The following is a 72,089-nucleotide window of genomic DNA, read 5'->3' as shown; positions in this document are numbered from 1 at the left end:
AAAGAACCTCACTGCCTCTAGCATTTCCGCACCTACGGTCTCTTGACCACTTCTGCGGTCTCGCTGGTGCAAACCAAACGCTGCTTCTGCGGTCCAAGGCTCCCAGCCCATTCTGCTCCTGTGTCCTCTCTTCCGCAGATGCAGTCCCGTATCTGCGACAAAATGACCGCATCTGCGGTCCCAGCCTAGCCATCCTTTTCTGTTTCTGTGGCATGAAGGCCGCTTCTGCAGCTCCACACCTGCGGCCCTAGTCTCGCAGGTGTAGTTACACCAGCAACCAGCAACTTCAGTCTTTTCCAAAATATCATTTTCGATCCATTAACCACCCGGAATCTACCCGAGGCCCCCGGGACCCCAACCAATCATACCAACCAGTCCCAAAACATATTACAGACTTGCTCGAGGCCTCAAATCATGTCCAACAGCACTAAAATCATGAATCGATCTCCAATCTAAGATTAATGAACTTTAGAATTTCAAACTTCTTCATTCGATGCCAAAACATATCAAATCACATCTGATTGACCTTAATTTTTGCACACAAGTCATAATCAACATTATAGACCTACTCCAACTTTCGGAATCAGATTCCGACCCCGATATCAAAAAGTCCACTTCCGGTCAAACTTATCAAAAATCTTCAAATTTTTATCTTTAGTCATATGACTCCAAAATGACCCAGAGACCTCCGCATTCACTTCCGATCGTGCTCCCAACACCAGAATCACCATACGAAGCTACTCCCAGACTCAGAATCCTAAACGAACGTTGATAACACTAAAATGCATTTCAACCCAAACTTATGAAATTCTCCCAAAATGTTAACTTCCACAATAGGCACCAAAACATTCTCGGGTCTTCCAAAACCTGATCCAGACATATGCCCAAGTCCAGAATCATCATACGAACCTGTTGGAACCTTCGAATCCCGATTCTGGGGTTGTTTACTCAAAAATCCAATCTTAGTCCATTCTTTCACCTTAAAGCTTCCGAATTGAGAATTTTCTTTCCAAATCAACTCCGAACTTCTCGAAATTTAATTTCGACCATGCGTACAAGTCATAATGCCTGAAGTGAAGCTGCTCATGGCCTCAAACTGCCAAAGAATGTGCTAAAGCTCAAAATGAGCGGTCAGATCGTTACAGACATTGAGGAGATTTGATGTTGTATGGGTCATTATGGATAGATTGACCATGTCTGCATATTCCATTCCAATAATAACTTCCCACACTTTGGAGCAATTGTCTATGATCTACATCTGGGAGATTGTTCACTTGTATAGTATGCCAATTTCTATCTTCTCGGATCATGACACTTAGTTTAATTCATATTTCTGGAGAGTGTTTCAACGTGGGTTGGGAATGCAAGTTGAGTTGAGCACCACATTTTACCCTTAGATAGATAGGTAGTTCGAACAGACCATTCATATATTGGAGGATTTATTAAGGTCATATGTCATAGATTCTGGAGGCTAGTGGGATAAATTTCTTCGATTAGCAGATTTTGCATACAACAATAGGTACCAATATAGTATTCAAATGGCTTCGTATGAGGACTTATATGGGAGGCGATATCGCTCTCCGGTTGGTTGATTTGAGCTGGATGAGGATAGGCTATTGGGCACAGATTTGGTTCATGATACTTTGGAAAAGGTAAAATTTATTCAGGAGTGGTTTCGTATAGTGTAATCTAGAAAAAAGTGTTATGCTGATGGGAAGGCTCGTGATGTGGCTTCATGGTATATGAGAAGGTTACTCTCAAAGTTTTTCCTATGAAGTATGTGATGATTTGGGGAGAATGGCAAGTTGAGCCCTCGTATATTGGCCCTTTTAAGGTTTTGGAGAGGGTTGGTGAGGTGGCTTATAGACTTGATTGCCACCCAACTTATTAGGAGTTCAACCAATGTTTCATATTTCCATGCTCCGAAAGTACTATGAGGATCTATCACATGTGTTGGATTTCAACTTGGTGCAGTTCGACAAGATTTAACTCATGATGAGGAGCCGGTGACAATTTTGGATAGGCGGGTTTGGAAGCTACGGTCGAAGAATATTGCATCGGTGAAGGTTCAGTAAAGGGTTTAATCGGTCGAGAAGGCAACTTGGGAGGCCGAGCATGATATGCGAAGCACATATCCTCAAATTTTTGTCATGCCAGGTATGATTCTAATCTCGTTCGAGGATGAACGTTTGTTTAAAAGGGGGAGAATATTATGACCCGGTCGGTCGTGTTGTGTATTTGAGCCTCGTTCCCCTATTTGATGCTTCCCATTTATGCATTTTTGTTATAGGACTTGTGGGGATGGTTGGTTTAGTTTCGGGAAGGTTTTGGAGTACATTGGAGAACTTAATTCCAAGGTTGGAAGCTTAAGATAAGAATTAACCGAGATTTAACTTTTGTCTAAACGGCCTCAGAATGGTATTTTGATGGTTTCAATAGGTTTGTATGGTGATTTGGGACTTAGTCATATGTCTGGATTTGGAATTGGAGGTTCCTAAGTTGTATTGGCTCTAATTGGCGTACGTTGGAAATTTTAAGGTTTGGTAGTTCAAACGTTTGACTGGGAGTTGACTTTGAGGCTATCGGGGTCTGATTGTTGTTGTAGAAGTTGAATAGGTTCTATATATCATTTGTAACTTATGAGAAAAATTTGGAGTCATTCCGAGTTGGTTAGACATGGTTCAACATGAGTTTTGTAAGTTTGAAGTTGATTAGTTCACTAAGCTTGAATTGTGGTGCGATTCATAGTTTTGATGGTACTTTGTGTGATTTAAGACTTAGAGCAGTTCGTATTATATTTTCGGACTGGTTTATGTGATTGAATGGGTTCCTGGGGGTCTCGAGTGTATTTCGAATCGTTTGAGCTTGGTTGGATAGCTGAAGTCTGCTGGTGTATGTTGTTCTTCATGATCGTCTAGTAGGTTTTATCGAACGCTTAATTTAGGTAGAGGTATTTTTTTCTTCGCGTTCGCAATGGGGAGTCGTGTTCGCGATGCTTTGGTGACCAGTGGCCATCGCATTCGCGACCTGGGCCTCGCGTTCGCGCTGAGGAAGGCAGGTTGGGGGTTGGCCGGGCATTTGGCCTTCACATTTGCATGTAGGAGATCGCATTCGCATAGGCCAGTAAGTATTGGTGCTTCACATTCGTGGGAGGGGACCGCGTTCGTGAAGGGTTATTTGAGTGCTAGAGCTGGTTGTGCTTCGCGAAGGGTATCATTGGGCAGATTTTTAAAAAGTTATATCTCAAGACTTAGACCCATTATTTCATATTTTGAGCCCAAGACTTGGAGAGGGGCGATTTATGAAGGGGATTGTCACACAAAGCAAGAGGGTAATTAATTTCTACTTAATTTTAACATTATATCTTGTTTACCCATGGATTATTACATATAGATTATGGGATGTGAAGGTGAAATATGGGGATTTTGACTATGCTTTTGGAGAGTGAAAATGGAGATTTGAATGCCGATACAAAGTCGGATTTGGATGAAACTTGTATATTTGGACTCGTATTCGAATGGGTAATCGGGATTTGTGAGTTTTGTCGAATTTTGGGAGGGGGCCCCAGGTTGACTTTTTGTTTCACGTTTTTAATAAAGATTGGAGCTTTATTACTTGGACTGGATTTCTTTTGTCGTGTTTGATGTTATTGAATTTTTTTACTATATTTGAGTTGTTAGGAGGTTGATTCATGTAGGAAGGTCTTTTTGAGTATTGACTCATGTGCTTTGAGGTAAGCAACATGTCTAAACTTGGTTTGAGGGTAATTTCCATGTTGGCTATGATATTTGAGATGTGTTAGGGGTGATGCACGTGCTAGGTGACGGGCATATGAGCGTACACCATAGTTATGCATGATCGGAGTACATTTTAGGCTATTATATGCCTTGTTTTGCTTTTATGCCACGTTATTTCCGTGTTTTCTCAACTTGTATGGCTACTTTAGCTATTATTCATGCTAGAAATTATGTCTATGGTATGTGCTTATCTGTTTGAGACATGATAGGGCTATTCCTGCTATCTTGAGTTGTTTCTTGTTTTATAGTCATACTCTCAGTCGTGATGCTATATTCGCGTATGATATCACTGTCTCTGTGCATTCTTTATATGTTATCTTACATGTTGTTGATGCCCTTATATGTGTGACATGGTTTAAGCTGAGTATTGTGAGATTGGATATTTGAGACTTCAGTTGTTAATGATTGAGCTTGGGCCATAGAGCCGATTTAGTATTGATTACGAGGTGATGCATACATCAGGCCCTATATTGTGCTAAGTGGTATTTATTCTGAGGTGATGCGTACAATAGGCCCTATGTTGGTCTATGTGATATTAATCATCGACTTAGATCTGATTAGTGATTGGGCAAGGACCCGCCCCTCCAGATTCAGGTATAATCCGTGAGTGCAAGAAGAGGGTCGTATATATGCTTTAGTGAGGGACTTGTGTCAGGCACCCGTACGATGCTGAGTGTTATCGTGTTTGATTATTGAAGGACAATGTTTCCAGGCACTATGCATGTGTTGAGATTTGATATACTTGATGATTTAATTGCAATATTGTTGATTCTGGCATGTTTACTTGTCATGTAGGTACCAAGTTGTGATTCTTCCATCATGTTTAATTGTACTAGATGCCCTTCTTAAATGTGTGGAATTGGATCACTGTTTAATTGATGAAACCATGTCTAGATGATTTTTGTGAAATAATTTATGCCTTAATAGCTATTCTTGAAAAGCATGCCTATTTTTCTACTAATTATGAAAAGGTTGAATTTAATATTACTTGAGCTACTTTTCTTTACCATTATTATTCTATCATTGTTGTTATTGATATTATGTATTGGACCTTGCCAAGCTCATCATTGCTTTCCACCCGAGGCTAGGCTTGTTACTTATTGAGTAAATAAGGTCGGTTGTACTCATCTATGTTTTGCACTTCATATGTAGATCCAAGTTATGCCGAGAGAGGAAATTGTTAGCTGGAGGCACCAGTATCAATTCTTTGATATTCGAGGTAGCTATTGATTCCATTCGCATGCCTTGAAGTCCCCTTCTGCTTTGTTTATTTTTTTTTTTCTGTTTTGTTTATGTTATCACTATTCTATCTTTCAAACAATTCTATACTTTGGATTAGACTCCGTATTTAAATGCTATAGTTCAAATGCGCTCATTGACACTAGATCATGGGATTGTTTTAGTTGTATTATGATTATTTGGATCCGGTTATTTATGATTATATCGTTTTTGAGACTATTTAACTCTGTTATTTGAGTTTATAACTTTCATTTAATTGTTGGCTTATCTAGCAAGCAATGTTAGGCCTCGTCATGGCTCCGGTGGAAGTTTGGGTCATGACATATTTGGATAATTGACTTAGACTAGTTGGGAGCCTCGAATCCTTTGGTTGAAGCATGCCATCTTTAAATCCATACTCGGGGAGCGTTATGATTGTCTCTTGAATTGGAAATGCATTCTTTATATTTTTCAACTATTTTATATCTTTGATACCTGTAGTTCATGAGGATATTTACTGTTTTGGTTTTAGCTATTTTTTTATAACGGTGTTGTAAGTATCATGATACTTATAGCCTCGCTATTACTTCTTAAAGGTTAGACTCGATACTTACTGGTTACCAATTGTGGTGTACTCATACTATACATCTGCATATTATTTTGTGCAGATCCTCAAGTAGGTACTAGTGGATCCTCTTGTTGAGCCTAGGCATCTGCTGAAAGACTTAGGGTGAGCTGCATCTCAGGGATTCATTTTGCAGTACACGAGTCCCTGTAATTTTTTTCATTTACAATGTACTTTGTATTCAAATAGGTTTGATCATGTATTCATACTTGTACTTATTAAGTAGTTGCTCATGTACTGTGCAACCTAGTCCTTAGGGGTTGTACTATTTTGGTCGTGTTTAGACTATGTTATGATTCTATCAGATATTATTGTTTGAGATTATTCATGTCTTTAATTATGATATGACTCTATCAATTAAAGAAATTAGGACTATATTTAATTATTTGTGAGTTGACTTGCTTAGCAAGTATGTTTAGGTACCATCACGGCCTAAGGTAGGATTTTGGATTGTGACAAGTTAGTATCAGAGCTCTAGGCTCTAAAGGTCTCACGAGTCACGTGCAGGTCTATTAGAGTCTTATGGATCAGTGCGGAGATGTCTATACTTATCTCCGAGAGGCTACATGATTTTAGAAAACTTTCCCTTTGTTGTTTCTTTATCGTGCGACTTTATTTCAGCTTGAAGCCTATATTTTCTAATCCTTTCTATACAATTGTATGCAACGTTAAGTACTTGTTATCAATTGAGCACCGACAATTTGTGGTGATGTTGCACCTGTGGTGTGGGATGCTTTTCCCCTTTGTTGAGGGTCGACTACTATCGTTGCTTTATGGAGCGGTTTCCATCCATAGCCGCACTAGTGGCGGTGTTTCCCACGGGTTTAGGGTCTTACACAGCGCATTGTGATGCTTCACATGTTAGTTTTGGTGCGGTGTTAGTGCAGAGCGGTAGGCTGATTTCTTACATGCCGCGACAGTTGAAGCCCCACGAGGAGAACTATCTGGTCCATGATTTGTGGTTTAGGCATTTTCTCCAGCGGAGTAGAGGCATTTGGGCTATAGATGTTCAGGATTTGGTCGATAGATTCGCGAGATTGGATATTTCTGAGCACAGTGGAGTTTTGCTTGTGTAGTTGCATAGTTGTCCTTGTTTAAGCTTATTAAGATCTCCAGTATAATGGTCTCTATTTGCTTGTCCTTAGGGACACGATGTTGCAGAGTGGTGCTAAGGAGGTGGTCCTTCGTGTATTGGTGTGTTGCGACTTCAGGGTCAAATTTGTGTTCCTGGTATTGATGGTTTGAGGGAGTTGATACTTGAGGAGGATCATAGACAGTTGTGTTTTATTCATCTGGATGATCCAGAGACGTATCGTGATTCGAGGCAGTATTATAAGGTAGAGGATGAAGAAGGACATTAACGGGCATTTCTCGTTATGCTTGATTGTCAGCAGGTCGAGAATGAGCATTAGAGACTGAGTGTCTTACTTCGGAAGGTGGCTATACCTGCATGGAAGTGGGAGCATGTCATTTTGGAATTTGGTGGTAGGATTTCCACGGACCTTGAAAATGTTTGACGCCATTTGGGACGTATCATAACTAATCTCGGTGAGGTAAAAGAAGCAAAAATTATAAATGATACTTGCCAATTACCTGTACAGTACATAAATTCCAACAAGTATAGGACTGAAATATGATCAAACCATAAAATCACAGATAAAACCACCTTGATGCTCACATATTTTTCTTACAGTATTCTGCTCAGTCAACAATCCAGCATATAAAGAAGATATGTAAATAATTCGGGTAAAATCCAAGGAAAATTGCAAGTAAAGATGAAATGCAACACCCAAATATCAGTCTGTTGTGGCGTGCAACCTGATCATATAGAAATCACATCATGGCTCTCAGGCCCACATCAGAATCTCAGTAACCGAACCAAACCAATAACCATCTCTCCTAGAGCTCACATCAACCGGAAACCCGTCGATTTCTTACAATCCGCGTGTACACCATCAAGAGAGAAATATGAAAGGGTGACCCTAGGGGGATAGATCCATATCCACATGCTGCACGGTCAACTCACACACTGTACGGACAAAACATGTTCTAAAAATATCAACTGCATGGACGACTTACATGCTGCAAAGACAACTCATGTGCCAATAATATCAATATTTGGATCTGCACGAACAACTCACATGCTGCACGAACAACTTACGTGCTAATGATATAACAACCTCACGAACAACTTACTTGCTGCATGGACAACTCACGTGCTAATAATCAAAATCTGTCTGGCGTGATCACAGGTACAATATCACAATCCACCTGGCATGGTCACAAGCAAAAATATTACAATCTGCCCGGCATGGTCGCAGGCTACCAGTCCAAACCATATCACGCATAAAGCAGATATGCAAGAATACATGTACATGATCAAAGAACATCAAACTTCATAATCCCGGACTAGTGTAAGTAACATGCTAAGGCGTATGCATGTGCAAGTGTGATATCAATCAGGTGAATGCATCACAAAATAGCAGCTATCAAGCTTAAGTAGGAGATTAACCTCTTTGCAACCTCATACATGGTACAAATAAGGGAAACATCACATCATGAAGCTTAGCATATAATTTAACGCATATCATAGCCTAAGAACTAGCCCAAGCATGGTATTTACCCTGATGCATGCACATGGGCTTAGCCCCACACATGTACACCATTCATATCACGTAGCTATCACAAATAACTCCAGCAACTAGTGCCTCAACCAAGTTTACATAAGATACTTACCTCAAGCAAGCTAAGCCAATACTCTAGAAATGCTACCCTGCGGGATTCCACCTCCGAACGGCTCGAAACTAGCCAAAAGCAACTCAAAAATGTAAAATTTGCCAAAGGTAACAAACCTAAACGATAAAGGCCGAATCATTAATCAAATACTCAAAGTAAACTAAAAAGTAAACTCGAGCATACACATTGGAATCCGACAAAACTCACAAATTCTAACAGCCCATTCGGGTACGAGTCCAACCATACTAATTTCACTCAAATCCGACTCAGAATTGATGTTCATAATGCAATTATTCACTTTAGGAAAGTTTAGACAAAAAACTCCAAATTCTCTTTTAAATTCACAAATCAATTGCCAAAAAATGAAGATGGAATTACATAATATAATCAATCTGAGTCAAAAATGTTTATCCCAATCCAAATCATGAAAATCGCCTCTAAAATCGCCCAAATCCGAGCTATATAACTCAAAATGTGATAAAACAACCAAAACATTCAACATAGAGTACTTTATAACATTGCTTCAAGGATACCCATCGTGATTGCCGAAATTTCATGATCGCGAAGAACAAAACCTCACTGCCCACAGAATACACTACACATTCGCGGCACACACCACACGAAAGCGATACACAATGATGCCAGACTATCGTGAATGCAGAATTCAACTCGCGATCGTTGAGACAACTCCACCAGCTCCCAGCCACTCCTACACGGATGCGACAAGCCTATGAAAACACGATGCACAAACCCCCACAACCTACATGAATGCGACCCTCCAGTCACGAACGCGAAGAAGAGAATCCCCTAGCTCTAGTATTAACCTACGCAATCACGGCTACATCTTTGCGATTGCTAAGAGCAACTGTGGCATCAGAAATCAGCAGAAACCAGCAATGAAATCATCCTCTGAAATGATCCACAACCACCCCAAAAATCACCCGAGCCCCTCGGGATCCTTTTCGAACATACCAACAAATCCCAAAATATAACATGAACCTACTCGAGGCCTCAAATCCCAAAAATCAAGTCTAACCAATCTGTAATCCAACAAAACTTTGCAAACAAGTTTCGAATGACATAACAAACATATTCTAACTTCCAGAACAACAATATGAACCCAATAACATCAAAGTCAACTCTCGATCAAACCTATAAGCTTTTCAAACCTTCAAATTGCCAACTTTCGCCAAATAGAGCCAAACCCTTATAGAAACATCCAAATGCAAATCTGGCATACGCCCAAGTCTAAAATCACCATTCGGACCTAAAAGAACCATCAAAACTCTGATCTGAGGTTATACACACAAAAGTCAAACTTGGTTAAGTCTTCCAACTTAAACCTTACTTTCAAATCAATCTCGAACCACTTGAAAACCAACACCGATGATACACGCAAGTCATAACGCACTATATAAAGCTACTCATGACCTCAAACCACCGAACGAAATGTCAATACTCAAAACAATAGGTCGGGTCATTACATTTCCCCCCACTTAAATATAAGTTTGTCCTCGAACGTGCCAAGAGTCATTCCAAATCCATCAAACCACTATATAAACTCATTATGCACATACCCATGGGTGATCCCACGTCACCCCAATCCATATAAGACTGACAACACAACCTAATTGAAGATCCTACTTCAACCTTAGTCCATAGAACTTACAACCCAATCTCTAACATCTGGAACTCATTATAAGACCCGATTCTCGCATCCGCACACACATATAATCTAAACAAGTTGTATCAAGTCATAACCATATTCTGAGACATAATCTCATGATATACCACATAACTTAAATACACATGACAATAATTTCCGACCACCATAGCTGATCATTAACAAACCCAGTACTTGTAACAATCCTCATATCAACTAAAACCTCGTTTTGAACCTTTGTACACTGCCAATGAAGAAAGAAACACGCAGATACTCATAACCAATCATCAGATCTACAAGTTATGATGCTTTCTCGCCCGATAAGAACCATTGCCGAATTATAAGCTGACTTCTGAAATTATTCTTCCAAACATATCCATCCAAATCCATTAGTTCTAATTCTAGGTCCAAAACCTTATCTTATCCAGTACAAGCTACTCGGCCGATATGCCACACCAAAACTACCTAGAGCCACATACGATGCAATCCCTGCAACAAACATGCACCAACTCAAATGTAACCGAGTGGTGAAAAAAAAAACAAATAAGATAAATGTTGCGCAAGCTTAACCGATACCACCACGAAGTGCAATGCTATGAACCCATCACACAAAGGAGAAATAGAAAACACAAAATAAGCACATGGATCACATCCCAATCATAACTTTATTGCATTGCATATCCAATCCAAACACCGGTTCACATGTACCTCGAGCCATGATTTTCACAATCAACAAGCACATACATATCAATGACAAACACACGAAGTGCATGACCATAACCATGGAGGAACAGATAGCACAACATACCACAAATAGGAAGACCATAACCAAGGCACAATCAACCATTAACACCCCAAGAACCCTTTCGCTCGAATTCTGCCACAAAGCCCAAATAGAACAGCACCTTGTGAGTAATAGCCAACACCCTCACAACCCATAGTAGCATAAAGAGTAGCACATCAAACGAATCAGAACACGAATAAGATCAACTCTAATCGATGACACACCCTTCAAGAATAGTTGTACTGACCCGATCCAACATAGAACACATATCCTCGTGCGACAGTCGTGCTCAAATCTTCTGCTAAGCACACATCCATCCCTGTGACAGTCGTGCGAACTTTGTCAAATGAATCAAACTCAAATTGCGACACATACACATCCCACTAGAAGAAAGAAAACTCTTCACACAAACATCATCGAGATCACACAACCCAAGAACATCCCGCGAGAGATAACCCGCCTAATAGCCTCAAACTGGCATCTCACTACGCCCTATTATGGGCACAATCACTATGCAATTGTTAAATCTTCCCAAGTCTGAGCTCGTCAATAAAACATAAGAACCTACTTTATTCCACAAATAAACAATAGGAAAAATCCCTTAAAACACTAAAAACTCAAGACGGTACAACACATCAAGATAGAAATCAAGTACCCATAGTTCCTTCAAATCCCAAGCAAAATTCTTCTCGTCACATCCCAAACCATTTAAGCATATTCATCAATCACGTAATACACATCATATAACTATCCAACCATTCACAGAGCCATCAATCCCACTTCTAGGGACACTACCAGACATATAAGTCAAAAATACATACTCACACAACTGAAACTACCGAGTCCAAGCTGCAGTCTAAACCTGACCTCAAATCCTCTAGACTGGCCAATAACCACAATACCGAGAACATATTTCGCACCTCATCCATGACATCACAAGTCGTTGTTGCACAACTGATACCAAGTGCTCAACATAACATACGAGTGAGTGGAAGGAATTCAAAGAGATACACTCCAAGGTAACTTAATGTCGCACGATAAGGAAAGAAAGATGAGAAATTTTCCTACATGCCATGTAGCCTCTCGAAGATAGGTATGGACGTCATCATATCGATCTACAAGACTTTAATAGACACTTGCTCATGACTTGTAGAACCTATGAACCTAGAGCTTTGATACCAACTCGTCACGATCCAAAGTCCAACTAGTCGTGATAGCACGTAACCCGACCGGCTAGGTAAGCCAAGTAACAGTTAATATAACTCTAATGAAATAATAAGAAGTCAATAAATGAAATAACTAAAATTCTCATATAATAACCCAAGGACCGGTGTTACAATTCATGAGCCACTAAGATTAGATTTACAAAGCTGTTAGGAAATAAATACAACATTTTTTAGAATGCACATAAACAGAATTCAAGGCTAAAACTACCAAGGACAAGTGGTAGCTATAGCTGGAAGGTAGGTACATCTTCAGTGCCAACTCCCACCATCCACAGCATCTCAGCTCCAAGATCTGGACGTAAGGTGAAGAAGTGTAGTATGAGTACAACCGACCCCATGTACTTAGCAAGTATCATAACTAACTAGCTGAGGTAATGGAAGCAAGAATTGTAAATGATACTCACCAATCACCTATACAATTTATAAATTCCAACAAGTATAGGACAGAAATATGACCAAATCATAAAATCACAGATAAAACCACCTTGATACTCACATATTTTGATTAACGTATTTTGCTCAGTCAAAAATCCAGCATATAAAGAAGATATGCAGATAATTCGGGTAATAATCCAGGAAAATTGCAAGTAAAGATGAAATATAACACCCAAATATTAATTCGTTGCGGCGCACAATCCGATCCAAATATAAATCACATCATAGTTCTCAGGACTACATCAAAATCTCAATAATTAAACCAAACCAATAACCAGCTCTTTCATAGCTCACATCAACCAGAAACCCATTGATTTCTCACAATCCATGTTATTCAATGCATAGACAATGGCTGCCAATTCTAAATTATGAACGAGGTAGTTCTTCTCATGGATCTTCAACTGGCGTAAAGCATATGAAATCACTCTACCCTCCGACATCAAGACATACATAATACCAATCTGAGAAGCATCACAATACACTGCATATGAACCTGATGCTGAAGGCAAAACTAGAACTGGAGTTGTCGTCAAGGAAGTCTTGAGCTTCTAAAAGTTCTCCTCACACTCGTCAGACTACCTGAATGGGGCACCCTTTTAGGTCAACCTAGTCAAAGGCACAATAATGGACGAGAAACCTTCCACGAAGCGACGATAATATCCGGGCAAGCTAAGAAAACTCCGAATCTTTATAGCTGAAGATGGTCTGGGCCAACTCTAAATTGCCTCCATCTTCTTCGGATCTACCTTGATCCCCTCACTAAACACCACGTGCCCCAAGAACACCACAAAACTGAGCCAAAACTCACACTTGGAGAATTTATCATAAAGTTTCTTCTCACTCAACGTCTAAAGTACAATCCTCAAATGTTGTGCATGCTCCTCCTAGTTATGTGGGTACACCAAGTATCATCAATAAATACTATGGCAAATAAATCAAGATATGGCTGGAATACACTGTTCATCAGAAGCATAAATGCAGATGGGGCATTGGTCAGCCCAAAATACATCACAAGGAACACGTAATGATCATAGCGGGTCCTGAATGTCATATTCAGAATATCAGAGTCTCGAATCTTCAACTGGTGATACCCAGACCTCAAATCAATCTTAGAGAACACTCTAGCTTCCTTAAGCTGGTCAAATTAATCATCAGTGCGCGGCAAAGGATATTTGTTTTTAATTGTAACTTTGTTCAACTACATATAATCACTGCACATCCGCATGGTTCTATCCTTATTCTTCACAAACAGAACCGGTACACCCCAAGCCGACACACTACGACTAATGAACCCCTTATCAAGAATCTTCCGAAGCTGCTATTTCAATTCCTTCAACTATGCTGGTGCCATACAATATGGATGAATAGAGATGGGTTGAGTACCTGGCACCAAGTCAGTACCAAATCAATGTCCCTGTTGGGTGGCATGCCAGGTAGGTCTGTATGAAATACATCCGGAAATTCTCGTACCACCAGAAAAGAATCAATGGTAGGAGTACCAGCAGTAACATCCCTCACAAATGTCAAATATGCCAAACAATCCTTCCTAACCATCCGTTGGGCCTTCAGATATGAAATCACCCTACTGGAATATAGTCTAGAGAACCTCTCCACTTAATCCTAGGCAGTCCCTGCATCGCCAATGTCATGGTCTTAGCGTGACAATCTAGAATAGCATGACATGGGGACAACTAATCCATGCCTAAAATCACGTCAAAATCAACTATACTAAGTAGTAAGAGACCAAATATTGTCTCCGATCCCCCAATAGTCACCGCACATGACCGATATACATGGTCTATAACAATAGAATCACCCACCGGCATAGACACATGAACAGGTGTAACTAAGGAATCACGGGACATTTCCAAATAACGAGCAAAATACGATGATACACATGAATAAGTAGAACCAGAGCCAAATAAAATAGAAGCATCCTTATGGCACACTGAAATAATACCTGTGATCACTACGTTTGAAACAACGGCCTCTGGCCTGGCAGGAAAAACATAGCATCAAGCCTGACTACCACCTGATCGGCCTATCCTCTCTAGGGCAACCTCTAGCTGCCTGACCCTTCTATGGGTACAACGCCTCTTCATATTCCCTAACTCTCCATACTTAAAGCAACTCCAATATGTCAATGGCGGCGGGTACTAAATCGGACCCTAAGAACCAGAATAACTACTAGAAGCACCTAGCACAGATGAACCCTGAACTGATGGAGCACGGGTTGAACTCTGAGGTGGGAGGGCACTGAGAGATGACTGACCCGGATGAGCACTATATGAACCATGGCTAGTTAATGCACCACGATGAACCAGACGAGCCATCTGAGTGGGCCTATAAGGACGACCCCTACTGTGGTGGGACTATCCTCCAAATGAGGCACTGCTGAAACCACCCAAACCACTAGGCCTCTTGGCCTCCCTCTCCTCATGCTCCTGGCTATGAACCTGCTCTAGGAGTCTAACAATATTAACCACCTTGTCGAACCTAGCACCTAATGCAATCTCCTAAGTTATGACGAAGCGCAATCCATAGTTGAGTCCATCAATGAACCTCATATCTCTCCATCTCTGTGGGAACCAAATATATCGCATGACGAGCCAACTCTAAAAATCTCATCTCATACTAAATCACTGACATACCCTCCTGGTGTAGCTACTCAAACTGCCTACGCAACTCCTCCCTTCGGGTCTTTGGAACAAACTTCTCTAATAAGAGAATTGGGAACTCATGCCACATAAGTGGTGCAGCACCGGCTGGCTTGCTCAACTCAAAGGCCTCCCACCATCTAAAGGCTGCCCCCGACAGTTGAAAAGTAGTGAATGAGACTCCACTAGTCTCGAGAATACCCGTGGTGCGAAGGATCAATTGGCACCTGTCTAAGAAATCCTAAGATTCCTCTGAGTTAGCCCTACTGAATAGTGGAGGCCTGAGCCTCCCAAACCGCTCTAGTCTGTTCTGCTTCTCGTCATTCATAGGTGGACCAACCTGGGCTCGAGCAACTGCAATCATCTAGGCTGGTAATACCCCCGGTGTCTAAAGTCCCTAAACTACATGCTTTGGAGTATGAGCAACGGGAGTCTAAGCACCTTCCCCGGCCTGAGAAGTGGATGGTGCGGCCGAAACTTAAACAGCCTGAGCAAGGCTAGTGCATACAGTCAATATCTGGGCCAAAATCTCCTGAAGGCCTGGAATCACAATGGGCATGGAAGGTGCCTGAGTTGGTCCCACTAGCTCAACCACATCCTGAGCTAGAGCTATGGGTGGCTCCACAAATGCTACTCTAGCTGCAGTACAAGATGTACCTCGACCTCTACCATGGCCTCGACCTCTCATGGCTCTAGCTGGTGGTACTGGTGGCCGTCCTCTTGATCCGGTTGCACGCATACTCACCGTCTATGAGACAATAGAATAATAAAAGTTTAGTTTCTGGAATCAACAAATCCACACGACAAGAATGCAAGAAAGTGAAGTTTCATAATGGTTCAGTAGCCTCTCGAAAATAAGTATAGACATCTTCGTACCGATCCTCCAGACTCTTTTAAACCTGATCATGACTCGTAAAACCTACGTAACCTAGTGCTCTGATACCAACTTGTCACAATCAAAATCTTAACATGTCATGATTACGCCTATCACATTTCTAGGCAAGCCGATCATCACATAATAACGACGTATTTGAAATAAAACATGATTTTTAACAAGTTCAACAATGTGAAAAATATCATAAATAACTAATAAAAATGATAGAAACTCAACGAAAACAAATCCCAAAATCCTAGTGTCACCAAGTACATGAGCTACTAAGTGTCAACACAGTTTAAATCTCTAATACAATTGTCTGAAAAATAGAATAGTACTGAATAAATTGAAAGAAAGGAGAGTCGAGGTGTGTGAGCGTCATAATAGCTACCTCAATAGTCTCCGAGCATATACTGTACCAAGTCTAGCAATCACCGCATCCAGATATACCTGGATCTGCACACGAAGTGCAGAGTGTAGTGTAAGTACAACCGATTCAATGTACTCAATAAGTAATAGGACTAACCTTGGGCTGAAATCAGTGACGAGCTCAAAGATACAGTTCGATTCCAGATAATAATAGTACATATATAACAAGGAAATGGCAGTAATAACTCAGAGAACATCCATAACCAGTGCGTACACAATACATAAATTTAGACATGCTTTCGAGTTCAACAATTTAAGCTCAACACTGATAAAATATGCCTAGTACATCTAGCATGAGGAATCTTACATCTCTATGACTACATGTCAAATATGCATGTCATATATAATACATCATATTGATACTCCCAGGTACTCACGCTCTCAGAGTACTCAATATGTCTGTCTCAACTTCCACTCATCACACACAATCACTCATCAATGTATGGTACCTGCGCTCTATACTGGTATGTCAGACTCCGAAGGGGCGGATCCTGCCCAAGCGCTGACAAAAATAAAACAGTACTGAATAAATTGAAAGGAAAGAGAGTCGAAGTCTGCGGGTATCATAGCAGCTACCTCATTAGTCTCCGAGCATATACTGCACCAAGTCTAGCAATCACCGCATCCAGATGTACCTGGATCTGCACACGAAGTACAGAGTGTAGTATAAGTACAACCGACCCAATGTACTCAATAAGTAACATGACTAACTTTGGGCTGAAAGTAGTGCCGAGCTTAGAAAAATACAGTTCGAATCCAGATAATGACAGTACATATATAACAGGGAAATGACAGTAATAACTCAGAGAACTTCCATAATTAGTGCGTACATAATACATAAATTTAGACATGCTTTTGAGTTCAACAATTTAAGTTCAACACTGATAAAAATGTGCCAAGTATATCTAGCATGAGGAATGTTACATCTCTATGATTATATGTCAAATATGCATGTCAAATGTAGTGCATCACATTGATACTTTCAGGTACTCCCACTCTCAGAGTACTCAATATGTCTGTCTCAACTCCCACCCATCACACACAATCACTCATCAATGTATGGTACATGCGCTCTATGATGTTACGTCAGACTCTAGAGGGGTGGATCCTGCTCAAGCGCTGATATAAAGCCAACATGGCCTACTACAGCGTACAACCCGATCCCATAATAAGTCAATAAAGCTTGATGCGGCGTGCAGTCCGATCCCATAAATGAGTTGATAAAGTTTGCTGCGACATGCAGCTCGATCTCATAAATAGACAATAAGGCTTGTTGTGGCGTACAACCCAATCCCATAAATATCACTCACAATCTGGCTCTCAAGCCCCAACTCAGTCATCAATCTCTCCAGTCTCATGGGCTCACAAACCTCACACCACTCAGCCCGAACAATGATAACATAACGTAACAGTAAATGATAATTGAGACTGAGATATGATATGCAGATGAATGAATATGATTGAGTATATAATTACAATTTAAGCAAATAACTCAATAGAAGAAATGACCTCAGTGGGTCGTAACAGAATAAGCATGTAGCCTAAATATGATTTCTAACATGGATTACAACTTAATTACTCTAACACGTAGGAAGTATATGGATAGAAATAGGATTAGATGACTACACAGTACCACAAAATCAACCAAGTCATAATTACCACGGTGCACGCCCGCATGACTGTCACCTAGCATGTGTGTCACCTCAACACCAATCATATAACGTATTTCGAGGATTCATACCCTCAGTAGCTAGTTTAGAAGTGTTACTTACCTCAAAGTGTGCAACTCAATGCTCCAACAAACCCTTGCCTCGTGAATAAGCCTCTGAACGACTCGATTCTAGTTATAAACAACTTAATATAATCAATACAAGCTATAGGAATCGATTCTATATGATAAAACTAAGTTCTTTAACCAAATTCAAAAAGTCAACACTGAGCCAACGCCTCGGAACCTGACAAAACCCATTCAATAACGAGTCCAACCATACCAAAATCATCCAATTCTGACCACAAATCGACCCTCAAACCCCCAAATCTTACTCTCCAATTCCTAATCCAAAATTCCTCAAATTTCACCTTAAAAATACATAATTTAGGTGTAGAAATCGATAGGTATTCAATATTATTGGATAAAGGTGATCAAAAATATCTTACCTCTTGATTTGTAGTGAAATCTCTCACAAAAATCTCCCTTAGCCGAGCTCCCCAAGTCCAAATATGAAATAATACTCTAACCCTCGTTTTGAAATCTAAATAGTCTGCCCAGTGGTTCCTCTACACGATCGCGAAGAATAAAAGATACTGCCCTAAAAAAATACACTTCGTGAACGCGATGTTTACTATATCCAACTTTTCGCGAACGAGTCTCCAATTGTGCGATCGCGTAGGCTTGAAACCTTAAACCCACCTGACTATCCTTCTTATGCGAACGCGAAACCCTACTCGTATTCGCAGTGACCTGAGACCACAAATCTTCGCAAACGCATGCCCATGATTGCAAACTCGTAGACTAACTTCCACAGTCTCCAAAAAACCATTCGCGATCGTGGACCTTCCCTCGCGATCGCGTATAAGGAAACTAGAACCAGACATAACATCAGTCCTACAAATCCAAAAATGAGCCGAACATATCCGAGTCACACCCGCTGCCCCATCCAAACATACCAAAGGTCCTAAAACACGATACAAACTAATTTGAAGCCTCAAATCAAATCAAACAACATCAAAAATGAATCGCACCCCAATTCAAGCCTATTGAAACTAATGGATTTCCAACTTCTACAATCGATGCCGAAACCTATCAAACCAACTCCGATTGACCTCAAATTTTGTACACAAGTAATAAATGATACAACAGACCTATTTCAACTTCTGGAACCGAAATCCGATCTCGGTATCAACAAAACAAACTCTTGGTCAAACTTCTGAACTTTCCAACTTTCGCCAATTCAAGCCAAAATGACCTACGGACCTTCGAATAAATATTCGTACATACTCCTAAGTCCAAAATCACCATACAAAGTTATCGGAACCATCAAAACTCCATTCTGGAGTTGTTTACACCAAAGTCAACATCTGTTCAACTCTTTCAACTTAGGCTTTCAACTTTGGGACTAAGTGTCCCAATTCATTTCGAAATATCCCCGGAACCAAACCAACCACTCCGGCAAGTCACATAACTATATATGAACATAGAATAAATAATAAATAGGGGAAACGTGGCTACAATACTCAAAATGACCGGTCGAGGTTGTTATAAACCTACATGATCACGCCTACATCTTCGCAATCGCGATGAACAACTAAGGCATTAGAAATCAGTAGAAACCAACAATGAAATCATCCTCCGAAATGATCTGAAACCACTCCAAAACACACCCTAGCCCCTCGGGGCCTCGTCCAAACATACCAATAATTCCCAAAATATAACACGGACATACTAGAGGACTCAAACCCAAAAATTAATATCAAAGCGAAGAATCTTCGATCAAGATCAATTTCTTAAGTTCATAAACTTCAAACTTCAAACCAAGCACCCGATTCAAGGCTAACTAATCCGGAATCCAACCAAACCTTGACCACAAGTTCCAAATGACATAACGAATATATTCCAACTTCTAGAATAACAATCTGAACCTGATAACATTGAAGTCATCTCCCAACCAAACCTATGAACTTTCAAACCTTCAAATTGCCAACTTTCGCCAAATAGAGTTGAAACCTTGTAGAAATATCCAGATGCAAATCCGGGCATACGCCCAAGTCCAAAATCATGATACATTTTTGTAGCAGCTAAGGGAATATAATACCAGGAACTGTGAGCCTCCTCAAGAATCAACTCCCTCAAGCCCTCTACCTTAGGAACACAGATACCACCCTGAAGCCTCAACACCTCATCATCACCAATTTTCACCTTCTTGTCACCACCTCACTGCATTGTGTCCCTAAGGACACGCAAGTGGGGATTACCATACTAGCGTGCCTTAATGCGCTCAAACAAAAATGATTAGAACACAACACAAGCAAGTACCCTACTGGGCTCCAAGATATCCAATCTCACGAACCTATTGGCCAAAGCCTTAACATCCACAGCTAACAGTCTCTCAACAGCCGAATAAATGCCAAATTTCCCATGCTCTCCGCCTTTCTACTCAAGGCATCAGCTACTACATTGGTCTTCCCAGGATGATAAAGAATGGTGATATCATAGTTCTTCAGTTGCTCCAACCATCTCCGCTATCTCAAATTCAAATCATTATATTTAAATAGATGCTGGAGACTCCGGTGATCTGTATATACCTCACAAGATATGCCATATAAATAATGTTGATACCCAATTTTGCCCTCATATTTTCTCAAATAGTATATATACTTTAAAAACATCATTTTGCATTATTATTTAGTTTACAAAATCTATGCAAGCATTTTTTTATAATTTTTCATAATTTTTAGAGCTTTAAACTTGATTTTCTTGCATTTAAATTACTTGAATATTTATTAATTACTCCTTTCAATTATTATGTGATGACTTAATTATCTAAAATTATTATCTGCATTTATAATACATGTTTCAAATATTTTTACTTTATTTTATATAATTACATTAGTATTTTTAAGCTATTTGCACAATCTTGCAATAACGGACTATATTTTACAATTTTATTGTATTTGTCATTTTATCCAAGGTCAAAAAAATATCTTACATTTTTATAATCTTCTACTATTGTTTTAAAGTATTAATTTGCATGAATAATATTTTTATATTTTATTTAACTGTATTTATTAAATTATTTTTCCATAATTTCCTAATTCAAAAACTGGCCCAAAATTAGGATTAATTTCGGACCAATTAAGGTCCAAATGAACCCTGGCCAAAAAACCTTAGTAACCCAACCAAATGACCCTTTAAAAATCCGGGCACAACCCGTTTATAATGACCCGTCCCACCTTCCTCTTAATCTTGGCCGTTGATCTCAAATGATCAATGGCCCGAATTAAAACCTTCACTCCTCTTATATCCCTATAACCCCAAACCCTAGAGACAAATCCCCACCTCACCGCCTTTTTATTCTCTCGTTTCTCCTTCTCCCTCGTTTAGAAACCCTAGCCGTCTCCCCAATCTTCTCTAAAACCCAAGCAAATCATGGATTCCTTCTGTGATTTTCTTTACCTTTTATGCGTTACCTCACTGTTACTTGCAAGACTATGGTGCTACTTAGTACTTGCCTAAACTTGGAAAGTACCACCTCTCAGATCGAGCCCGTTCAACTTCAATCACTAAGATCTGGACAATATCTCGTCCATATACACGGAAGAATAGTTGATTCCTCATACTAGTAGATGGATTTTCAAACAGTGAACCCTAATTAGGGTTTGATTTTCGATTTCTTTCCTTTACTGGTTGCCTTATGATTGCATGTATATTTTTCCTTTCCTTGTTTATATTTGATTGACTTCTTTCCTTATTTACTCGTCTGATTTTACTACTATATAAATCCCTTCCCATTCCCCTTTGAAACAGACCTTTAATCACTACATTCACTAAAAATCGAAGCTATTATTCTCTCATTCTCTTGTTCTATACTTTGGCTCTTAGCCGGCTGAAATCCAAGGCCACCAGAATTCGATTTTTCAATATTTCTTGGTGTGAGCACTGTCCGGGGTTCATTTAAAACCTTGGGAACTCTAACGTACTAAGATTCTGGGTTCTATTGCTCTTTGTTGACATTCAGAGTACTGTAGAGTTTGTTCTTTCTTGTTGTCTGTTTATTCAACTGATAACTGGTAAGTCTCTTGGCTTTTACGATTTCGTTCTTCTGTGTTTATGTCTTGCATATTCACACCTCTGAAATTTCATGACCTAAGGTGTTTCTAGACCATCTCTGTGTGCAACCTTGTTGGCATTGTACTTGTTTCATGATCTGAACTTCTCTAGCATTTGAATTCACCTAAGATTTCCAGTTTTGAGGCATTGTTATTTGTATATGGTTAACTTGAAAAATTTGGACTCTCTTAAACTCATTTAGACTAGTAGGTTGGTATCTGAATTTTTGCTTTTACTGCCTAGCGTAAGTTTACTTCCCTGCTTTGTCCTGAGTTATTGTAATGACTAGCTCATACTTAGAATGTACTTAAGACCCTCTATTAACTATGATCCGCTCCTATGCTAGTTTTGGCACTTTTTTATGTCTTTGTTTGCTGAATCCTATATTCTTGAGTTATTATTTGAGACTTTTAGAGTAACTATTCTAACTTGTACTTTCCCTATAAAGTTTGATACTGGTTTGCTTCATGTTGTAAGTTAGCATGTTTGTCATTTGATATTATGATGGATACTTTACATAATTTGGACCCCTAGGATTTAAATACTTTAAGTTAGTGCCTTACTTTAGACTGTTTGGCATTGTGTACCTTTGTATGTTAGTCTTGTAATCTCAGAAAACCTAATTCCCCTGCTTTCTACAAAATGTTTTCTGTCCAATCTGCTAAGTGTTTGAACTTGTGATATCAACCTGTCCTTTGAGTTTTGTTGATTCTCTTTGCTTGTATGTTCTTTGTTTAATCACCCCTGCTATGTCTGCTTCAAAATATGAGTGCACCTCTTTAAATTCTATCACTTTATCACTGTTCCCTCACTCTCATTTGTTACTTACACTATTTTGTATCTATCACTCTTGGCCGGCTGAAAGACAAGGCCACCAAAACTCTCTCTATTGACCTCTCTAGTGTGAGCATTGCTCGGGGTCCATTTGAGACCCTTGTGAACTCTGAAACACTAGGATTTGGGGTTCTTTGGTCACTCCCTTTGCTGTTGGAACTTGAGCTATTTCTGACATTTAGCTTTTCTTCCTTGCATTATTTGTATAATCTACAAACTGGGTTGTTTAAGTGATTTTTGTGTAGTTCAATATTTGGGTCATATGGTCAATTTGGGACTGTTTCGTTTGGTTTGAGTTTCCTCTATGGCTTTTGGGTTGTGCTGATGGGTATAGTCTCCTGTTTGGATCTATGCATGCCATTTGCGAAGAAAGAGTTTGTTGATAGCCCAAGCATTACTGGATATCTCCTTTTGGGCCTGCTATAGGCCTACTATCATTTTTTGTATAATATTTGTACTTATATTCATCATTCGGTTTGTAATAATTTTGTAATAAATAATTTGGGGTGTTAGTGAAATTGGAAAAATAGGTATATTCTAAGGCTTACATGAAAGGGTAGAAAACATGCATAGGTTCGTATGATTTACATGCTATCAACTTGCCATATATGTTGTTTAATCTCCATGTACACTAGTAAAAATCATGTCATTAGGGGAGTCACGCACTCACACAACTTGTTTACTATCACAGGATGAGTTTAAGTACTTTATTTATTCCTATATCTACTGCTATGTGTTACTAGACAACATGCCTGTAGAAAACAAATGCTAGTAACCTTTCCTTCAATTTTTATAACTGCAGCATATTCATTAGATACCATACCTATAGGATTATACTAGTTTATGTTCTACTGATCTTCATCTAGAAATCATGCCTTTAGGACATTAATTGGCTAATTTGCTATTTCTATTGTTATCATATTGCTCGCATAGAAAACATGCCTATATGGGCTAAGTATTAAAAATTAGTTTCAATTATCAGTCGTTAGAGATTCTACCTATAGGGTATTGTCATTCGCTCAAAATGGTTTATGAGATCAACTATGTTAATGCTGGACTCTCAAACACTGTTTTACTGCTTAACTATGCCACTATTAGAAATCATGCCTATAGGACAATGTCACCTTCCTAAGAAACATGTATACAAAATCAGCGTTAATAGCTATAAGCTTGCAAATAGTTTACTACCTCCTATAGGATTTTAAGTCTCAATTCTGAAACTGTCTAATGCCTAATTTGAGAATTTGCATGCATGCATTTGTTGTCTAAGTGTGGAGGCTAACTTGAGCCCTTAACTGCCTTTACATGAAGTCCTAGTTGTTTTATATATCGCCTAGTTTTATCATTTTGAGCAGCCTAAGCAAAGTCTAGAACCACCCAAATAGCGGTCCAAAGACTCCTGGGCCATAGGCATGGGATGGTTAGTGCACGCATAGGGTACGATTTAGAATTGAATTAGAGCACTTTTAGGTAAACAACTTTAACATAGTAATCGGGTAGCAGGAGATGATAGTCCGTGCCCGCTAAATAATATGAATAACTTCCTACCTCAAGGAAGTTGCGAAGCATTATTTATGTTACACGGGGTGATTCTTTCGGCTAAAAAACTTAGAACCCCCCTTTCTTTACACACTTAGTCATATAATACAGACTGTTATAGTTATATCCTTGTAGATTTGTATCAATTCTCATTGTGTCATAATAAAACTCTTTGACCCTTATTCTCTTTGTTTATCTTGCATAATTATAATCCACATAGCCTTAAGTTCGGCCGGGACCCACAGTTGTGGACCTCTTAGAGTGGCTAACACCTTCTTTTTAGGTAGTTTGAGCCCTTACCCGATCTTTAGTGGTGTTGACTTGTCAAATAGAGTTATCTGCATAATCGGTGCCCTAACGCACCTTAAATTGTTAAGTGGTGACTCTTCTTCTTTAACACTCTATTTCCCATTTAAACGAGTTTTCAGAATGTCGAAACCCGCTTTTGCGAGAAAAAGGGGCGCGATAAATAATGCCTTCAAATTTTGAGCGCGTGTGCAATGGCATCTAACTCTAAATCGTGCACCAGCTAGTTTTTCTCATGGGATTTCAGCTGATACGATGCTAGGCAACCACCCTATCATCATGCATCAATACACATCCAAAACCACCCCTCGAAGCATCATAATAAACTGTACATGATCCTGATCCTGAAGGCAAAACCAACACTAGAGTTGTAGTCAATACCGTCTTGAGTTTCTGAAAGCTCTCCTTACACCCATCTAGCACCCTGAACGGAGCATCCTTCTGAGTCAACTGAGTCAATAGGGTTGCAATAGATGAAAATCCCTCTATAAAGTTGGCGATAATACCCAGCCAGACCTAAGAAACTCCGGATCTCAGTAGCAGTAGAAGGTATGGGCCAACTTTCAAGTGCCTCAATCTTTTTTAGATCCACCTTTATCCTATCCCTAGATACCACATGACTCAAGAATACCACGAGTCTAGCCAAAATTCGCACTTGGAGAACTAACATATAGCTTCTTTCGTAAAAGTTCTTAACGCAACAAGTAAACGATCATTGTGCTTGAAAAATACTGCTATAAGAGCTATTTTTTCTTGCTTGAGCTTGTCCTTGAAGATTTCTACTCAATCTTAAACTGCTTAACAGACAATTTTTTCCAGACAATGCCCATATGTAACACTTTCTATAGAATAGTTGAAGAAAAAGGTGAAGTAATATATGGTGATTTCGCGTTATCTTATAATTACTGATCTATATTTTATGCAAGTTCTAAGCCCAGAGAAGGGTTATTTCACATAGAGAAGAACTATTCGTACCTTTAAATCAATCAAATTACCTAGGTAATCTGATACTATATAATAAACTATGTGTCTTGATAATATTATTAAAATTTACCCGAGATTTATATAAATTATACATTGGTTATATGTAGAGAGTACTCTACCCTTACAAAAGATTGGAACAAATATATTTTATCACTTAAAACCTCTTTTATGCTCAGGGGTCGTTTGGTAGGGGTATTAGAAAAAATAATGCAAGCATTAGCTCTATGCATTACTAATACCTTCTTTGGTACATTTTTTTAACATGTGTATAACTAATACTTGTATTAATTATACATCATACTTGGTATTATCCTATATATAAGTAATGCATAGAAGACCATGACATTATTAATACCATGACTATTAATGCATGCATTAGTATGGTTAAATACAAAATTATCCTTAAAGTCCTTTAAAACTAGAGAATATGGAGGGTATTTTTATAAACAACTATTTTTCTTAATAATTATGCAATGCATTATAATTTTAATGCACAACACCAAATAATAGATAAAAAATAACATCTGCATTACTAACCCATACATTACTAACCCATACATTACTAATATACCTTATTCCGCATTATTTTTATACACCCAACCAAACGACCCCTAGTTGGAATACGATTTATACCGGTATAAGTTATATTGGGATAAGTTATGCTGTGATTAGTTATGCTGGGATTGTTGTTTATTCATTGTTTGGTATGTTGTATTAAGAATGACAATTACATAATTTCTAAGAAGAAGGTATAAGTTATACCGGTGCTAATTACCCCACCTTCTATAAGGTATAAGTTATTCCGGTGTTAAAATTAACACCGTGATAATTTATACCTAATTTGCTAATCAAACAGAATATTAAGGTGGTATTAAATTTTCATACCACCCTTATACCTTCTTATACCTCATACCCAACGAACCCTTAATGTATTAAAATTTGTTTCTTGACTCTATCAAATAAGTGGTGGTTGCTCGGTCGCAACCGTAAATTTAGAAGTCACTTAGCTTGAAATTGTGGATCTGCTTATAGACTCATTTTCAAATAGTAACATGCTGCAATATATGTCTTATTACAATTAATTGAGCATGCATCTTTGAGATCTAGAACGGTGAATAAGTATATACAAATTAAATAAAAATCTAATTAGGCTCAATATTGACTAGTACAATAGAGAAAGACCAGGAGATAAACAACAAAATTCAACTCAAGAAAGTCCTTTTGGCAAGTTAAAATTAAACAACAGTTTGTGATCCTTAACGAACCTGCATTTGTCTCTTTCACGTGGTTCATTATTGACTTGTAATAAGAACGACAAAACGTGAGAGAAACAAAGAAATAATTGACTACTATAAAAATGGAGTTATTCTATCACGTCAATAAGTTATTAAATTTTTTTAATATATATATATATATATATATATATATATATATATATATATATATATGTATAAATAATAAGAAAAATAAAAATATTAGGTAGAAATATAAAAAAAAGACATTGCTTATCATTATAGTGATTTTTTTTTTTTTTAAATATCACTACTACTAACAACAACATACACAATATAATCACATATAGTGGGGTCTGAGAGGGTAGTGTGTACACACACCTTACCCCTGTTTTTGTGGAGGTAAAGAGACTATTTTCAATAGACCCTCGACTCAGTCAAGCATAGATGCCACAATAATAACAAGAAATAAGACGGGACAACATCGAAAAATCATGTAAAAGCAGCATACACAACAAGATAATAAGATGATCGAAAAAAAACGACATGTATTCAAATAAACCTACTACCAATCAAATGCGAGCGTACGTACTAACACTACTGGTATAAATAATCTAGACTACCTACCTACTATCCTAATCTTCAACATCCACACCTTCCTGTCATAAATCATGTTTTTGATCAGCTATAATTGCGCTATATGCCTAATTACCTCAGCCCAACTCTTCTTAACTCTACCTCTCCTAAGGCCATTCAATGTAAACGTGTCACGCTCTTTATTCACATGTGCAAACCATCTTTGCCGTTGTTAGCTTACTATTACAAAAATTCATGCTTGCGCGCCACTGCTCATCGGCATGCGCTCCTTTTGTTCTCTCATGTCAGTAAGTTTAGTCAGTCATCTGTCTACGCTCCTTTTATTCTCTCACATCTCTTCACTTAAGCTTATAACAACCATCTCTAATTAGCTATTTCAAGGCTAAAGAAATTTCATGTGTAAGGTGCTCTCCATTAAGGTGTGTAGCTCTTTGTTCGTTAGTAATTTGTTTCCTTTTGCTCTGATTATCTAACATGCTTCTACTTTCTTTTTCTTCTTTTTTTTCGGTTACCTTATTTTATTTTAAATGTCTAAAATTCTCAAAACTTACATGGGTTAAATTTTTACCCAACGCAATTTCCCAATTCACCACCGCCGGCACTCCATTATATCCCTTCTTTACCAACTTGCCTTCTTTACCGGCCAGCTTTCCGATGGGTTCTTTACCAATGATTTTTTTTTTTTGGGTTATTTGTTCATCCTGTTTGGTTCTCAAGTTGTGATTTGTAGGTCTTGTATGAGTTTTTTAAAAGTGGTTTTGAAAAGCAAATGAAAAGGAAGACAAGAGGGAGAAATGAGTTGTCCGAGTAATATTATCCGGCCAAGTTCCCGATGAGGTTTTTGCCGGAGGGCTAATACTTGTTGTTTTTGTCTAGACTTTAATCACAAAGGGGTCGTTGGCTGCAGCAGTGAAAAATTAAATGAGAACTTCCATATAAACATTCTGCACATTTTTACGAAATGTGGTTATTTATCATTATCTTTGGATTAAGGATAAGTGAAGGGCTAATGGTGTTTGGGTCGGCTAAATAGGTTACGAATTAATGGTTGGGTTTGGCAAAATGAATTGGGTAACAAATATGTTTATAGCCCTCCACGTGGTCATTTAATTGGTGGATCCGAGTGTTTTAATGGTAGTGGGGTATTCCTGCTAAAAAATGACAGTAATGGTATATAGATTCAAATAGTATACCGGAGGGTAGATATAAGCAATATTTGCAAGTAGAGGGACACATATAGCCCTTTGCCGTTCTAAATATAGACCAAAAAGAAAGTGTGTCATGGAAATTGTGACAGAGGGGGTGATAAACAGAGCTATTTTGGACACTGCTGTTAGATGCTGTTTTTTGTTTAGCTATCTCCTTCTCTTTGTTGGTGTTGAAACGTATTTGCAAATAATTCCTTGATATATAGTGTCGTCTTTAGAATGCAAATAGACGGACAATTATTGATGTATAACAATAACTAATATACGTATTCAATATGAAATCTTAGTGGGAAAGTCTGCTTTGGAACGTAAGTGTTATGGAGAATACTTTGAAAAATAGGTCAAAACCAAATTGGCATAATTTAATTATATTTTTAAGAATGAACATTGTGCATAGTTGCAGTCCTAAAATTGAAGTTTTCCTTTCAGTTACACTGTTGTCCTCGTCCTTCAAAATCTTGAAATGGATCTGAGCACAACATACTGGTACACCTGGCCAAATGATTTGGTGGGTGAGTTTTGCGTTGGCGTCCATGATGAATGCCACTACCGGATACTTAAAATGGAAGCAAGATTCTTGAAATGCATCTTGCGTGTATTGACCGAGTATTCACTCCCCAAGTCTTTAAAGAATCACTTCTTCTTCATAAATAATCAAGTAAGTGATATGTCTACGATTTGCAGTAATTATAAGAATAATAGGCTTTCTGATGGTCGTATTGGTATAGCGAGTAACTTAGTACGAAAAGCTATTCAGCCAAAGATCAGGGAAATTCTTGTCCGGTTATGGAAATCAAATAAGCCGTGGGGGACGTATTGTGTTGATATGTTCAGTATTGTCTCATTTACTTTGGAGGATTTGGTCGATTGCATGGCTGATCGTCTTGCTCCTGATCTACTTGAGAAAATGAAGTCTCTTTCTTCCAAGCTAACATTCGAGAGAAGGTTGCGCTGGTCCATCAGAGATGGGTTTGCTAATCGCGAAAACAACATAGATATCTGGCTGCAGTTTACCAGCGACATATCTTATTCAGTGGCATGCCTGAATTGTTTGTATTGGCTTGATGACATCCCCGAAGAAATTGCCCGAGGACTTAGGCAATGTCTTTCTGCATTGATTAGAAGGTGTGAGGAATTAATCCAGATTGATGCCAGAGAGGTTCTTACTCGTCTGCATAAAGCTTCAGAGCTGTTGTTGACTTTTGATACTTCAATAAACGATCTTCCATTATATTTTGTGGACTTTGTCCTAGACAGTGTGGTTCAGTTACACAATTCTAAGGAAAATTCAAAGTTTCCAACCAAGGGTCTGTCTGAAACTCTGCATTATCTGGGGACTTCAATAGCTGATCGGTTAACACAGAGCACTGAGAATCTTAAATTGAAAGGACAGGAAGTAATACGAAGGATATATGTTTTACGAGCTGAAGTTATGGAAAAGGAAGCAGAGGCAACCAATCACTCTTTTGCTATCAATCCAAAGGTATTTTATGGATTTCTTACTATTTGCCATAGTTTATTTATTTTCGGTAATAAATGTGAAATTTTACCACACTAACAACCAAATTGATACACCCAAAAGAGCACCTAGAACTTTAACCCCCTTCTAGAAATGTTGTTAATAGTCAGCTAGGCCTCAAAGAAAGAACAACTAATTACATAATTTGTGGAATAACACTTGATATCTACTAGCTCTTTTTGTACCCTGTAACATCTCTAATCTACACTTAATCTCCTGCTGTATTTGTTCTACGACAAGATTGCTATTTACAGTTATATTCCTAAGCTGCTTCCAATTCCTTGCTATTTGCCATAATTGTTTGCTTTCACTTTTTTATTTTATTTATGCGCATTGGACCTTAATAGTTTTTGATGCATTGATATCTTAAATGTCATATTGTCGTGAATTACTTTATCTTAATAGTTCTTCCAACATTTCTACTTCTGGTAAATTTAGAGAAACAAGACTTTTAAAACAGTTCTTAATTAGAAAGAAAAATTTATTATTTAGGAATTTTAAGGTCACAATTACCTGAAGGACCGTAAAGAAGGTCCTACTTCATATTAAGCTTATACATTAATTCAAAACATTAAAATATGTTGGAGGAATTCAAATTAGCTAGACTAAACCAAGATAACAATCAAAGATGCTCCTAGGAGGACCCTTCACCCTTGATAACATATATATACGATTGCATTCAGTAAAGTAATCAATCTTGTGAACACAAAGTCACTGATAGTCAAACATCATTGCTTATACAATGCTAGAAAAGCATCCAAATAAAGTGTAAAGTTCCAAAGCAATAGCCAAACATAAACCTTGGAGTTCATCTTGAAAACAGAAGGTTTATGCTGACATGCTAGATTGGGTTCTATATATAGTATATGTATCTAACTTATACTTCATTTTAGTTTCTCAGTTTCCAAGTTATCAAAGTCTTGAAATAAGTAAACTCAAAACATGGTTGCCATTACTTTATTCTTAAAAGTAATGAATATAAAAAGAATAAACTACGGTGACATGATAAGTTAGGGGCCATCCTTTTGTGAGTTTAATCAATTAATAGAAGTTCCTTCCTTTTTATGGAGTCATAGAAGGCGAAAAGCTCTAAAAAAAAATACTGCAGGTCTATTAGGGCTTTAAGCGCAAAGGGAATTTAAAGTTTGTGCTTTAGTAAAAAAAGGTGCAAGTACGGCTAAAAAATAAAACATATATGTAAGTCAAGAACAAAGTAATAAATTCATTTATAATATTTTCCTTTACATATAATACATTTATTTTCTGATTATATTTGTCGTTTAGTGACCACTTGATTCCCGATAAAACTCATGGGCAATGAGGTGCATGTCTTAGCGCCTTGCCTTTCACTGAAGTGCAGCTTAAGCGAGGTGAAGTGCCCTCCATGAGCTTTTCTGAGCTTCAGGGCTTTAGCGTGCTTTAAATGAGCCTTTGACAACTAGCTTTGGAGCTAAGAGAACAATTAGGAACGGCTACTGAAGAGCAACGTAACGTGATAATCCACCACCTTATCTGTCTCAGCCTTCAGCTCCTATTATTCTACCTCCTTATCCTATTGTAACATTCCTTAAATACTCTTCTTCTTATCTTATAAGGGAAAAAAGAATAATAAATATGTTTTAGCTGGATTTTAACATTGAATTTCTAGGTGTATTCTTGTACACACGATAATCGAGTTGTAATTTTGGGGTAAAGTAGAGTTTAGTAGTAAATTTTTGCCAAAAAAAAAAGTAACTGTAATTTTATGAATTTGTTCATTCCCATTGAAGATAATGGGGTAGGATCTCTTTTGTTAGAAGAACAATTCGTGCAAATATTAAGCTGGAATTTCGATGATAATACAACAACAACAACAACTACCCAGTAAAATCCCATAAAGTGGGGTCTGGGGGGTAATGTGTACGCAGACCTTACCCCTACCCCGATAGGGCAGAGAGGCTGTTTCCGATAGACCCTCGGCTCAGAGAAGAAAAAAGAAAGAGAGAGAAAAAATAATTCATTAGTAACTCCAGTAGAAACCGTAATAGTAACAGAAGCATAACAACCAAAAGATAAATGACATGCAATAACAGTAACCAGTAACTAAGGCCCGGGGCTAAGATAAACAACAAGGATAGTGTGGATTCAACATAAACTGCAAGCCATCTAAGATCAACCCTAATCCTACCCCGCCTCACCCCCGGTATGAAGTAAGGAAAGCTCTACTACCCCCTAACCTATAACCCTAATCGATGATAATGGATTTTTATTTTCTGTTTCATTTCTTTCTAGGGGAGAAGAAATAATTTATAGGTTTCGGCTTAATTCTTACAATGAATTGTTGAGGTTTTTCTTATGTACATGATAATTGGGATTGTATTTCGAAGAAGCATTGAGTGTCATCAGAAAAATTGTTTATTTAGTGTGGGCCCATTCTTACATGACATGGAAAATAAAGGGATTTATATTAAATGCAATGCTACATCACATATTCGGCAGCTTCTCCGGCTGCTTTTATTTTTAAAGAGATTGGTGCTAATTTGAGTTGTCTCAAAATAAAGACAAGTGACTTTATGTTTTAGTTTCACTAACTAACTAATTTCAGTGACCATTTAAGAAATAGACTTCTTTATATGAGATGCTTAAGGTGGAAGGCCTAATTACGAATTTAAGAACTTATGGCTAAAGTGCTAAACTAATTTCATAGTTTTGCACATAGGAATATGAATACTGAATAGATATAGCAATAAAATGAATGCCATGAATATCTTACAACTCGATTCAATAATTTGGGTAGACTCTAGCAAACTGGAAAAGTTGAGCTACCAACTTTCATAGCTGATGTGATTTGCAGAAGTACCTTCTTAATGAAAGCAACACATGCAATTGCTTTAGCAAATACAATGAAGTATTAATTTAACCTTCCTTTGGTTTCTGGCAGAGCATCCAAGACTTATGCACTCATTACTCAAGGAGAGAGCAAAAGTTGATGATAGACCCCTTCACGTGTATGAAATGGTTGGAGAAGCATGGAGAGATAAAAATCAGACATGTGGCCTTGGAGCTCGATATAAGACTTCAATATCTACAATTCATTCTGAAGAGACAGCCAAGTGGGCAGGAGGAGTTCAATCTTGTCCACCAAACCATGAAAACCATAGGAACCAACATTCATGAGGCATGTATTAATGCAAAATACGGAAGAGTAGACTTTGCTCTGTCGATCTTGGAATCACAACTGACTTCTATGCTCAAAGATTTTGATCTTCGACAAGAAGTAGAACGTGCTCATTCCCTCCTGAGTTCTTCCGCAAATGACTCTGATCTTCAGTGTGAAGAAAACAGTCCTCCCCTCTACTTCAAGAAGGCATTGTTGGCACAGGGTGCACCCATGCCTACTCAACTTGCAATAGAATTTATCAGCACTCTTCTTCTGAATCTGAAGTGTTTAGTGAGCTACAGACTCAAACCTAAGGCTACTGTGAAAAGAGAAATGGAAATATTTGAAGTAAAGCTGAGCTTTCTCAGGGGATTCCTCAAGTTGACGTCCATATTTTTCATCAAATCCGAGAGACTGGAGAATCTCGTGGCTCGTATTATAGCTCTAGTTGGTGAAGCAGCATGCATTTCTTATTGGTGTTATCCTGAAAAGTTAAGTAGAAAGATGGAACATGAAATGAGTCACACAATTTCGGATCTTTTGAGTAGGATGAAATCTTTTGAGGCAGAGATGAGAGACAACTATCTCATAGCCCTAGAGGCTTCACATTCTTCACAATCAGAATATCGTACTCCCTACAGCAGCAAGCTTGTTGTAGCCGTTATTGATTCTCTTGTCGACAATTTCATGGAGCTTGCTGATAAAGGGAGTACGTCCTTGATTTCTAAAGCTCTCCGAATTGAAACCATCCATCAAGACCAGAGTTTCTTGATAACTTTGTTGAAGGATTTGCGGAGACAGTGTAGTGAGAATATAAAGTTTGATGATCTCTTGACATATGTCAAGGCTCAATCTGACAAGATGAATCAAGCAGCTCCTTCAGTTCCTCTTGATTTGTTGAAGGAAGAAGAGGTGTCAACGCAAGTAACTTCTTCACTTCTTCAACTGACAGTAATCATCAAACTCATCAAGGCAGAATTCTTTCTGATGGATCTACAGCAATCCATTCCCAACTCAACGGTTTCTTGGAAAGGTGAAATCCCAATCCTTTCTGAGGAGCTGAAAGCCTTGACAACAATTGCAATAGATGTTCTTTGGCAATGTGATTGTCACTCAAGGAACGTTGAAGCTCTATCTGACAGTTTTGAACATGTCATCAACGTCTGTGACATAACAAATGTGACTGAACACATGGATGAAATGTTGTTTCATGGCCCATTTGAATTATCAGTGAAGGTAAAGCTCATCAAGTCAGAGATCAGTTTAAGGAAACTCTTGAAGAATCAGATCAATATAGTAGATCCTGTGAAGGATAATTTTGATAACCTTCTGATGGATCTTGAATTTCTGGGAACGCTTCTCTTGGATCTGCCAGAGCAATATGCAAAACAAGAAAGAAGAAACCATCTCTTAAGTTGTGTTGATGTGGTGGCTGCCGAAATAGATACCATCATTGAGTCTCATTGCTCAAAAAAAGATGTTGAAGGGATGGCAGGAAGAATGGAACTTCAACTCTCTGATGTGCTACAGAAAATAAAGTTGATCAAGGCAGAGGACAGAGAAATTTGTCCTAAAATTCCAAAACTGTCAAGAACTAATTTCCCCATGACTGACGGACTAGGTTTTCTTGATTTACTCGTCGAAAATCTAGCAGAGATCTTAAACTTTAAGGGTGACCGGATTATTCTCTTAAAGCGTCAAGTCGAGACGATTCAAAGGGAGCTTAAATTTCTAAGAGAATTTCTTGAGAAAATTGCCCAGCAGCGTAATGAGCATGTTGAGTTGAGAAGTGTATGGGAAAAAGTGGTAGGTGTAGCGTATGAAGTGGAATATGCCATTGACTCATATGTTGCTAATGGAGGTGGTACGATTTGGCACCATACATTTTCTGATATTGTAGAAGATATAAAGCTTATCAAAGGAAGAGTCATAAAGATCTCAACCAGTGACTTGTATGATTCCAGAACACATTCTCTTGGCGAGATTTCCCATATCTCCACTCATATTGAGAAGCCAACTATAAATGAAGCAGTAGTGGGCTTTGAAGATGTCTTGGCAACATTAAAGCAGAGAGTAATTGGAGGATCTCCTGACTTAGATGTTATAACCATTTTTGGAATGCCTGGACTTGGAAAGACCACTTTGGCCAAGAAAGTATATGATGATTGCAAAGCTGTCAATCGCTTTGATGTTTGTGTGTGGTGCTGCATTTCTGAAAGATATGAAAAGAAATCATTGTTGATTGACATTTTACAACAAATCAATATTGCACTTCCAGAAAATGTTGAAGAAAAGAGTGAGGGAGATTTGGCTGACCTGTTGCGGCGAAGTATCATGGGAAGGAGGTACCTCATTTTCATGGATGATATTTGGACCATTGAAGCATGGGATGATGTCAAGACTCCTTTTAGAGATGATAAGCAAGGAAGTAGAATTATTCTAACGACTCGTCATGCTGAAGTAGCTTCATATGCCAAGTGTACCACAGATCCTTTGCGCCTCCGTTTTTTTCATAATGAAGAAAGTTGGATGTTGTTAGTACAGAAGCTATTTCAAGGCCAACAATGCCCTCCAGAACTTGTGGATGTTGGTAAAAGAATTGCAGAGAAGTGTCAAGGATTACCCCTTTCAGTTGTTTTGGTGGCTGGTCTTCTTGGAAAGATGGAGACTAAAGAAGATGGATGGCTACAAGTTGCAGAAAGTCTAAGCACTACTACAGTTGGTGACTCGAGCAGTAGAGGCATAATAGAGTTAAGTTACAAGCATTTACCTGAATATCTTAAACCTTGTTTTCTTTACTTTGGAGGATTCATGGAAGATGAAGAAATTCCAGTCTCAAAGTTAACATGGAAGTGGATTGCCGAGGGCTTGGTTAGAAAACATAAACCAAAGAGCTTAGAAGATATGGCAGAAGAATACTTGGTCGATCTTATTAGCAGAAGCCTAGTAATGGATGCAAAAATGAGATATAATGGCAGGGTTAAATCGTGCCGAATTCATGATCTATTGCATGAATTTTGTCAGAATAAAGCAAAAGAAGAAAAGTTTTGGCAATATGTATACAGGTACTGTTCATAAATTCCTTTGTATCCTCAATTCCTTTAACTAATTGATATAATTGTTGGTCTTTTCTTCACTATTCTTTATTTTCATTACCAGTTATCAAGATAAGGATTCTCCCGATATTGATTTACAAGATCTAGAGAGACGTCGAATGTTAGTAAGTCCTGATGGCAGATTTGCCTCATTGAGGCTAGTTGGTTCCCCTGTTCGCTCTTTGTTGCTCATGACAGCTAATAATGTAGAGACGAATGTACTGTCTGTCTCCTTCATTAAATGCTTCCGACTCCTTAAGGTGTTGGATTTAGAGAGAATCAACCTGTTGGATTCCTTCCCAGATGAAATTGAACAGCTAATTCATTTGACATTTTTAGCTGTTCGAACTGGCATGACTTCCATTCCCGCCTGGATATACAAGTTGGAAAAGTTGGAAACACTTCTGATTAAAGGATTGAGAGGGGAAGTAGCATTACCAGACAGCCTTTGGGATATGGCAAGGTTGAGACATGTGCACATAAATGATCGTGCTGCTTTTGGTTTCGCAAAGGAGGTCATTGAGAATTCTTCCAAATTAGATGATTTGGAAACATTTTCGACCCCATCTCTTGCTTATGGAGATGACATGGAAAAAATGATGAGGAAGTTCTCCAATCTCAAAAAGTTGAAGTGTAGATTTTTGGAATCCGTCTATTATTCGATGAAGTTGAGAAAGGATTACATTCGTTTCCCCATATTGGACTTTCTAGTTCATCTGGAATCGCTGAAGGTGTTTTCTAATGGCAAAAAACTGTCACAACCCTGTGAATTTAAGTTCCCAGAGAATCTCAAGAAGTTGACACTTTCAAATTTTCGCCTACCCTGGAAAGAAATATCGATAATTGCAAGACTTCCTAACCTTGAGGTACTCAAGTTGCTACGTAAAGCCTTTGAGGGAGAAAAATGGGAAGTCAAAGATGATGAGTTCCCTGCACTCAAAGCGTTGAAACTGGACGATGTAGTTATCTCTCAATGGGATGTCTCTGATGATGCGTTTCCTAGTCTTGAGAAATTGGTTTTGCAAAGATGTAAGAAGCTTAAGGAGATCCCTTCTTGTTTCGGTTACAACTGTTCTATACAAAGCATTGAAGTTAGTTGGTGCAGCCTTTCCGTCACTGAATCGGCTAAGCAAATTCAGGATACACAAGTTGATGACATGGGAAATGGTGGATTCAAAATCTTTATCTAGCAAATTCAGGAGTCCCTTGGCCAAGATTCTGCACTAGTAAGTTTATTACATAAATTGTGTGGTCAAACTTTAACTGGTTAAACTAGTTTGATTTATGTCCTGCAGTTTGAGCCAAAGAAGTATTGTATGGTAGTTTTCTAATGATTGATTTTGGATGCAGTTCGTGACAGGTGAGGGCGCGATGCTGTGATTAAGAGGGAAATTCGTGGAAGTTCACACTGCTAGTTATTGTGGACTTTTATCATACAAACTTGAATTGTTTGCTGTGTTTGCTTGTGTAATATGTTTCAAGCCTAAGAATAAATCTTGTGAGACCTTTGTATTTGTCTATGTTTGTTGCTGCAACAATGTTTCAAACATAACACTAAATCATGTGAGACCTTTGTATTTGCTTGTGTAATACTATTGAAATCCTTTTCTCTTTCAAGATTCCCTCCGGTTATTATAGATGCTTTGAACTTACCAAATAAGACTACTTTTGGAATAGTAAACTTTAAAATGAGTTTTTTTCTAATAAAGAAAATAGAGATCATCTTAAACCTGTTATTGTCGATACTAGTTCCAAGGATAGAATAATGTGTGGAAAGATTTTGCTATACTTCAAGCATGCAAGTTTTACCTTTAGGAAAGTGAATATTCCATGTTTCTCAGTTCAAACCCGCTGCTACCAAAAAAAAAAAAAAATAGTGGTTTCTGTACCACATTATATAAACATGTATGTTTCCTTACATATAGATCACGATTTGTGGCTAGCTAGTTTGGCATGTAGTACAACTCTTCTAGTCTAGAAGTAAAGGGTCGGAAGTTGGTACTTGAGGGCAGAGGCGTATCCAGGATTTTAATATTATGGGTGCACTATTATCTTTAAGATAGATGTTTGGTTCCATTATATAGAATTTTATGATGGCGGCAAGTTGACAAGCAAACTATATTAATACTATATTCGCAAAAAATATCATTCACTTTACAATTTTCCACAATGAGTTTTTATTGAAAACAGTCAATAATAACATCATTACTTACAACAATTTTAAATATCTCACGCTCTATATAGCAAATAAAACATTCATTCAAAAAAGTTTTAAAAACGGCGTTTAATATTGAGCAGGGGTTTTCCTGCTTTGAAACCACTAAGAGCCTCAGAGCCGAGAGAGACAAGTCATGAGTACTTTGCTTTTAGGGATTTCAAAGTTTTTGTACTCAAAAGAACGATTAGGAGAAGAAAATAAAAAAGAAGTAGGAAAAAAGAATTTTTTTTAATAAAAAAGTAAACAAAAAATGTATTTGTTTGTTAATTGAAAAGAAAGAAAGGGCATAGGGATATGTTGTTAATTGAAAAGGGTGTGGGAAATTGGGAATTTATTTATTGTAATTAATTATAAAAGGAATTAATCAAAAAGAATTATATGGGGATCGAACCCATGACCTTGGGGACAAAAAGGAGATAAGAGGGGTACTTAGTCACCAATGCACCATAACAATCACTTGAGCATGGGTGACCACAAATATATTTAAGCATATAATTGAAAAAAAATAGTATTTTATACATAGCCTAGGGAGGGGAGCATGGGTGCATGTACCCCACCCTCCTCCACGTAAATCCGTCTCTGCTTGAGGGTGTGGTTTAGTGGTCAATGAAATTGGTGCAACTATTGATCAGTGTTCAAATTCTAGCTAAAAAAAAAGAAACAAGAAAAAAAAAACCTCAATCAGTGTAATAAGCCTCGATCAACTGAGTTATCTTGTGGTTGTACTCAAGAATATTTACTTGATTTCGATCTTCATTGATTCATTGTTAAAGAAATTCTTTGATATGATCATCATTAGGACCAGTGGACCCACCGCCTTACCTGAGTGCGACCACGAAATTTTATTACAGTCCGCACTATTTTACCTTTTTCAAAACTGCTTCAGTCACATGGGAGCGGCCGCAAACTCTATAGGATTTTTGACAGGCCAACTTCAGAGATTTGGCATTTTGCTCATTTCAACTACACGACCGCGCATAGAATTGTGCGGCCGCGAAGTGTTCAACGCGTTCTGCAAAATTTTGGGTGCGGTTTGCGAAAGTTCACCACTTAGACAGATTTTTCCTTGTCAAATTCCTGCATTGCACAACCAATTCATACATACACTTCACATCCAGTTAGTCCAAATAATGTCTAATCTAAGAAGAAAATCAAAAGAAAGAAAAATACAAGTGTTGCCTCCCAAGAAACGCCTGATTTAACGTCGCGGCACGACATATATTACCATCATTCACTTGAAATGGATCAATGTAACAACATGGCTATCATCAAATTTGCCAAGGTAGTGCTTCACTCGGTGCCCATTGAATCTAATGATCTCACCATTCTTTTTTTCAAATCTAGAGCAATAAAAGGAGTCACATGCACCACTTCAAAGGGACCGCTCCACTTTGACTTTAACTTTCCCAGAAATATCTATAACTGAGAGTTGAATAAGAGAAAAAAGTCACCTTCTTTGAATTCTTTATTCCGTTTATACTTATATGTAGTTACTTCATCTTGTCCTTATACAATGACGAACTGGAGTAAGCATGTAATTGAAACTCATCAAGTTCATTCAATTGCTCCACCCGAAGATTGGCAGCTACATCCCACTCTATGTTCAAACTTCTTCAACGCCCACATAGCCTTATACTTAATTCCACCGGGAGGTGACATTCTTTCCCATACACCAATCGATATAAAGACATACCAATTGGAGTCTTGTAAGCTGTTCTATAGGCTCATAAAGCATCGTCAAGTTTCATTGACCAATCAGACCAGTTTGCATTGATAGTCTTTGATAAAATACTCTTGATCTCCTTGTTAGAGACTTCAACTTATCCACTTGCCTGGGGTGATAGGGGGTTGACACCTTGTGAGTGACACCATATTTGGAGAGCAAAGTGTCAAAGGCTTTGTTTCAAAAATGAGAACCCCCATCACTAATGATGGCCCTTGGGGTGTCGAAACTTGTGAATATGTTTTTCTTCAAGAAAGCTGCCACACTCCGTGCTTCATTGTTATGCAAAGCCACATCTTCAACCCATTTGGAAACGTAATCCACAACAACAAGAATATAGGTGTTCCCACACGAACTCACAAATGGACCCATAAAATTAATTCCCGCAAAAATATCGATCTCAAGGATGGTGGTGAGAGGAATCTCATTTTTCTTGGATATCCCACCGGCTCTTTGGCAATCATCATACCGCTTACCAAGCTCGCTAGCATATTTGTACAAGGTAGGTCAATAGAATCCACAGGTTAGGACCTTTGTAGTAGTTCTCGCCCCACCATGGTGACCACCATAGGGCGAGGAATGGAAAGCTTCAAGAATACCTAATAGCTCTTCTTCTGGAACACCTTTCCAAATAACACCATCGCTGCAAATTTTAGAAATATATGGCTCATCCCAATAGTAATCCAAGCAGTCCCGTTTGAGCTTCTTTCTTTGGTTTGAAGAGAACTCATTCCAGACAATTCCGCTCACAAGATAGTTAGCCACATCGTTAAACCAAGACATCCCGGTCAAAGACATGGAAAGGAATTATTCATCCGGAAATGAATCATTGATCCTAAGGCCATCATGGGGCCTCCCCTCCTCTTCCAAACGGGACAAGTGGTCCGCCACTTGACTCTCACTCCCTTTTCATTCTATGATTTCAAGATCAAACTCTTGTAAAAGAAGTACCCACCTCATCCATCTAGCCTTTGAGTCCTTCTTACTCATCAAATAACGAAACGTCACGTGATCGGTGTGAATAATCACTTTGGTACCCATGAGGTACGGGCATAAATTTTCCATAGTAAAGACAATGGCTAAGAGTTCTTTCTCGGTCACCGTATAGTTGACCTGGGTGTCATTCATGGTCTTACTAGCATAGTAGACTGGATGGAATATCTTGTTGATTCTTTGCCCCAATACCACTCCTACCGCCATATCACTAGCATCACACATGAGCTCAAATGGTAAGCTCCAATTTTGTGCGTTAATGATGGGAGTGGTAGTCAACATATACTTGAGAAGCTCAAATGCCTTCATACAATCATCATTGAACACAAATTTGGCATCTTTTTTCAACAACTTGCACAAGGGGTTAACCACTTTTGAGAAATCCTTGATGAACTGACGGTAAAACCCCGCGTGGCCTAGAAAGTCCTCACTCCTTTTACGGAAGTAAGGGAGGGAGTTTTGATATCACTTCAATTTATGCTTTATCCACTTCAATACCATTCTTGGAGATCTTATGGCTGAGGACAATGTCCTCCACAACCATAAAGTGACACTTCTAATTAAGCACCAAGTTGGTTTCTTCACAACGTGTCAATACCTTATCAAGATTATCCAAACATTAATCAAAAGAATCCCCCACAATAGAGAAATTATCCATGATCACCTCGAGGAAGTCCTCCACCATATCTGTGAATATTGCCATCATACACTGCTAAAAAGTAACCGGTGCATTACATAGACCAAACGACATCCTTGAGAATGCAAATGTGCCATACGGACAAGTGAAAGTGGTCTTGTCTTGGTATTCAAGTGCAATAAGAATCTGGTTATAACCGAAATACCCATCCAAAAATCAATAATAAGCACGTCTGACTAGCCTATCCAACATTTGATCATGAAATGGAAGCGAAAAATGGTCTTCCTGAGTCACTTTGTTAAGCTTCCTGTAATATAGGCATTCCCTCCAACCAGTAACAGTTCTTGTGGGGATCAACTCATTGTTATCATTTGTAATCACAGTCATGCCGCCTTCTTTAGGACACATCGCACCGGCAAAGTCCATGAACTATCAGAAATGGGGTAGACAACCCCAACATCCAACCATTTGATGATCTATTTATTGACTACCTCTTGCATGGCCTCATTCAACCGTCTTTGATGTTCCACTGAGGGCTTAACATCATCTTCCAATATGATTTTGTGCATGCAAAAGGTGGGGCTTATACCCCAAATATTCGCCAATATCCAACCTATTGCCTTCTTTCTCCTTTGGAGCACTGCAAGGGTGGCATCTACCTGCATGTTAGTTAAGCACAAGGAAAGAATAACATGTAACATGGAAAAAGAGCTTAGGAACTCATACCTGAGGTGTGAAGGCAAGGGCTTCAACTCCAATGTGGGAGGATCCTCGATTGAGGGCTTTGTTGGTGTTGTCTTCCGGTTCTCAAGATCCAGGGAAAGTTTCCGGGGCTCATATGTATATGAACCCATTTCTTGCAAAGCATTGACATATTCCACCAAACCTTCCTTCTCATCCACATTATGATACAATAACATAGCTTCCAATGGGTCTTCCACATTAATCACATCAAATGTTTCTTCAATAATCACCTTGGTCACAAGATCCACAAACGAACACACTTCGTTGTTATTAGGCTGCCTCATTGACTTGCAAACATGGAACACAACTTTTTCATCGCCCACCCGGAATGTGAGCTCCCTAGCTTCCACATCAACTAAATCCTTTCATGTAGCTAGGAAAGGTCTTCCTAATATGGTCGACACCTCGTATTCAACCTCACAGTCAAGTATCACAAAATCTATGGGAAGTATGAACTTGTCGACCCGAACTAGCACATCATCAATTATCCCCAATGGTCTCTTCATTGTCCTGTCCGCCATTTGAAACCTAATGGAAGTAGGTCTTGGTTTTCCAATCTCCAACATCTTGAACATAGAATATGGCATCAAGTTAATGCTTGCTCCCAAGTCACACAAAGCTTTGGCGAAATCGGCACTACCAATAGTGCATGGGATTATAAAGGCACCGGAATCTTCTAACTTTGGATCCATGAAGTGCAAAATGGCACTCACTTGATGAGTCATTTTGATCATTTCACAGTTTATTGATCTCTTCTTTGTCACCAAGTCTTTCACGAACTTGGCATATCTCGACATTTGTTCTAGAGCTTCAACCAAAGGCACATTTATGGACAAACTTTTCATCATATCAATGAATTTATTGAATTGGTTCTCATTTTTTTTCTTTGCAAGCCTTTGAGGATATGGTGGAGGAGTCCTTCGCAAAGGAGCCTTGTCTTTGGGCACTATCGTTTCTGGTATGCCTATCACTTGTTCCCTAGACGGGTTCACATTATTTTGTCTCCTCCATGTTGTCATCAATGTCTATCCTGACTTCATCATTCACATTATCATCATTTACTTGCATATCATTACTTGGTTTATCATCATCTTGCACCAACACATCATCACTCACAATCTTTCTTGTATTAGAGGTACTAGTAACTCTGCCTCTACCACTTCTTATAGTCATCGCCATAGCATGGCCCGTATTGCTCTTACCCTTCGGGTTTATTACCGTATCACTTGGTAGTGCCCCCTTAGGGCAAGTATTCAAAGCTTGAGAAATTTGGCCAAGTTAGACTCTTACGTTGTGGATATAAGTGTTGTGGGAAGCTAATTGGGCATCAGAGTCGGCATTTTTCTTCATCATTTGCTCGAACATGGTTTCAATCCGTCCCATCTCATTTTTGGAAGAGCTAGGACATTGTTATGGATATGGAGGTGGGTTGTTTGGTTGTTGATACATCGGGGGTCTTTGAAATCCCGACCCCTGATTCCCTTGATTATTGTTGTTCCAACCCCTTTGATTGTTATTTCTTCCCCAATTACTATTATTGTTGCCCCCCCCCCCCAATTTCCTGGCTTTCCTTGGTTACCCAAATTTTGATTGTTGTTGTTCCCCCAATTGCTTTAGTTGTTGTTATTGCCACTATTCCAATTTCCTTGTTGACTTTGATTTTCCCAATTTCCTTATGATCTCCACTATTGTTGATTTGGAGCATTGCTCAGTTGACCTTGATAGTTGTTCACATATTGAACCTCTTCACTTTGATCATCATATGAATCATCTTGATTGTACCCACTACTACTTTTCTCAAATTGGTTCAGATTGTTTTGAATTTGTTGACCCCGTTGCCTTCTATTGTTGATCATCATATTCACTCCTTCCATGGCATTCACTTGTTTTGGTCCTTGAACTTGCTGCAACTAAGTTTTGGCCAATTGGTTCATAGTTGTAGTTAACTTGGCTATAGCTTGACCGTGGTCATGAAGCTCCTTGTGTAGGTGAACAACATTAGGATTACCTTGTGGCACATTAGCTCAACTTTGTCACGCCGAAGAGGTATCCACCATCTCATAAATTATTTCACATGCTTCGGCATATGGCGTGTTCATGATGTTGTCCCTAGCGAGGTAGTTAACTACACATTGGTTTGTAGTGTTGATCCCCATCTAGAAGGTCTGTTGGATCATGGCCTCAGTCATATCGTTGTTTGGGCACTCCTTTACCATTGTCCGGTACCTCTCCCAAATCTTATTTAAAAGCAAGGATCTCATCTCTTAGCGTTGCCATATGTCACGGAGAAAAGAACTTTGTAATGAACTTCTCGGACAACTCATCCCAAGTGGTGATGGAATGGTCGGGTAACCTTTCAAGCCAATCCAAAGCCTTCCCCCTTATAGAAAATGAGAAAAGCCTTAACCTTAATGTGTCCTCAGAGACATTACTTTGCTTGCTCCCCCAACACGTGTCAAAAAAACCTTTGAGATGCTTGTAGGCGTTTTGGTGTGGAGCTCCGGTGAAGAAACCCCTCTGTTCTAATAGTGTAAGCATGCCATTGGTTATTTGAAAGTTTCTCGCCCTAATCTGGGGCGAGACTATTGCACTTGCATAGCCTTCGTTGGGCAACACCCGATGTGCTACCCTTGGTGGATGTGGGGGAGGGTTTGGAATATTATCATGAGGTGTTCGACCTCTCCTTTGTACTAGAGGTTCAGGTTGGATCTCATCTACGTGATCATCATCTACCTCCTTCCCCAATGGAAAATTTTCGAGGGCTTCGTTGTTAAGAGCCATTTGGTACCTGAAAATAATTCACACACAAATTAGAAAAACGGAAGGAAAGAAAAACAAAACACACAAATACTCAGATATATAGCTAAAACCGTACTCCCCGGCAACGACGCCAAAAATTGATTTGTCTAAGGCTACATTATTATTGAGTAGAGAGGATGGTCGATGCAGTTTTAACCCAACTAGGTTGGGATCGAATCCACATGGAGTTAATAATTGGAATTAGGTTTATATCCAAGTCTAGATGCGAGTTTTGCTCTTAATTACACTTCCACAAATGTTTGGATTTTTTTCTACTTCTACTTCTATTCTATTGCATGCAATATTTGAGACTAAGTGTAATGTTTTGTTTGTTGATTTTCAAGGGTTTAAAGGGACCAGGGTAGTGACTTCCACCTAGGTAGATATCTAACGGGTAGTAGAATCTAGGGTAATCTTGTGATAGTTGGGGTCGTAATATAACTATCACTCCCGGGTACTCACTCTATACCTCTCGGTAGTATGAGTGATTTTGCCCAATTTGGCTTTCTCAAGTCCAAATGGGTATTCATGCAATTCAAGTGATGTTATCTCAAGTCGGGTATTACTATCTCTAGATTTAACCCTTTAATTGGGGCTATCAATTTCTTGAGTTCACCCCATTCCTTGTTAGCCTAGTTTTCCTAGACTTAGTCCCTCTTTCTCAAGTAGAAACTAAGTCATAAAGGCATGAATCAGTGTTTGCAAGCACTAATTCTAAAGTTCTAGCTAGAACTAGGCTAAATATCACTAACCCATACAAATTCAAGCCCTAAAATTCAATACCTATCAAATACCCACACTAGGGTTGGGTCACAATCCTAGCTATGGGTTTAGCTACTCATGGAACTAACAGAAATTAAATAGGAAATAAAGATAAAATTCATAATACTAGATTAAAAGATGAAAATCTAATGTTGAGAGATAATTCCAGTACAAAATTGCCCAAAACAGAATGTGCAGCCGTCTCACGTACTCAGCTAAAACATATCTTAACCTAAAAATGTCAAAAAGATCTATTTATACTAAGCTAAAATTTCTAGACAAAAATACCCTTGCGGAGGTTTCGTGACCGCGTAATTCTTACCGCGGCCGCAATCTTGCTTTTGCGGCTGCGTAATTCTAACCGCGATCCATGTTTTTAACTTCTGGATCTGGGTTGAGCATGGTTTCGCAGATCGCATAATTTGCATCATGGTCGCGTAAGACACTTCCGCGACCGCGTAATTCTAACACGGACCGCACTTCTTGTTTTAGCTTGTAATGTGAACTCTCTTAATCTCAGCAACCGCGGTTCGTATAATTCCAATCGCGGCAGCGACAGTACTTTTGTGGCCTCACTTTTCTGGTAGCCCAACAATCAATATCTCTGAATCTTCATTTCGCGAACCTCGAAATAGTGTTCGCGACCGCGTTGATACTTTCGGGGCAACACTTTTCTGACGCAGTCCGTATTTCATATCTTTTGGCCGAGGCTTGGTTTTTGTTCAAGTTTTGCTATGAGTTGATTATGGCTCCTTTGGCTCATTTTGAACAATCCCTACAAGCAAGCATATTACATTAGTTTCCAGGAATACCTTCACGCATTTTTGGCCTAAAATTTCAAGTAAAAGAGAGCAAATAATAGGTTAAAATTCCTGCTTATCAGAGCTTCAACCCAATGTATAAACGACTCGGAGACATCTGAGTTCGTAAATATAAAAGGTAAGGTCCTTACACATTTTAAGTCAACAAAGACTATGTCTAGTTTGATCGAATCAATCGGTTTTGAAATTTAGCCAAGGCAAAGGTTACCTTCGGCAAAGAGTAACTATATCCGGATGAATCATTCAAATACACGAAATTAAGACTTAGTTTCTTTTCTGTCAGATCCTCCGAATTCAAAGCAACTCGGAGCCGTTATTTGACCCGGATCTTATTCGTACTTTGGAAGTCAAACAATTTGAGCGATGAAAAAATTATGCAAAGGCAACGATGATACATTAGTCGTACTGAATATGAGACACAAGTTATAATAAGTCCTAAGAAAAAAGTAAATTCGGAAAAATTAAAGGTCACAATGTATAGCAAAAGGTAATTCTGTATATTTACCAAAACATATTTATAGAGGCACGAGAAACGGCCCCAAAGCAAAAGATGTACGAGCATAGAGAATCAGAATTAACATAAACTAAGGCATTCCCTGCCTAATCTTCATTAGAGCGCAACTTGCTATTTGACCCCTCGGGCTGGTAGTTCACTTTGGCCTCGACTTCGAACCTCTTGGCCTCTTCAATCTTGGCCACTATGTCAACCCCCGTGGCTTGGATCTCCTTGAAAACCTCCGTCCAAGATAGCCACCTCACATACTACATCTTCATTTTAATCCGGGCTTCGGCTATCTCGACGTCACTCTTATAATAGGTTAGCATATCCTGGGCGTCTGAGATCTTGCTCAAAGCCACTTCCAATTGGGAATTCAGCGCAAATATACTCTTGACCAAGAGTATCTCCCTCTTCCACGGCTGAGGCGAGTTGTGCCTAGAGCTTCTCATTCAGCCGAGAGTTTATTCAGCCTTGTCTTTCATCACTCAGAGTTGTTCCTTAGTCGACCCCAAATCCTCTTTGGTGGCATCCTACTCCGATGCTAGGCAATCCATTTTGCCTCTCAACCCATCGACTGTAGCCTTGACCCCGTTCATCTCGGTCCTGAGCTAGTTGATCAGAGTAATATTTTCCTGGACCTGGGAGGTTGCGGCATTAGCATTAACGTTTAACCTCTCATTATCAAACTCGAGCTCTCTTACCTTCTCAACTAGAAGGGAATAGTCCTGTTTTACTTTCGAGGCTTCTTTCTGGGCCTTCTTCAGTTTTGCCTGAAGAGTGGAGGGGTCAGCCATGTTCCTAAGGACTTTATCCTTTTTGCTCACAAAGAGCTTTGTACATCTCTGTTTGCCGGACTTTTTCCTTGAACCCGAATTCGAGATGACTCACCTTCATCTTCAATCTAGAGAAGCTCTCGTGGGGAAGTACCGGTGCTTGAGATATGGAGAAAGAAGACTGTTAAAGAAAGTTCAAGAAACAAGAACGCGCTAAAATAAAAGGGAAAGAAGACATACCCGATTAAATGCCTGCTAAGCCTTATTGAAAAGGTTTGTCCCTCCTACCTTGTTCATCTTTATTTGTGTAACACCGCAGACTTTAGACAGAGTCCCACAATGGCAAAACACAAGAGAGATGCTGGGTATATAAGTTAACAAGCCTTAGACCCTAGTGACGCATTTTAAACCCGTGAGGGCCTAGGCCCAGAGCGAAAAATATCACTAGCGGGCTGGGCTGTTAAAGATGGTATCATAGCCACTCTTGTATCAGCTTTGCTGATGGTAGGCAAATCCCGGTTATGCAGGGAAAACCTCAATACTAAGTCTAGGCAAATCCCATGCGGTGAGGCAAACCTCAGCGAGGACGCTAAGTCCATAAGAGGGGGTATATGTAACATCGTAGACTTTAGACAGAGTCCCACATCATCAAAACACAAGAGAGATGCTGGGTATATACGTTAACAAGCCTTAGACCCTAGCGACACATTTTAAACCCGTGAGGGACTAGTCCCAGGGCGGACAATATCACTAACAGGCTAGGCTGTTAAAGATGGTATCAAAGCCACTCTTGTATCTGCTTTGCCGATGGTGAGTCAGAGTTCAACTGAGTTTAGGCAAATCCCAGTTAGGCAGGGCAAACCTCAGTACTAAGTCTAGGCGAATCCCATGCAGTGGGGCAAACCTTAGCGAGGATGCTAAGTCCATAAGAGGGGGTATATGTAACACCCCAGACTTTAGATAGAGTCTCACATCGTCAAAACATAAGAGAGATGCTAGGTATATAAGTTAACAAGCCTTAGACCCTAGTGACATATTTTAAACACGTGAGGGCCTAGGCCCAGAGTGGAAAATATCACTAAGGGGATGGGCTGTTAAAATTTGGTCCTCCTCGGTTACCAAGGAACAGAGATAGCTGGCTACTCCGACTGGCCCGAATAACATGCTAGTGTCCACTAGCACCGAGAATATGAGCGTCCTTTTTCGCTTGAGGTCCGCACTCGGGGCGGGAAATTGCTTCTCCAGCTTTGAGCTCGGACTCGACCTACCTGATTCAGGTTGCACAAGCTTTTTCAGGATCTCCAGACGGCCAAATTCAGAGTAGTCTTCCAACACACTAATGTCCACACCCTAAAAAAATGAGTTAGTGGCATCAGACACAACCTGGGACATTTCGGTCGTCTTCTCTTCAGTGGCTCGACCCTTATTTAAAGTGCCATCCCCTCAGAATGGTGACTCATGGCTATCGATAATAGTGTCGCCTTCAGAAATGACCCTTCTCGGGACTGGAGGGACTTCTTTCGAAGCAGCAACCACATGTTCTTCTTCTAGCCTTCCAGTTAATGAGGGTTTAGCTTTACAAGCATCCTCTACTAGGGCCACCAACTCTTGATCAGTATTGCTCGAGCTTTTCAGCTATTGGTTTGTGTTTTCCAAATCCACCGACTCAATCATTGTTTTCCAAATCTTTCAGCTCTTGGTTGGTGTTTTCCATATCTTCGTCATCCTTGGAAAAATCCTTGAACTAACGAAAAGCTTTTGGCCTGGGGTCTGGGCATCCAAAGTCTTTTCTTTGCTGCTCTTCTTGACCACGGGCACAACCTTTCTTTTTGTTTTCTTGATCTCGATAGGAGCATCCGAGGAGTCGGGGGATCTCTTTTTCTTCTTCGTTTTCTCCTCATTCTCTGTAGCAACATCTGCAACGGGCTGTAGAGATGCTGAGGGTTTGGAAGATGAGGTTGATATCGTGGTATCGACGACTTCTCGAAGCTTGGTGGTCAGTGAAAAGCTTGTAAAAAAAGGAATGAATGTTGTGTCAATGCCGAAATAAAGAGCGACAATGAAAAGATCTACTAGTAAAAAGCACTTACCAAGGGAACAAGCCTCCCACTTACCTTTGGAGAGCTTATGCCACTCGCACTCGGAGTAGATGAGTTTCTTGCATATACCCTCGATCCACTCATTCTAATGTGGGAACAAATTGGGACTGGGGGGGGGGGCAGCTGCACATCGGATGAGATATGTCATGAGTGGGAAAAACAAATACAAGAAAATTTTTTGATGGCTTAAGAGAAAGTAAACTTATGATTCAAGTTCTACTTCTCAAGGAACAACATGAATTCGGGAGAAATGAGGTCCTAGGTCATTATCCGAACGAACCTCCCTTGCCAACCTCGGTCCCTATCTTCGTCTATGCAGGAGAAGGGAGCTTTCTTTGCCTGTCCATTAAGTTTGATTAACCCACCTCGAAAGATCCAAGGGTTGTACACTCGAAGCAAGTGATCAACCGTGAACTGTGGCTCGTTCATATTGTTCGCAAAGTGGAAGAGAATTTAGACACACCAGATAGATACATTTTTCACATTTTAAAAAAGACTTAGACCAAGAAGGGGACAACAACTAGAGTAGTTAAAAATACCCCTCTGCAATTCTTCTCTTTAAAAAATACCAAGAGGTTTTTAAGTTCTATAGCCGGTTTAAGTCTTAAAAGTTCAAAAATATTTCTCTTGGGGTTAGAAATTTGTTCCTTCCTGAGTTGGTTGATGTTGTTACTGGGTTAAAGAAAGCTGGTTTGATAGTTCTCTGTGCATATTTAGAGCCTTCTTGCTGTTTTTGCTCATTTTTTCTGCCATCTAGGTATTATTCACAGAGGGAGGAGTTACGAAGTCAATTCGAGCGGCTCCAGCAGGGTCAGATGCGTGTGATCGACTAGAGACGACATTCACTGAATTATCTTGTCAGGAAGCTATCATACTTCAAAGAAATGCAGAGAGAGTCTAGAGGTTTATTGCGAGCTTACACTATGAAATTCATGTTTCTATGGCCTGAGAGGAAGAGATAGGGACTTCTTTCCTTCAGGTTGTGGAGATAGATCAGAGGATCGAGCACCGCAACTAGGGTATAAAGCTTAAATCAAGGGATAAAAAGCCTTGACATTCTTGATCAGTGGCTCCACATGTAGGGGTAGAAGTCAATTCATAAGGGGCCATCCTAGCAGGCACATATATTCAGCGCCACAACCTATTTGGGGCGCTCTAGTGCGACCTTACTTCAATGCCATTCTAGAGAACACCTATTGTCTACCAGCTATTAAGGGTTTCTCCAGTGGGTACTTAGGTTATCAAGGCTAGATCTCGAGTCAGCACTTTCCCATCACGAGAGGTTGTTTTGAGTACGGGAAGTTTGGTCACGTGAAGAGGCTTTGTCCCAGACTTTGGGGCAAGGCAGTGTAGTAGGGCTATCAGCCCATGATTACCATACCAGCTGCCACACCGTGTGTCCGATCGGACATAGGCGGAGGGCAAGTGGGTAGGGGTCGCCCTAGAGGTGGAGGCTAGTTAGGTGGTGCTCCAGCTAGATTCTATGCCTTTTCCAGCTTGGTAGCTTCCGACGCAGTGATCATAGGTATTATTTCTATCCACCTAGAGATGCTTCGGTACTATTTGATCTAGGATCTACCTACTCTTGTGTCTCTTCTCTTTTTGCTCCTTATCGAGATCTATCTCGTGAGTCAAAGGGTGTTTCTGTGTATGTATCCATGCCGATGGGCAATTTTGTTATTGTGGATTGGGTTTACCGGTCATGTGCAGTGATATTTTGTGTGTACTACACTAGAGTAGATCTTCAATTGCTCGATATGATTGAATTTGATAATATCCTGGGCATGTATTGGTTGTCTCTGCATCATGCCATTTTTAATTGACATACCAAGACCGTTACCTTGGCGATGCCAGAGTTTCCTAGGCCATAGTGAGAGGTTTATCTATTAATACATCCAGTTAAGTTACTTCTTTCTTGAAGGCTCGACATACGATCAAGAAGGGTTCTTTAGTCTATCTGGCCTTTGTTCGAGATACTGGTGTCAAGAATCCCACGATATATTTAGTTCCTGTGGTGCGGGAAATTTTTGATGTTTTCCTGCTAATTTAATAAGCATGCCGCCGGATCGCGATATCAATTTTGACATTGATCCCAGGTAACTAGCCTATCTCTATTCCTCCTTATGATATGTCTTCCGTGGATTTAGAGAGATAATGAGTACCTTTAGGAGTTGCTTTATAAGGGATTCATCAAGCCGAGTGTGTTGCCTTGGGGTGCACTAGTATTATTTGTGAAGTAGAAGGATGGGAGCATGCATATGTGCATTGGTTATCGCCAACTGGATAAGGTCACTATCAAGAATAAGTATCTGTTACCACGCATCAATGTGGGTGCTAAGGTGTTCTCGAAGATCAAATTTAGATTTGGGTATCATCAGCTAAGGATTCGTACTTCGGATGTTCCGAAGAGGGCTTTCCAGACTAGATATAGGAACTATGAGTTTCTAGTGATGTCCTTCGGCTTGACAAATACTCCGGTAGCATTTATGGATTTGATGAATCAGGTGTTCAAGAAATATATTGACTCATTTGTCATTATCTTCATTGATGACATATTAATTTACTCGCGTAGCATGGAGGAGCATGAGCAACATTTGAGGATAGTGCTTTAGACTTTGAGGGAACAAAAGCTATAAGCTATGTACTCCAAGTGCAAGTTCTGGTTAGATTCAGTTGCTTTCATGGGGCATGTTGTATCCAAAGAGGTAATTAAGATGGATCCCAGAAAGATCGAGGCAGTTCATAGTTGGCCTCGTCCTACCACGACGATCGAGATCACGAGTTTCTTGGGGATAGTAGGTTATTATCGTCAGTTTGTGAAGGGAAATTGTCCATTGTGGCTCCTTTAACTAGATTGACCCAGAAAGGTGTTCAGTTCAGGTGGTCCGATAATTGCGTGGCGAGCTTTAGAATCTCAAGACCACATTGACTATAACACCGGTGTTGGTTCTCCTTCCTATTCACTGATGTACACTGTGTATTGTGATGCCTAACATTTTAGGTTGGGTTGTGTATTGCAGAAGGGGCGAGTTATTGCGTATGCTTCTTTTCAGTTGAAGCTCCACGAGAAGAATTACCCTGTGCGCGATTTGGAGTTGGCTATGATAGTTCATGATCTCAAGATCTAGAGGCATTATCTTTATGGAATGTCTTGTGAGGTTTACACCAATCACTATAGCTTTCAACATTTGTGTATGCAAAATGATCTTAATATGAGGTAGCACATGTGGCTTGAGTTACTGAAGAACTACGATATTACCATTCTTTATCATACCGGCAGAGAGAATGTGGCCGCAGATGCCTTAAGCAGAAAGGTCGAGACTATGGGTAGTTTGGCATTCATTTTAGCAAAGGAGTGGCCATTGTCTTTGGACATTCAGTCCTTAGCTAACCGACTTGTGAGATTGGATATTTTAGAGCCCAATCAAGTTCTTGCATATGTTGTGGCTCAGTCTTCATTATTCGAGCGGATTAAGGCTCATTAGTATGATGATCTACACTTGTTGGTTCTTAGAGAGACGGTACTACGAGGTGATGCAAAAGAGTTGACTATCAGAGATGACGGTGTTATGCAACTTTAGGGACGCATATGTGTTCCCAATGTTGATGGCCCGAGGGAGTCGATTCCTGAGGAGGTACACAGTTCATGTTATTCCATTCATCCAAGTACTATCATAATTGAATATGTGTTGAGATGTCTGAATTATCAGCAGGTTAAGCATGAGCACTAGAGGCCAGGTGGTTTACTTAAGTAGATGGTTATACTTAAGGGTGTCTAACGGTCCGGGTTGTCCCGTAACCGGATCGGCCCAGACCGCAAAAAATCAGAACCGGCCCGACCCGATACATAGGGGTCGGGTGGGGCTAGGTAGGAGGGGTATAAGGGGTTGGTCCGTTTATTTTTTTTTAACGGCTAACCGAACCGGTCAAACCCCGTCCACGTGAACAGTACCGTGTACCGGTTTAACCAGCCCGGACCGGACCAGTACAACGGCTAAATTTTTTTTTATTATTTTTTGAAATTTGTGGGGCCCACTAACCGTTGGCAACGGTCACCCCTAGCAGGGATCCGTTGTTTAACACCCTTAATTGCATTAATAGCCTCTTTTTTCTTTAAAATTTAACCGTTTTTCAATTTACAAAATTAACCTTCTCTAAAACTATAAATACCCCCTCCTCTTCCTCATTTCTTCACTCATCTCTCAATTCTCATTTCTCAATCTCAATTCTCAAATCTCAATTCAAGTTAAATCATGCCTCGTACTTCTAGAGTGCGCTCATATGTTTGGCAACACTTTGAAGTGGTAGAAGAAAATGAAGAAGGTCAGAAAGTAAAGTGCAAGAACTGTGGTTAAGTCTTAAATCTTCGTTCAGGGTCTGTCACAGGCAGTTTAAGGAGGCATATAAAGTATTGTCTTGAGCGTCCTCCGAAAATTCGTATTTAAGATTTTAAGACAATTTGTGTTATTTTAAAATTATTAGACGTATTTATGCTTAATGTTTTAGTTTGTTAGATTAATATAAAGTATTATTAATTTATTATGCATGAAAATTTAGTTTTACTATTTTTGTTGTTAATTTACTTTTTAAATGCAAACTTTAATTTTGTAATTTTGAAATAAATGTAGCACTTGCAATTTATAAGTGCAATTTTTTCCCATCTTCATTGTATTTTTTATGTTAATACTTTGTATTAATATAACTTACAATAGTTATACAAAATACAAAAAAATTAAAAAATACACTAAACCCGTCCCGGCCCGACCCCCTCAACCCGTAACCTTTACGGTTCAATTTTTACCCGGATGAACCCGAACCCGTTAAACCCGATAAGACCCAACCCGCAATCGTCCCGGACCATAACCCGTACGGGCCTAAAAAATTCCAACCCAGCCTGGCCCGACCCACTCGTTTAACACCCTTAGTTATACTATGGTAGAAATGAGAGCGCATCACTATGGACTTTGTGGTTGGTTTTCCACAAACATCAAGGAAATTTGATGTTGTTTGGGTCATTATCGACATACTGACCAAGTCTATGCACTTTATTATGGTCATGACTACATATACTTTGGAGAAGTTGGCCTAGATTTATATCTAGGAGATCGTCTGGTTGCATGGTGTGCCTATTTCTATTATTTCAGATCGAGGAACTCAATTCACTTCACATTTCGGGAGAGCGGTACAGAGTGAGTTGGGTATCCAAATAGAGCTCAACATGGCCTTTCATCCACATACCGACGGGTAGTCAGAGTAGACAATTCAGATTCTGGAGGATAATCTTAGAGGATGTGTGATTGAATTCAGAGGACAGTGAGACAGATTCTCACTATTGGCCAAATTAAATTTGCTTATAACAACAACTATCAGTCCATCATCGAGATCGCTCCTTTTGAGGCATTGTATGGTCAATGATGTCGTTCCCCTAGCGGTTGGTACGGGCCTGGCGAGTCTAGATTGTATTGTACTAATTTGGTAAGGCATTCCTTGGATAAAGTAAAGTTGATTCAGGAGCGACTTTGTACAACGCAGTCCATGCAGAAGAGTTATGAGGATCAGAAAGCTCATAATTTGTCATTTCTGGTTTGCAAGAAGGTACTTTTGAAAGTCTCGCTGATGAAGGGTACCATGAGATTTGGGAGTAGAGACAAGTGGAGTCTGAGGTTCATCGGTCCGTTTGAGGTTTTGGAGGGAGTTGGTGAGGTTGCATACATTCTTGCTTTGCCTCCTAGCCTATAGGGAATTCATCCAGTATTTTACGTGTCTATGTTCTCCTCAAGAAATGAGATATGTGTACTAGTAAAGACTACTTTGGGGGTGAAACTTTGACTGATTGTGACTACCAAGTCCAAACTACGCCCAAAGTACCTAGTTTATCCAAGAGAGTGCATAAGAACAACAAGTTTAGAGCATTGGAGCAGGAGAATGGGGCTAAGGATGCTGAGATTGAAAGGCTAAAGAAAATATTGGCTGAAGTAGAAGTAAAGAAGACCCTCTCAAGTCTGAGCTTGCAAATGAGAAAGAGAAGAATGGGGGTATTCTTCAATATATATTGAAGCTGGTTCAAGCCAAGAACCAAGAACCTGGTCCTCCTAAACCATTCCTAGCCCAGTTGTAACCAGTGAACCAAGTGGAATTTTTCTATTTTTGCTTATGATTCTATGTTTTTATTTTTTCTTATGCTTTGTGGTTTGAGATTTGATTTGGAAGAATGATTCTTAGCTAGAATGATTTAAATTGAAATAGTTGACCAAGTTTAACTTTTATGTATTTGGACTTGGATCGGAGCTTCGATGGTTCCGTTAGGTTCGTATGGTGATTTTGGACTTGGGCATATGCCCAAATTTGCATTTGGAGGTTTCTAGAAGGTTTTGGTTACAATTGACGAAAGTTGGCAATTTGAAAATTTGGAAATTTTATAGGTTTAACTAAGAGTTGACATTATTGATAACAGGCCCGGATTGTAGTTCCAAGAGTTAGAATAGGTTTGTCGTGTCATTAGGACTTGTATGCAAAAATTTTGGTCAATCCGAGTTGATATGATATAATTCAGCATGAGTTTTGGAAGTTGAAAGTTTGTTAGTTTATTTGGCTTGAATTGAAGTGCAATTCATGGTTTTGATGTTATTATATGGAATTTGAGGCCTCTAGTAGGTCTGTATTATGTATTGGGAGTTGTTGGCATGTGTGAACGGGGTTCCGAGGGACTCGTGTGTGTTTCGGATGAGTTTCGGTCTATTTCGATCATGATGGGCAGTTTTGGTTCTGGTTCTCATTCTGGTTCTTCACACCTACGGAGATTTGGTGGCAGGTGCGGATCCGCTTATGCGAGGGAAGGCTCACTTCTATGAAGAGGTGGTGCCCAGGAAAGGTCCACTTATGCGGAGGATTGGCGGCAGATGCGAAGTCGCACCGACGGAGGTTGACCAGGTTGTGGATTTGCGCTTCTGCGCTTGAACAACCACACATGCGGAGCCGTAGATGTGGCTGGTTGGTCGCAAATGCGGTGAGCGACCTGATTAGGCATTCTCTCAGGTATGATATGGGGACTGCAAGTGTGGTGTCGAAGATGCGACTATTTGACCGTCAATGGGGATTCACTAGTAGCTTGATTTATATTTCGAGGGTTTTACTTATTTTATCACATTTTGAGATTTGGAGCTCATATTTAGGCTATTTTGAGGTGACTTTCTCGCTTTGGATTGGGGTAAGTATTTTTGACTCGGATTTGCTTATTTTACATGATTCCATCTTGGATTTTGGCATTTTGATTATGAATCTAAAAGAGAAATTAGGGGGTGGGGGTATTGTCTTAAACTTTCTAAAGTGAATAATTGGGGTTTGAGCATCGATTCCGAATCGGATTTGAGTGAAATTAGTGTGGTTGGACTTGCATTTGAATGTGTTTTCAGAATTTGTGAGTTTTGTCAGGTTTTGAGGTGCAGGCCCAGGTTAACTTTTTTGTTGACTTTGAGGTTTTTTATTAAAGATTCGACCTTTATCGTTTAGGTTTGATTCCTATGGCATTATTAGATATTTTTGAGTTGCTTTTGGCTAGTTTTGAGCCGTTCATAGGTTGATTCGCGCATGATGGCATTTTTGGAGTATTATTTTGGTATTATTGTGGGAAGTATCTTACCTAAACTTGGTTAAGGCACTAGTTGCCTGAGTTATTTTTGATAGGTATGTCCTATGGGTGGTGCACATGTGTGGGGTTGAACCCATATACGTGCACATGGGTAATTATTCATGCTCGGAGTAGTGCTCAGACTATGATATGCCTTGAGTTGATTGCTAAGCTATATGCCTTGATGTTTCTCCTATATGTACCCCTTTCTGAGATATTTGTACCAGGTTTGAGGTTACATAAAGGTTAATCTCATGATTGAACATGCTAATTGTTTATTTCGTGATGTATTTACCTGATTTGAGCTATGATATTACACTTGCATATGCCTACACCTTAGTACGACACTTACACCAGTCCAGAAGTATGAAATTTGAGGTTCATTGATCATCTACATGTATTCTTGTATAGCTGCTTTCTATGTATCATTGTTTGGACTGGTTTCCCACGACCACGCCAGGTGGATTGTGATATTGAGCCTATGACCACACCGGGTGAATTGTAATATTGAGCATGTGACCATGTCAGATGGATAATGATATTGGCATGTGAGTTGTCTATGCAACACATGAGTTATCCGTGCTGTTGATTTTATTGGCACGTGGGTTGTCCGTGCAATACATGAATTGTCTGTGCGGATCCAGATACTGATATTATTGGCACGTGAGTTATTCATACAACACGTGAGTTATTCGTGCAGTTGATATTATTAGCACATAAGTTGTGCGTGAAGCACGTGAGTTGTCCGTGCAGGATATAGATCCATCCCCTACGATCACCCTCTCATGTTTCTTCTTGATGATGTACATGCGAATTATGAGAAATCGTTGGATTTCTGCTTGATGTGGGTTCTAGGAGAGCTGATAATTGATTTTGGTTCAGTTATTGAGATTCTGATGCGGGCCTTGGGGCCGTATTGTTATTTCCATTTAGATCTGGTTGCACGCCACAACGGATTGATATTTGGTTATTGCATTTCATCTTTACTTGTAATTTCCTTGGTGGTTTACCTGATTTATTTGCATATCTTCCTTATATGCTGGATTGTTGACTAAGCAGAGTATGTTAAAAAATAGTGTGCACCAAGTTATTTTTATCTGTGATTTCATTACTTGATCATATTACTATTCTATACTTATTGGAATTTATGGATTGTACAGGTGATTGACGAGTATCATTTATAATTCTTGCTTTTATTACTTCACCGAGGTTAGTTATGATACTTGATGAGCATATGGGGTCGATTTTATGCATACTACACTTCTGCATCTTGCGTGCAGATTTTGGGAGTGAAGTTGTTGTTGATGGCGGAAGCTGACGTAGAACATGTACCTGCTTTCTGGATATACTACCACTTGCTCTTGGTAGTTTTAGATTTCAAATCTATTTAGGTAAATTTCAAACTGATGTTGTATTTATTTTCATACTAGCTTTGTAAATCTAAGTTTCAGTAACTAATGACTTGTACTACCAATCCTTGGGGTTAATATATAGAAATCCAATTGTTTCACTTATTATTCTCATTTGAGTTGTGTTGACTGTTATTTGGCTTACCTAGTGTATTGAGTTAGGTGCCATCACGACTAGGTGGATTTTTTATCGTGACTACATGCTATGTCCGATATACATTGCTTAAAACCAAGATCAAGAAAAAAACAGGCAAGACGATGAAACCAAGTCCGTAGAGATTTCTCAAGACCATATAAAGCACGTTGCAACTTCCGTACATAATGAGGATAATCTGGATGTTGGAAGCCCTATGGTTGACGCATATAAACCATAACTCATCATTTAAAAATGAATGTGACACATCAAATTGATGCATGAAGCAATTTCATTGAAGCGCCAAAGATAAAATCAAATGGATCATGCTAAGATGGACAACAGGAGCAAAGGTCTCAAAGTAATCTACCCCGGGTTGCTGTGAAAAACCTTGAGCAACTAACTGAGCTTTAAACCTCTCAACAGATCCATTCGCAAAGAACTTTAATCGAAACACCCATTTGTTGACAATAATAATTGCATTTGGAGGAGGAGGTACCAAAATCCAAGTTTTTTTGAACAGAAGATAAAATGGGACTCGTTGACGCTGCTAGTGGAGGAAGAATACATGGTTTTGAGGGAACAAGTTTGAGAACGAGTTACCATGTGATGAGAATAGGAGTTCACAGTGTCTGAATTTGAGTTGTTTACAGAAGAAGAGTGACATGCAATGGATAGTGTATGATATGAGACATCACATTTAAATGAGTGATTTGAGCTATCCAGAGGATTTTTGTTTAAGGAGACGTATGGGAGAGGAAGAAGATTAGAATGTTGTGTTAAACGAGAGTTTGAGATTAATTATGAGGTAGGAATATTGTGAGTACTAACTTTAAATTTAGTTATAATCTGGAACATGACAATAAAGCAACTCAAATGGAGATTTAAATTTCAACACTTTAAGAGAAGTGATGTTAATAAGCCAAATAGCATACAAACAAGCATCGGTCCAAAATTGAAAAGACATTGACGGTTGAAAAATTAGACAATGTAGGACATTATCAATATGTCTATGTTTTCTCTCGACCCTACCATTTTGAGAAGAAGTGTGGAGACAAGAAAGACGGTGGACGATACCATTTTATTTGAAGGACTTAAAATTATTGTTAACATTCTCTCCACCTCCATTTGATTGAAAATTGAAATAGTGGTGTGAAAAACAGTTTTAAACATCACATAAAATTCTTTGAATTTCTCAAAAGATTCAAATTTTTCATGCATAAAGCACTTCCCAAAAAATTTAATGTAATCATCAAGGAATAAAATGTAATAATGATATCCAGAATTTTAGGCGATATGAGCATGACAAACATCTAAATGAATTAAAACAATAGGCGAATTCGCATACTACTTGATAAAGAAAAAGACATTCGAGTTTGTTTGCCTAAATGGCAAACATTACAAGAATTATTACTAATGGAAGAAGTACTATAAATCAATTTTCTAGCAACTAAAGAGCTAAGAGATTGTTGTCTTGGATGTCCTAAACGGAGATGCCAAAGAGAAGCAGGTAGGACTTTAGCAAATAAACTATAGTTGAAAGAGCCAGATGGAACGACGTGGAGATGATAAAGAGACCCAGTAACGTTACATCAGAGCAATGATGTTTTGGTCTCTTGTCCTTGACAAAAAATCAAAGTCAGTAAATTGAAAATAATATTGTATACAGCTAAAATCTGAGAGTCCGATTTTATGATCGTTATGACATTCCACGGCTTGTCTTTAGAAGGCCCGAGGAACAACTTGGGGTTCAACCTCGAGGGTTCCCACTGCCCGACCTTGGGGAAACATAAATCGATGACTATCTTGGATAAGCGGAAAATTACCAAGGCGCATGCTCAAAGCTGACAATGCCTGCAAACATAGTATAAATCTGTACCGTGACATTAAATAGCTGTACCAGCTGCGTATCTTTGTAATAAATACATATGCACTATGTTGGGATTCTCCCTCCTATATAAAAGGGACCATTCTCATTTTTTGCACACATGATATTCAATACAAGAATATTCTCTTCTCTCTAACTTAAACATTCTCCATTATCTCTACTTTGATTTATTGCTTACATTTATTGCGTTTCATTGATTGTTCTTCATTTATTGTTCATCGTTGATCATAAATAGCCATCATCAAGGCTATCAGAACTGTTAGTCCTTCATCGGTCAGCCCCAGACTAGCGTATAGCTCGACCTCGAGGCTCGGTGTAGGCTAGCTCGAGGCCCCGATTCCCCGCCATTCAGTTTGCATAACATATTATCTTCAAGCTCTTATCTCTTTTTCTCAGCTCACACTTAACATCTATTGCTTAACAACAGGTACTAAAGTAGATCACGTATTTTTAGAACCACAAAATCAAATCTAATTGTAATTACCATTTTCAAGGTAAACAGTTTGGCGCCCACCGTGGGGCTAAAAATAATAGTGAATGTTTTAGTGCTGGTTTACTGAAAAATGTAAGTTATTCTTCACACTTTTTCTTGTCCAAGAATCTTTGATCTCAGGTCAAAATGTCTAACTCATTGAATGCACATGAAAACAACAGTCCTGAGGCCTATGGAGAGAATGGTGTAGCTATTTCAGGCACTGGCGTATCGCTGCAAAACCCTGAAGATGCACCAGAGCCAATCCCCACGGTGTGGGCGCACGCAATGCCAACACGTCGATATAAGCTCCCACACTAATGGGAGTGTACACCAATAAGACCAAAAAGAAGCTCAGAGAACCCCAGCTCAGGAGGAGCGATAGGTTATCCTTCATGTCATTTTTGAAATGTTGTAGGCACAACAGCTGGCTATCGCTCAACTGTAAAGCCACCAAAAAACTCCAAACACAGCAATGCCGGAAACGGATCCTCGAGCCAAACAAGTACCGGAGAAATCGTGCAACAATGGGTCAGCATCCGACCTCGGTATTATGAAGCTGCTCGAGGACCTCACAAAGAGGATTGAGTCGGGCGAAAGGAAGATAGATGCTAATGACAAAAAGGTGGAGACCTACAATTCAAGGGTCGATTAGATCCCGGGCGCACCTCCGATTCTGAAGGGTTTAGATTCAAATAAATTCATAAAAAAGCCATTCCCATCGAGTGCTGCTCCAAAGCCCATCCTGAAGAAATTCAGAATGCTCGATCTCCCAAAGTACAACGGAACCTCGGACCCCAACGAGCACATCACTGCTTACACTTGTGCTGTAAAGGGAAATGAATTAAAGGACGATGAGATTGAATCCATCCTGTTGAAAAATTTGGAGAAACACTTTCAAAAGTGGCCATGATCTGGTATCACAACCTATCCCCGAATTCAATAGACTCATTTGCCATGCTGGCAGATTCTTTCATAAAGGTACATGCCGGTACCATCAAGGTTGATACAAGGAAATCCGACATCTTCAAGATCAAACAGAGAGAAAACGAGATGCTATAAGAGTTTGTATCTCACTTTCAAATGGAGCGAATGGAATTACCGCCAGTCTTCGATGATTTGGCAGTGCAGGCCTTCACCCAAGGTTTGAACGAACGAAGTTCGATAGCTTCGAAACAGCTAAAGTAAAACTTGGTTGAATATCCCGCCGTGACTTGGGCGGATGTCCACAGTCGGTATCAATCAAAGATTAGGGTCAAGGACGACCAACTAGGAGCCCTCTCAGGCTCAGTATATCCTAGCAGGCTCCTAGAAAAGGAGCCAAAACCAAACAAGGAAAGGTACCAGCCGTACCCTGAAGATCGATGAAACACCCCAAGGCATTAGTATACCCCGAAATGATCGAAGGAAGGATCGAGGTCAGAATCCTTGGGGACTCATGAGCAGAGCCGGTTTTGATAGGAATGCACGACCGATGGAAGTGCCCCGATTGTCTGAGTACAACTTCAATGTTGATGTGTTGGACATCGTATTGGCCATAGGTAAAATCAAATACACCAGGTGGCCAAGACCCGTACTCTCAAATCCATTGCAAAGAAACCCTAACTTGGTGTGTGAATTTCACGGCACACACGGTCATAGGAACGAAGACTGGAGACAACTTTGAGAAGAAGTAGCCCGACTAATAAACAAAGGGCACCTCCAAGAGTTCCTCAGCGACCGAGCCAAAATTCAAATTCGGGAAAGAGAGGCGAATAGAAAAAATGAAACAGAAGAGCCACAACATGTAATCCACATGATCGTTGGAGGAATCGACATCCCCAGGAACCCATTGTCTAACGAACAAAAATATCCATCACCAAGGAAAAGCGAACTCGAGGTTACATACCAGAGGACGCTCTCACATTCAGCGATGAGGACATCGAGACCCTATCTCAGCCTCATAACGACGCATTGGTAATTTCTTTTCTTGAGAATACATTTCAAATTAAACGTGTACTTGTGGATCCAGGTAGCTCGGCCAACATTATCAGGTCGAGGGTGGTGGAGCAGCTCGGACTGCTCGACAGGATCGTGCCCACCTCTCGAGTCCTCAATGAATTCAACATGGCAAGCGAGACAACTAAAGGGGAAATCACCCTCCTAGCCAACGTGGCAGGCACAACCCAAAACACCAAGTTTTATGTAATTGAAGGAGACATAAGGTGCAATGCCTTGCTCGGAAGGCCATGGATATACTACATGAGAGCAGTACATCAACCCTTCATCAAATATTGAAGTTCCCAACGAAGGACGGGATAAAAATGGTATACGGGGAGCAGCATGCAGCAAGATAGATGTTTGTGGTGCACGATGTGGCACCGAAATCAACACCTTCGACATCGAAGGAGCCAAAGGACAAGCAAACAGCAAAGTAGCAATCACAAGCTACATTCTCGGTTGCACCCGAGTAAATGAGCAAAGGACCATACTGCGTCCTCAGAGTCAGCAGTTGCAGCATATCGAGGCTCGAAATGCCATTGCTACTAAGGTATAACCGTCTCCTTTTTTCATTTACGTCTTACACTAACTTGTGTGCAGGTGTCCGGTTAGAAAAATTGAAGCACCTTCCAGCTTGAAGATCTTGGGTTTTAAAGCATACGTTGCACTCTTTTCTTTCGATCGGATTTTATCCCAAGAAGAATTTTACCGGCAAGATTTTTAATGAGGCAACATCTATATGCTACCCACGGAGAACTTCACAAGTATTCAAGGCTTCTCTTCAATCAACCTCGAATACTAGGGGCATCCCCCCAGGAGATCACCTCCCCGGAGAAATCAAGATAAGCCAAAGAGGGTCTCGATAGAAAAAGGATGTATTGGGCCAAACTATCGAATGAATCGTGTCCGCATAGAATGATCGAACCCTCGACGGCGAAAACTATGTATACTTGTACCAAGTAATCAAAGGAGTATCTTTTTCGCGCTTCAAAGAAGTTTGCGATTTCTACAAGCAATGGCCCCAAAGCCAGAAATTTCCCAAAACTCGGGAACTGACATCAAAATCTCGGATCCGTAAGACCTTCGGGATGGAAATTTCGAGCTCGTAAGCCCTCAACGAGGCAACATCAAGCTTACAAAGAACGACTCTAGAGCCAAAAACTTTCGATATCTCGGGACTGTCACCCCAGTTATCAAAAACTCGAGGCCATAAGACCCCGAGTGGGCAACCTCGAGCCCGTAAAACCTCCATGAGGCATTGTCAACAACGTAAGCCCTCTGGGCATGCTAAAATCTATAAGACCTCAAGCCAGATATGATTTATACTTGTACCAAGTAACCTATCTGTAAGACCTCAAACAAGGCATGTTCAAATTTATAAGACCTTACAAAAGGCATAATCCCGATCTTAAAGTCAAGGCTATATATTCGAACTTGTAAGACCCCTAAAAAGGCATACCCTCAATATAGATGCCGAGGCTGCCTCACTCGTGGACTAAAAGGCTATGGACAAACACAATGACTCCAGTCACAAGGCTCCGGCCAAACTAACGCGACTCGGGCATGCCCGACCGTCGCCATAAAATCACAGGCCTTCAATTACTTAAAAATACTTTGAAAAGAACCGATTAACCAAGCTACCCTCGGCATAAGGAAAAGAGCTTCGATCATATCAGCTCCAAACAACAAAAAGGCTTCGAAACAATTCAGCCATCGAGCGAAACCTCCCGAGGTGCTCATCTATCGTCACATAATGGATCACAATCGAGGTTCTTATCGAACCGTCGAAGAGTAGGACGAACACAAAACTTCAACGAGGGAAAAATAAAGCCTATACTAGAGGTCGTACCGACCCTATGCATAAGAGCCACTATCGCCAGCTTAAATTAAAAGGTCGTACCGACCCAATGCGTAAGAGCCACTGTGGCCAACTTAAATTAAAAGGTCGTACCAACCCAATGCGTAAGAGCCACTGTAGCCAGCTTAAATTAAAATGTTGTACCGACCCAATGCGTAAAAGCCACTATCGCCAACTTAAAGTAAAGGTTGTACCGACCAAATGCGTAAGAGCCATTATCGTAACCTAAATTAGAGGTCGTACCGATCGAATGCGCAAGAGCTTACGGGCCAGCATAACAAGCCTCAGGGCCGATTTGTAAACCTAAGGGTTTTTACTAGAAGGCCAATTCATCTGGCTAATCATTGACAAACGTCAAAACTCAAGACAAAGAAAGACAAATACAAGCAAGTGGAAATTCATGGAAGGAGAAAACCGAAAGGTTTCTTTATATATGTATATGTGAAATAATACAAGGCTTCATCTACAATGCTCTCTAAGAGCATTACACGCAGAATCAAAAGCCTAGTCTACTTTCCCCTCGGGGACTGCAACCCCATCGCCCTCTCTCTTATTATCTTTGGCATCAGATATGAAGAACTTGGCATCGTATTCATCCGCCTTGGTCTGATCATTCTCTTCCAATAGATCATAGCCCTAGCGTGGATTTCCTCGAAGGTTTCCTTCCGGGATTTGCACCGGGCATACTCATTGCTTCTGGTCTCCTGATCGGAAGTTGTTTACCTTGAAAATAGTAATTACCATTAGATTTGATTTTATGGTTCTAAAAATACGTGATTTTTACGCTAGTTGTTAGACAGTAGATGCTAAGTTTGAGACTAGAAAAATGAGATAAGAGCTTAAGGACAACGTGATAAGCAAATCGAATGACCGAGAGTCGAGGTCTCGAGCTAGCACATACTGGGCCTCGAGGTTAAGCTAATGAACTCGATTGGAAACGGCCGACGAAGGGCTAACAGTTCTAAAAACTTTAATGAGGGCTCTCTATGATCAATGATGAGTAGTAGATGAAGAACAATTAATTAAACATGATAAATGTAAGCAATAAATAAAAGGGAAGACAATATAGAGTGTTTAAGTTAGAGATCAGAGAATGTTCTTTTTCTTGTATTGAATATCATGTGTGCAAAAAATAACAAGGGTCCCCTTTATATAGGAGGGGGAATCCCAACATAGTGCACATGCATTTATTACAAAGGTAAACGACTGGTACTGTCACGCCCCGAACCTGGGGAGGCGTGACTGGCACCCGGTGCCGTAGTGGACCGAGTGAACCTCTCTGTAACTTATTCCTTCCTTTTTATAACTATCATGGGCCAATATGGCCACAACTCGTAATGTACAGTTGTAAGTGGGCAAATGTTATATTAATGAATCATCATTCTTAAAACATGAATACATATGGGCCGTCAAGGCCACTAACATACTGTACAAACTGAACCTCTATCTACAAAGCCTCTAAGACTATTTGACATCAAATGGGACAGGGTACCGTCTTACCCATACGTTTGTAGAAAGACTCTGACACGATGACTCATAGACTCGGTGCACTCCGAATGAGGTGGAGTCTTACCGATCCTTCGTTGAATGCCAATCTCGTCTACTATGAGGGCTCATCAAACTGATTATATATACCTGTAGGCATGAATGCAGCGCCCCCAACAAAAGGACGCCAATACGAATAATGTACCGAGTATGTAAGGAGGAACTGAAACATGACAGTAAGTCATTATTAATTAATGACATGGAAGAAACAAGGGGTAAATGACTCAACTTGTGAGTCTGGATAGCTCCGTAAATCATGAAATATTTATAATGTCACGCATATGCGTGTGAATGTCATGCAATGCATAGGTCTGTACGTACATAATATCATCAAGCCTCTGAGGGCATCCCATCAAATCATCTCAGCCACTGTAGACAAAATCATCAACGTACACCAACTGATCAGGTGGTGGTGTATATATAACGCCATAACCTTTTCCCATATCCCATATACATATATATATATATATATATATATATATATACGTATAAAACGCCATCTGGTGCCACTGTGGGCAAAATCATCAACGTATACCAGCTGATCAGGCAAGGGTGCATATATAACGCCATAACCTTTTCCCATATCCCATATACATATATTTATATATATAAGCATATATAACGCCATCAAGTCATGTGTCAATGTAAATGAATGCAATGCATGATAAGTACGTCAATAAAATCTTTCGGAGTGTCATAAGACCATTATGCCTCTGATTAGTATCGTGAAACAAACTTCATCAACTTACGTATTTTTTGAGACCCATAAATAGACGATAGAATAATAACACATATGGAAATTCAAGAATATAGACATTTCTAATACTTTTATGAATAGAGTTATTTATGGAATTGTACATTTTCTCGTTTCGCTTACATCGTATGGGTTATGCCAAAAAGAAAGAAGGGATAGCCGTAATATACCTATGATGATTCTCTTGATATTCCTTCTAATACACTGTCTTTTTGCAAAAGACGTAACGATGGATCGAGGTAGGAACAAAAAAATGGGTCAATAATTGTATCTCATTTAGTCACGAGAATGGCTGTATTATTATAGGCTTCCTCAGTAAACTGCTTCGTTGCATGTCAATTGCCATTTCTTTTTTCTTCTTTTTCAGAAAGGTTAACTACAGTAGCTTGCTCGTCTTAGGAGCTTAGCAAAAAGGCATCAAATAACTTTTTCTTTTCGTCTCAAAAAAAGAGTAACACAACTTTGCTAGGAAAATTTATGACTGACCAAGAATGACCAACCAAAGTAGGTGATGATAGAAAAACATACACCCCTCAAGAGCAATTCCTAACGCTTTTCCGCATAATAATTAATCACAATGCAACAGTAGAAGATTAACTTGTCTATTCAAGGGTGGAGGAAATAAGCAACTATTTACAGATGATAGAAAGCTTCCACGGTCAGTAGTTAATTCCAGATAGTTTAGTGCGGAAGGAACATAAGGATCGCCTTTTCTCAGTGAAGTCCTGATATAAAGTTGTCACAAAATAGACAGCCAGAACAAATATGACCATGAAAGTTCATATCGAGAACAAAGCACCTTTTGCAGTAGAGTTTTTTTCATGTGTCGTGTGTGAATAAGATAATGAAGACGCAAAACACTTATTTATCTATTTGTTGAATCACAAACCAGATCAAATACATGTTGAGTTTGCTTGAAGATATATGGTGCAGCCAAGGAGGAGAAAAAAGTCATGGAACACTATACCAGCGGTTATATGGTGGACTATGTGGAAGGAAAAAAAACCAATGATACTTTGAAGACAAAAAGGAAAACTTTCTCAGTGGTATAGACAGAGCAGCCCAAATACAAAAATCATACCGAAATGAATCCTCAGCATATGGAAAATGAGTGCAGGACTCAAAGATACTAATAGATCACAACTGCTTTCTGTTTGAGTTTCCATGAAGACATGAGGTTGTTGGAATCAGCGTACAGAATTGGTTTTGGATGGTAGACATTTGCATCTGAATAGTGGATGCCAAAAGTTAGTAAATTATTTTCATATTATATTGGTAGCATTACTGACCAAACATTGATTGAAGTGTTCTTGGTATATAGAAAACCTTGGAAAATGAAGTGTTATGTGATTAACACATTGCCACCTAGATTAACTCTATTAAGAGTCATCAGTTGAAGAAAGGGTGGCTGCCACGTGGGGTGGGTGGGAAATTTCAATCTTTATCCACTTGTTAAGTAATTAGGTAATGTTCCGTTACCCAGTAATTAATCAATTATACGCATAATTAAGAATTATCTCAAATTACTTAAAATTCTATTTATTTTTAACACACTTTATATAACCTACTATCATGGTCATGTGGTACCATATAAAATAAATACATACACTATTATTTAAAACATCCATGTAAAAAAATGCATATATTTTTCTCAACTTCTAATTTTTCTAATCTCATATAAAGAGTAAAAAAAAAATTCGTACGCTTAATTCTTAAAATGGTAAAAATATAACCTTCTTTTCTTGTGAGAAAATAATTTTTATTTTTACAAAAAATAAAATCTCATAAACTTTCTTATATTATGAGTATAATTTACCATATCTGAAAATCGTAATAATGGTAACTATCCAAAATTATGCTTATAAAACTTTTACTACAATACTTAAAAGAAAAATACCACACTAACATAACATCTAACGGTATTAAGGTTGTTAAAATTTCGAGGTCTTAATCCTTTCAACCTCATATGGATTACTAGGACTTATCCTAATATTAAAGTATAAGGTGTAACAGATACAACCATTTAATGCCACGGTACGGGCATGTACTAGTCTTATGGACTTGGTCAGCTCTAACCACTTGCCTTGGGAATCTCCCATTCGTTCATCATAGCCACCGATTTGCTCTGCCCCTAGGTCGAGCATAGGGAACACTCGGGGTCGGGCCTCAAACTGTGCCTCGGGCCTCCTGAAGACGAGTTATGGGATGTCATAAAGATCATAAAATCGGGCTCTCTGATTTTAGTCGTATACAGATAGTCCCTGCTTTTCTTAGAGTAAAAAATGATAAGAAACGACCTTGAATTCTTGCCTCTTCGATACACCCATCACGACGTCAGTTGCATCATATCAAGTGATTGATGTGACAAAAAAAGATGACTAAAAGTCGCATCCATATAGCCTTCGAAGAGCCTTTGAATTAACTGTAGCGGTTGGCTACCGTTTGGCCTGCTCCAACGTACATGTTTGGCCTCTATAAATACTTCTTCCTTTTTCCCCTATTTTTCACTATAAAAAGAGTTCTTCTTACTTCTCTCTTGCGCTCTTTCTCTGATTATGATCTACTTTCTCCTTTGAAACCTTTAAACAAGAATGGCGAAAGCTTCCATCTCTGTCCCTCAGGAGGATATGCCTCCCCCTTCTTCACGCTCGCCTAAGGGTAAGGCAATAGCACCCCCTAATCTTAAGGAATTCATCCCATGATCCTGTGAAACGATCTCCGATTTCAAGGTCGAGAAGCCTTCTTCGAAATCGGGACGGTGTGAACCCGTGTTCTGATATATCAGTTTAGTAGCCAACACTGAGAAGGTAAAGACTGACTGCCACTGGGGGACGTGGTATTGGTGGAGATTCATTCTGGGGGAGAGGACATAACAACACGCAAGGCCGGCTTCCTTAGTGTGTATACCTACCCATTCACTCTCGGCCCGGTGGAGGCATCCTTGCCTTCAATAGACCCCGTGATCCTCGACTTTTGTGAATGATATCAAGTGACTCTCGATCAAATTCATTTGTCCTTCTGGCGTATTGTTTATATGACCAGATATTATGTGAACATGATTAAGGGTATACCTTTCACCTTCGACCACCTGATCAGAATGTACGGTCCTCGACTTCTCTGAGGGGGCCTTATCAAGCTCCAATGTCGGGCCTCGAAAACCTTATTTGCTTGTACCGACGAGGTTAGGGATGGATGGTAGATGAGCCGTTTCATCTGAGTTAGGATCTCAAACCTGATCCTAGTGGAGAAGATGCCATTCCCTGAAAGGTGAAACACGAAACGTAAGTGGATACGCTGATTAAGTTTTTTCTTTCCCTTTAGGATCAATTTCCCCCTGAACTGACTTTTTCCACTGATGCAGCTAACGCGATGTACCCCGGCGTGGTTAGAGATCTCTCGGGCTGGATTCGACTTGCCCATATGTTGAGCGTGTGTGGCATGACCTGTCTAGGGCTCGATGGGAGGCCAAGGACCATGGTGAGCCCTCACTTCTGCTATAGTTGAATCCCTCAGAAGAGCTATTTCCAATTGCGCCCTCATTCCCTGTGTTTATATTTTGTATTTGCGCGGGTCTGGAAGAGGCCTCCTTGATGAGAGAAGCACCTCCTGAGCGGATACCCTAAAACTTAAC

At 39.5% G+C, this 72,089-nt stretch overlaps 3 protein-coding genes across 5 annotated transcripts; 1 reads left to right on the top strand and 2 right to left on the bottom strand.

Annotated features, from left to right (window-relative positions):
- Positions 1-27,889: 27,889 nt before the first annotated feature.
- On the top strand, positions 27,890-38,341 carry LOC104236590 (putative late blight resistance protein homolog R1A-4). Of its 3 annotated transcripts, none has more exons than XM_070155827.1 (5): positions 27,890-28,046; positions 29,401-30,454; positions 33,411-36,694; positions 36,789-37,950; positions 38,075-38,341. In XM_070155827.1, exons 1-4 carry the CDS (start codon positions 28,024-28,026, stop codon positions 37,912-37,914), a joined length of 5,487 nt encoding a protein of 1,828 aa, XP_070011928.1. In that variant the 5' UTR covers positions 27,890-28,023; the 3' UTR covers positions 37,915-37,950; positions 38,075-38,341. The 3 variants fall into 3 exon arrangements, with proteins under 3 accessions (XP_070011928.1, XP_070011927.1, XP_070011929.1); XM_070155826.1 differs by having other exon boundaries at positions 27,890-28,050; XM_070155828.1 differs by having other exon boundaries at positions 27,942-28,182.
- A 2,504-nt stretch (positions 38,342-40,845) lies between these two features.
- LOC138877280 (uncharacterized) lies at positions 40,846-43,323 on the bottom strand. Its single transcript, XM_070156876.1, has 4 exons — positions 42,787-43,323; positions 42,546-42,724; positions 41,621-42,091; positions 40,846-41,149 (listed from the first exon to the last, which is right to left on the bottom strand). The coding sequence occupies exons 1-4, from the start codon at positions 43,321-43,323 to the stop codon at positions 40,846-40,848; spliced, it is 1,491 nt and encodes a 496-aa protein (XP_070012977.1).
- An 81-nt stretch (positions 43,324-43,404) lies between these two features.
- LOC138877279 (uncharacterized) lies at positions 43,405-44,058 on the bottom strand. The gene has a single exon (XM_070156875.1). The coding sequence runs from the start codon at positions 44,056-44,058 to the stop codon at positions 43,405-43,407; it is 654 nt and encodes a 217-aa protein (XP_070012976.1).
- Between the last annotated feature and the right edge of the window lie 28,031 nt (positions 44,059-72,089).

Source organism: Nicotiana sylvestris, chromosome 9 (assembly GCF_000393655.2).
Source record: "Nicotiana sylvestris chromosome 9, ASM39365v2, whole genome shotgun sequence".
Lineage (NCBI taxonomy): Eukaryota > Viridiplantae > Streptophyta > Magnoliopsida > Solanales > Solanaceae > Nicotiana > Nicotiana sylvestris.
Note: the sequence above shows the minus strand (reverse complement) of the source record. Positions and strands in the feature narration are given on the sequence as shown.

Coding starts and splice junctions, on each gene's coding strand:
- LOC104236590 (XM_070155826.1), top strand. CDS start 27,998: ATGCTTGCGCGCCACTGCTCATCGGCATGCGCTCCTTTTGTTCTCTCA. Junction 30,455..33,410: donor CTTTTGCTATCAATCCAAAG/GTATTTTATGGA, acceptor GGTTTCTGGCAG/AGCATCCAAGACTTATGCAC. Junction 36,695..36,788: donor TTTTGGCAATATGTATACAG/GTACTGTTCATA, acceptor TTTCATTACCAG/TTATCAAGATAAGGATTCTC.
- LOC138877280 (XM_070156876.1), bottom strand. CDS start 43,323: ATGAGGCAGCCTAATAACAACGAAGTGTGTTCGTTTGTGGATCTTGTG. Junction 42,725..42,786: donor TGAATGAGGCCATGCAAGAG/GTAGTCAATAAA, acceptor CATTTCTGATAG/TTCATGGACTTTGCCGGTGC. Junction 41,150..41,620: donor TCAAAGGCTAGATGGATGAG/GTGGGTACTTCT, acceptor CAAATATGCTAG/CGAGCTTGGTAAGCGGTATG.
- LOC138877279 (XM_070156875.1), bottom strand. CDS start 44,058: ATGACAACATGGAGGAGACAAAATAATGTGAACCCGTCTAGGGAACAA.